This window comes from Phyllostomus discolor, chromosome 12 (assembly GCF_004126475.2).
Source record: "Phyllostomus discolor isolate MPI-MPIP mPhyDis1 chromosome 12, mPhyDis1.pri.v3, whole genome shotgun sequence".
Classification (NCBI taxonomy): Eukaryota; Metazoa; Chordata; class Mammalia; order Chiroptera; family Phyllostomidae; genus Phyllostomus; species Phyllostomus discolor.
Genome location: NC_040914.2, coordinates 47,442,494 through 47,508,883, shown reverse-complemented (window position 1 = coordinate 47,508,883; position 66,390 = coordinate 47,442,494). Strand labels below are relative to the sequence as shown.

The 66,390-nt window shown below is 65.8% G+C and overlaps 4 protein-coding genes across 8 annotated transcripts; 3 read left to right on the top strand and 1 right to left on the bottom strand.

Annotated features, from left to right (window-relative positions):
• The first annotated feature begins 11,274 nt into the window (after nucleotides 1-11,274).
• On the top strand, nucleotides 11,275-22,489 carry VSTM2B (V-set and transmembrane domain containing 2B). Of its 2 annotated transcripts, XM_028504041.2 has the most exons (5): nucleotides 11,275-11,410; nucleotides 11,959-12,143; nucleotides 13,035-13,064; nucleotides 14,259-14,733; nucleotides 22,347-22,489. In XM_028504041.2, the coding sequence occupies exons 1-5, from the start codon at nucleotides 11,341-11,343 to the stop codon at nucleotides 22,433-22,435; spliced, it is 849 nt and encodes a 282-aa protein (XP_028359842.1). In that variant the 5' UTR covers nucleotides 11,275-11,340; the 3' UTR covers nucleotides 22,436-22,489. The 2 variants fall into 2 exon arrangements, with proteins under 2 accessions (XP_028359842.1, XP_035869215.1); XM_036013322.1 differs by lacking the exon at nucleotides 13,035-13,064.
• A 9,800-nt stretch (nucleotides 22,490-32,289) lies between these two features.
• Nucleotides 32,290-38,824, top strand: POP4 (POP4 homolog, ribonuclease P/MRP subunit). Its single transcript, XM_028504067.2, has 7 exons — nucleotides 32,290-32,511; nucleotides 34,020-34,072; nucleotides 35,478-35,701; nucleotides 37,226-37,303; nucleotides 37,456-37,517; nucleotides 37,824-37,925; nucleotides 38,341-38,824. The coding sequence occupies exons 1-7, from the start codon at nucleotides 32,466-32,468 to the stop codon at nucleotides 38,475-38,477; spliced, it is 702 nt and encodes a 233-aa protein (XP_028359868.1). The 5' UTR covers nucleotides 32,290-32,465; the 3' UTR covers nucleotides 38,478-38,824.
• A 7,312-nt stretch (nucleotides 38,825-46,136) lies between these two features.
• PLEKHF1 (pleckstrin homology and FYVE domain containing 1) lies at nucleotides 46,137-54,384 on the top strand. 3 transcript variants are annotated; one of them, XM_036013320.1, is made up of 2 exons: nucleotides 46,137-46,193; nucleotides 52,776-54,384. In XM_036013320.1, exon 2 carries the CDS (start codon nucleotides 52,785-52,787, stop codon nucleotides 53,616-53,618), a length of 834 nt encoding a protein of 277 aa, XP_035869213.1. In that variant the 5' UTR covers nucleotides 46,137-46,193; nucleotides 52,776-52,784; the 3' UTR covers nucleotides 53,619-54,384. The 3 variants fall into 3 exon arrangements, with proteins under 3 accessions (XP_035869213.1, XP_028359865.1, XP_035869214.1); XM_028504064.2 differs by lacking the exon at nucleotides 46,137-46,193 and adding an exon at nucleotides 46,477-46,890 and having other exon boundaries at nucleotides 52,772-54,384; XM_036013321.1 differs by lacking the exon at nucleotides 46,137-46,193 and adding an exon at nucleotides 51,085-51,244.
• Nucleotides 54,385-61,227: 6,843 nt separating this feature from the next.
• LOC114490147 (protein C19orf12 homolog) lies at nucleotides 61,228-64,168 on the bottom strand. 2 transcript variants are annotated; one of them, XM_036013319.1, is made up of 3 exons: nucleotides 63,968-64,168; nucleotides 62,800-62,980; nucleotides 61,228-62,072 (listed from the first exon to the last, which is right to left on the bottom strand). In XM_036013319.1, exons 2-3 carry the CDS (start codon nucleotides 62,957-62,959, stop codon nucleotides 61,807-61,809), a joined length of 426 nt encoding a protein of 141 aa, XP_035869212.1. In that variant the 5' UTR covers nucleotides 62,960-62,980; nucleotides 63,968-64,168; the 3' UTR covers nucleotides 61,228-61,806. The 2 variants fall into 2 exon arrangements, with proteins under 2 accessions (XP_035869212.1, XP_028359879.1); XM_028504078.2 differs by lacking the exon at nucleotides 63,968-64,168 and adding an exon at nucleotides 63,886-63,907.
• Between the last annotated feature and the right edge of the window lie 2,222 nt (nucleotides 64,169-66,390).

Sequence of the window (66,390 nt, the reverse complement as noted above, 5' to 3'; positions counted from 1 at the left end):
CCGTGGGCCATCCCGTCAAGCCACACCCACGCGGCTCTGCACTCCCGCTTTTCTGGGCATCTCCCCCCTTCCTCCCAGACCAGGGCCCCTCCTCCCAGATCAGGGCCCCTCCTCCCAGGCGGGGCCCCGTCCCGCGGAAGGTGAGCCGGAAGCTCACCAGGACGCCATCTCCTGGAACCGCAGGGCGGCCCCGAGTATCCCTGCGCCGCCCGCTCCACGCCCAGCCTGCAGCCACGCCCCCGCACACCGTGTCTACGCAGCTCTGCCTGCTCACCCGGGGCCTCCGCACGGCCCTTCTCTGGGTCCCGCAGGGTTTCTCCGGCTCCTCGGAGCCCTCCCCCCCGCTGGGGTGTTCGGACGCCGGGTCCCCAGGGCAGCTGCCCCAGACGCCCTGGAAAGCCAGCCCCCGCCAGGTCCGGGTGCGCCTTCTTTAGTGAGACTCTGCAGCGCCGTGAGCGGTCTGCTGGCTTTCCTCCTTTTTCTCTCGTGTTTAGCATCCATCTCCCCCTGGGTGGGAGGCCGTGGGCCAGGACGGGGCAGGGACTCAACACACACGGCTGTCCCCGGGACAAAGAGGACAGGGACCGTGCCCGCCTCCCGGAGTGAGTGAGGCCAGGTCTGCAGAGTGCCGGACAGGGTGGGCTCAGAACAGACGCTGCAGGTCTGGGGCCGGGCCAGGCCAGTGGGGGGAGGGGGGGCTGGGGCAGAGCTGGCCGCCCGCTGCACCGGCCCCCACCCTGACGACCGCCCCGAGGGAGGAGCCGCCCAGCTCCTGGAGCCAAGAGGTAAGAGTCAGAAATAAATGCATCCACCCGGGCCAGACTGGAACTTCGGAATGTGGGCGGGGCCGCTGAAGGGGGAGGAGTCTGAAGGGCACGCCAGCGGGTGGGGACCCTGCGGGCACACCCCGAAGTCTCCACTGAGCACCCCTCTCCGAGCACCCAGGTCCCGGTCTGTGGGGCTGGGAGAGAAGGCAGAGGTCCCACCTCCAACCTCCCAGGCCCAGCATCCCCCATGCCCCGTGCCACGCACAGCTCCTGGGCCACAGCCAAGACGCTTCCGTTGCCGCCTGGTTCCCCAGGACACAGCCGGGATTGTCCAGCCCGCTGCAGGCGCCCGGCCACAGCTGAGGGGACAAGGCCCAGCTGTTCCTGAAGACAAGCGGTCGGCTCTCTTCCCCCATAAAAAGGGAACCTGTGTCCCCAGGGCGGAGGGAGCAGGAGGGGAGGAGGCAGGGGAGGCCCAGGCTGGGCTGGGAGGGGGCAGCCGTGGTGCAGCCTGAGGCCAGCCTCCATTGCTGCTGGTGACCCCTGTGCGACCCAGGCCAACCCTTCCCACTCTGGCCTCAGGATATTCTCCAGGGGTCGGGGGCAGTTGGAGAATTTCCCCGATGATGATCCTTACAAGGACCAGTGTGGGCCATGCCCCAGAAATGGGGAGGGGGGGGGATTGGAGGGCACAGCCTGCAAGAGTAGAGAGAATGAGGCTACAGCAAGAGACAGATGGAACAAGAGCCCTGGTTGAGTTGTTGGAGTCCCTGGATCAAGCTATGCCTGAAACCCACAGTGCTGTGAGTCAGCAGATTTCTCTCCTCTTTGTTTTAGAAAGTGTGGACTGTCTTTCTGTCACTTTCGGCCCAAATAAAGACGTGCACAGTCTGTTCCTCCCACCTGGAGGGTGAGGTCCAAGGGATCAGAAACCGAAGTCTCTGCCCACCTGGCCGGGCTAGTGAGGAGCAGTAAAGCTGACCGACAAGGCGCCTGTGGCAGTTCTGCTCTCACGGCCCTCGCTGGGCAAACTCACGTCCGAGCCCTTCACACACCTGTGCTCCTGGCATCTCCCCGCAGACCCCCGGGATCAGGTGGGGCTGAGGGCCGGACCCCCACAGAAGAAGACTGATGGCTGGGGAAAGTGTCACCCAGACCCTGCTCCTCAGGGACCGTCATCTGTCACATGATGATCAAGATTTTTTTAAGTGGCTCACACATGGAAGGAGAGAGCCCCCTTTTGGACAGGTGGTGTCCACGCCTCCTGAGAGACTGTCCCTGCCCCCCCCCCCCAGGGCACCCGGCAGAGCTGCGGGTCCCGGGAGGCGCAGGGCCAGCCGAGCCGCAGACATGCAGCCGCGCTGCGATGCACGACGTTAGCGCTCGCGTCCCTTTAACGAGCCCGGTTTTACAAATAAGAGCGGATTTTCCCAGGCTATTATTTCTAATTATGCATTTACATCAATTCACATTATGCGGCTGATGAAATGTTAATACCGAAGGCAATTTTCTGCTGACGGGGGGCATGAAGAAGAGCTTTCTCCACATTGCAAGTCAATATTTTTGGAAATAATTAGCCCGTTGCTCAGCGGAGTCTTCGCTGAGTAACCGCTGGCCGGGTCGGCGCGGCCTCCAGCTTGAGACCCGAAGAGGGGAGTCCCCAAGGAAGATGAGGGAGGGGTGCACCCCGCCGGTGTGCCCCAGCTCTGTCGCCCTGTGCTCTGTCATCTTCCACAAAGGTGCCACCCCTCACCTGGACACCGTGGTCCCCCTCCACCCACCCGCAGCTGGGTGGGCTCTGGAAGCCATGGCTGCACCCCAGACCCCGCGGACCAGGGCTCGGGCTTCCCACATGCACCCCCGGGGAGCACCCGCCCTGCCCCGCCCCCCCAGAGCCGCACCTCTGTCCAGCAAGGCCGCACAGTAGGCGCCCGGGAAGGCTCGCCACGCCGGGCTGAGTGGTTGCGAGCCGCCTCTTTGACTGCCAAGCGGCGAGGCGGGGCCCCGACAGAGCCCCCGCGCTCCACCCACCCCCGCAGCCCCTAGGCCAGAACAAACAGGACAGCGCCCCCCTCTTAGGGGAGGGGGAGGCCGAGCCACAGCCAGGACCAGGAGAAGGACAAGGACAAGGGCAGGACGCGGAGGCACAGTCCAGCCCAGGGCGGCGGCTGCCTGCCTGGGCCCTTCCCAACACACGATCTCATTCAACGGCTTTTCGTTTTCTTTTTTTGGAAAGGGAAAAATGACATTTTGAAACCATTTTGAAACATTACTGTGGAAAATTAATGTAAGTCTAAAGCCTCCACGACATTTCGCAAACAAAACCAGGGCACTTTGTGGCTGGCGACGGCCCAGTTTAACCCCGGGCGGCTCCGCCCCGCCCGCAGGCCCCGCCCCCACCGGAACTGCGGGCCGCGGGGACAGTGAGCACTCGCGCGCAGGGCCGCGTGCAGGGCCGCGGCAGCCCCCGGCCCCCCCCCCGCACAGCGACCCACCGCCTGCAGACTTCGGACGCACGGCGCACGAGCCCACCGCCGCTTGGAGCAGCCTGGATTGGATCAAACCCCACCAGAAAGGCGGGGGCAGGCCATAAAACCTCCGAATTGATATTAAACCGCTGACATTTCGCCGGCCGCGCAGCGCTGGCAGCTGCCCGTCCGCCAGCGGGAGAAGTCCGAAGGGGCGAGTGAGGCGTGAAGGTCGCCGAAATGCCAGCAAGCGCTCCCGGGACCCGCGGCAGCGCAGAGGGGGCGGGGCCCAGGTCGCTCAGGCCCGGGGTGACAGCCGCTGCCCAGGGTCACCCAGCCGGGAGGCCAGCTGACCTCCAGGGCCCCCCGGGCGCTCTGGGCTCCAAAGCCAAAGAGGATGTCAAACCTGGCGCTTGAGCCTGTCCCCTCCCCCCTCCAGGCTGTGCCTACTGTGGCCCCACACAGGGGGACCGGCCGCCATCCAGGACGAAACCAGGACAGACGGGGGTCCTCTGAAGACAGCCCAGGCCCGAAACCCACCAGGTGCCTCCGCCTCCTGCCACCAGCACCCACAGTGCCTCCCTGGCCCCAGTCCCCCCGGGGGGGGTGCTCTGCTCCGAAGCTCCTCCGTGGTGGCCCAGAAAGACTCGGAAAGGTGCCCGACCCTCAGAGCCACCCGTCGGCCCCGCCGGCACTTCCTGTGCAGCTCCAGGTCCCAGGAATGCCGGGGACCCCGCGCCGCTGGTACGCACTCTCCCCGCACAAGGGCTCACAGAGGGGCTCCCTGGCCCGCAGCTCTGGGGCCCCCAGGGCAGCCTGGAAGCCCCCATCCCTATGTCCTCCGAGTGGGGATTCACCCCAAGGCCCAGGCCTCAGCCACCCTGGCTGCCCGCACGCAGGCCCGGTGCCAGGGCCTCAGCACCCCACACCCACCAGTGAGGCAGCTCGTCAGAAGGCTGGTGGTCACAGGTGCCTCTGCCCCCACAGGCATCCCCACCGGGGCCATCAGAGGACACCCCGTCCAGGGGGAGCCCCCTCTGGGCGTCTGGGGGTCACCAGAGTGAGAGAGCCCGGCCCTCTGGCTGACCCCGCTCTCGCCGCCATCCGCAGCGCCCCGGCGAAGGAAACACAGGGGAAATGACCGAGTTTGTCTCCGGCAGATCAATCCTCTCCGACCCGTCTGGCTCCAGCCTCTTAATTCTCCATAATGTCAAGGCAATTTTTGGTTAAGAATGCAGCCTGTCCCCTACTAAACTAAACAAATAGATCCAGTGGGAAATAAAACCCCGAATGTACCGAGAATATTAAAAATTAAAAAATAAACCCTCCGCGGGTCTGCAGGATTTACTCGGGCAAACGGTTAAACAAACACCACACGCTGAGGTGGAGATAAAACCCATCAGGGGTCACCTCCCTCCAGCAGCACCAGCCCGCCCAGGCCCTCGGGCTCGGGGACACTGGCTGCACCCCGGACAGCCCCCTGCTCCATTCTCACGGCGGCAAGGCCGGTAAGACTCACGGGTCACCTCCTGGCCGCCCCAGGTGACCTCAGGACCACGCCTCTGCATTGGCACACCTGGTACGCTGTTTCTGGATGTGACAGCCGAGGTTCCCGGAGGCCAAGGCCAGACCAGGGTCTGCGCCAGGACACCCCCAGGCTCCGCGCGGCTCTCCTCCTGCGGGGCCGCAGAGGAGGCCGGCGGCACAGGGTCCCGCTCTGGGGGCTCCCAGGGGTGGCGTCTGCCCATCTGCTACTCTGGCCTGCCCTGGCCCAGCACCTTTGAGCCTGTGCGTGGGAGGTGGGGGAGCCAAGGGGGGCAGCACAGGAACTGAAATTCCTCATTGCAGTTGGAGAAGCTAAGGCTCCGACTGTGCCCATCCCAACGCAGGCGTCCCAGCGCCTCAGGCAGGGCGGGGAAGCCGCAAGGGCCGCACGAGGCACCTTGCCCCGGGGACTCGGGCTCCGTGGGGCCGGCCCTGAAGCTGTCCCCCCTTCCCGGCCGAGTGCTGCTGCTCGTTGTCAGAGCCAACGTCATGGAGAGGAAGGTGGGAGGTGAGGGCTCCTCAAAGGCCTGGAGAAGGAGGGCCTGTGGCAACAGCCCTCGTCCCCGTAAGGACCCCCAGGTTCCCAGCTCCCGCCCCACCTCATGCTGCCATCGGGGTCAGCGCCCCCGTGCCCTTGTCTCCCTAAAGCCCAAAGCCTCGGCCTCTCGTGTCCCTCAGCACACTTGGCGACCCTGTCACTCTGGACTCTTCTCTGTGTCCGGCCGAGTCCCCACCTCTCCTGCCCGCACACAGGCACGCAGGGGGCTGCACCCCAGCCCTGCCCACCGGTCAGTCCGGGTTCCGGAACTCTGCACCTGGGGCTGAGCCGAAAAGCCCCACGTGGAGACCGTCTTCCCAGCCGGGACCCTGCCCCCTCCCTGAGGGCCCCGACCGGGCCGGGCTCACTCTGCGGTTGATCTGCTTCCCCCTGGGGCTGTGAGCCCCTCTCTCTGGGCACAGAAACCCTGGTGGCCATGAGGCCCTTCGTGCCCTCCCCTGCCGCCCTGGCCCCGCCCGCACCGTGGGCCCCTCCCTCCGGATGCTCTGCTCCTTCTTCCCTCCAAAACCCCACCTTCCTTGCCCTTGGCCTTGACCTTCCACCTGAAGGGCACTTTCTCTTCCAGGTCCTCCCCAGCCCCCAGGACTCCCACTATGTATGCCTGTGTGTGCGTGTGCACATCCGTGTGTGTGTGTCTGCATGCACATGTGTGTGCGTGCTACACGTTAGCATCCCTAAGGTGATCGGGCTTAGTCGTGTCTCCTGGTCATGGGAGTGTCCCGGCCCCTCTGGGCTGAGGGCGGGCAGGACGCGGCAGGTCCCAGCACCAGGCGCACTGTGACTTGGCACCTCAGACGCGTTTGGGGCCAGTGCCTGGCCAGGGGCTCGGGACGCGCTGGCTGAGGGGGGACAGGCGCGGCCTGGACTGCGTCCCCCTCTCCCTGCAGGTGGTCTCCCAGCCGGGTCGGTCCTGCCTCTGACCAGCGAACCAGCAGCCCCAGGCTCGGGGCCCCAGCCTGGTGAGACGCAGCCTCGATGGGCAGACCCCGGGGCCTGACGACCGGGGGTCCCCAACTGCTGCTGCCCGGCACAGGCTGACCACCCCCCGGGCTGTCCTGCGGGGTGCATGTGCGGGGGTGGCCGGCCGCCCTGACAGCTGAGACAGGGACCCTCTCCTGTCTCCTGTGATTTGGGGACAGAGCCAGCCGTCCTCCTCGGATGGAAGGCAGGGTGGAAGAGGGCGACGGGAACCCAGTCTGTGAGCTTTTCCACTCGCCTCCCTCAGGCTGGGGGGCGTCTGGACACCCGTTCCTTCCCCGTCACCCAGGGCACAGACCGGGCCATGCCCCCGCCCCCTTGCCTCACTGCACCCCTCCCCCAGTCTGGGGCCGCTGACCTGGCGTGTGCCCTGGGAGGGGAGGGAGCCTTCCTGGGGCCAACGTCAGGCCTGTGTCCCCCGACACTGACGGCTAGCGACTGACTGACTTGGCTGAAAAGAAAATCCCCCCTGAACCTGGTGTTTTCCTGTAGGCTGCTGGGGACAGCGGGTGCCAGGACCATTGACAGTAAAGTTGAGGGCTGGGCTGCACCTTGACCTCACAGCCCGTCGCCCCACGCCGAGGCCGCCGCACGCGGCACGGAGAGTCCAGGAACGGCCGGCCAAGAGGGCAGCGTCGGAGCCAGCCCTGGAGGGGCCTCGGCGTCCAGAGAAGCGAGTTCTGACGGGGAGTCCCAGGGGCGACGTCACTTAGGGCTGTGATGCCCCAAGGGTGCTCTCTCGAGAGGCCGGGCCGTCTTCCTGACGGGCACTTTTGTGCAAGCCTTTGGTCAGGGGCTCCGGCCACAAAGCGGTCTGGCCAGGCCATGCAGACCCCACTTGCAGACCCCACGGTGTGGGACAGCAGCGGGCAGGAGGGGGCGGGCCAAGGGCGTTGCCTGTGACCACGGAACAGAGGCCCCCCCCAGGTCCCTGTGCACAGGGACCCCACGCGCCTCTCAGGGTCTGTGGGTGGAGACAGGGAGGGGAGCCCTGCAGCCCCAAGGCTGGGCTGAGCCACCTCTGCCACTGCGTGCTGGAGCCTGGAGACGCCCGGTCCCGGAAGGCTCCCGCGGGCCCGCCAGCCGGAAACCGGCTTTGGTCTGAATGGGCCAGCGTGGTGGGGGCCTGAGGGACCCAGGCGGTGGGTGGGGCCGAGTGAGTGGGTGTGTCCCCAGAGAGAAGAGTCCCTTTGGGGGGGCCACACACAGGCTCCATCACAGATGCCTGCCCCCGAGCCCGCGCCCCACCAGGACACGGGGACCCTGCAGGAGGGGGCCGCCCAGCACCGGACGGGGGGTGGGGGGGAGGGACTGCAGCCTGGTTCCAGCTCACCGATCCTCCACTGGCCATGGGGCTAGGTCAAAGAGGCAGAAGTCCCTGTCCCGCCCCCAGGAAACCCTGGCACCAGAGAGGCAAACTGCTCCTTTCCAACACCCCGCCCCCCAAGTGCTCCAGCCTACTGAGCCCCAAGTGTGGGTCAGGCCCAGTGGGGAGCTAGAGGCACGGAGAAGAAGTCTGCAGTGGCCGCTGCCCTCGCAGCCCATGAGGGGGGGGGGGGCGCGGACAGAGGAGCAGACAGACCCTGCCCCCACAGAGCCGCTGGGATGCGCGCAGCCGACAAGCAGGGAAGACCCCCCCCCCAGGGCCCGCCCGGGCCGAGGCAGGCCGTGTCCGTCAGGGGCAGAGGGGCCTCCCGCTCTGCACCCACTCCGGGCCCCCGGCCCCGGGTCCTGGGTGTCGCCTGCAGGGGGGAGAACGTGGGTGTCTGGGTGAAGGACTAGCACCCAAGAGAAAGGCAGGCCTGCATGGAGGCCGCCCGGCTGTGCGACCCTGGGCGAGTGCCACCAGCTCTCCGAGCTCCGGCCACCTCAGCTCTGCAGCAGGGTGGCATCACCGTGTCTGCCCCCCAGGGCTGCCGTGGGGTTGGATGAGGGGCTGGATGAGCTCCTCCCCCCACTCCGCCGGTACTTCCTGAACGCCCCGTTCGATGCCCAGCCCTGTCCTGGGTGCCGGGGGTGCACCGGTGAGCAAAGCAGCCGGCGAGCCCAGCCCACAAACAGGAAGGCCGGCACACGGGGACGTTCTATGTGTTTGGAGATGGTTAGCGCTGTGGGGACGGGAAGCAGGTTCGCAGGCCAGGGGTGGCCAGCGCCGGGGTGGGCGGGGGCAGACTGTGCTAGCGGACAGGTGGCCCCGTGGGCCGCACCGAGGAACAGGGTGGAGCCGGCGTCCAGGCAGGGGCCGCCCGGGCAGGTGACACAGAGGCTCTGCCCGGGGCGCACGCCCGGTGCCCGGCCTTGCAGGGAGCAGGCCAGGGTGGCCGGGGGAGGTGGGCACGGGGAGGACAGAAATCACACGGGAAGACCGAGTGGGGGTGGGGGGCAGAGGGTTTGACCTTGTCGGCCACTGCAAGGCCACTGGCGTCTGTCCGGGGGGGGGGGGGCTCTGCAGGGTCCCCAGCAGAGGAGGGGACCGAGAGGGCTCGCGGGCGGCCGTGCTGAGAACCAGTGCGGGGAGGGGCGCACCCATTTCCCTCTCTCTCTGTAGTAACAGGAGCTCACACGGCCTGGCCGGGGACAAACACCCCCCCCCCCCAGGTGCTGCGGCTGTGGAGGATTCGCAGGCCTGAGAGGTGAGGGGGCGGGACTCCCCCTAGTGCGGGGTCTCCCCCCCACCCCGTGCACCCTGCCAGGGCCCTGGAGACCACAGCAGGCCACAGCGGGCCAGCTCCTCCGTCAGAACCCTGCTTGGGACCCGACACCCTGTGAATCGGCTGGAATCCCCCCACACCCCCACACCCCCACACCCCTCAGCAGCACAGCGGGAGGCCGCCTCCCCCTTCAGAAGCAGAGGCTGCCATGGGTCCCAGCAGGCCTTCCGGTCACCACCTAGGGCGGTCCCTGATGGAGATGGGTGGAATGACAGAGGGCCGCTGGCCGCGCCAGCTGGGGCCCCTGGAGAGAAGCTGCGGGGGAGGGGAAGGCCCTGGACACTCCTCCGGTGGGAGCCGGAGAGCTGGGCAAGTGGGGCACAGCAGCCGGCTGGCCTGATGGTCCAGGGACAACTCCTGGACTTCCGGTGAGAAAATGAAACCCAGGCTCGGGAGGGGTCAAGGGTGCTGTCCAGGATGCCCACGCCCCAGGGCACCCACCGTGGGTGAGGAGGAAGCTCTGAAAGGACCTGTGTGGCTTCCAGTCTGAGGCGGCGGGGGCCCAGGGGGGCTCTGGGAAGGGTCTGCCCTCCAGTCTGCCCCTCCTGCACTGGCCCTCCGGGGCCTCGTTCCGCCCCAGCCTCGGTCCCAGCCGAGAGCTCAGGGGCCGGGAGAGCAGGGACAGGGAGACGGAAACGCACTGGCCGAGGACTCCCCCGGGAACCGACGCAAGCGGGACTCAGGCCGCGCTGCGCAGGTCCGCGACTGGGCGCCCAGACGAACCGCGAGCCCGCGGCACGTCCCCCTTCGGGGATCAGACCGCGCTCCCGCAGGCGGCGGGGGCAGGCTTTGGGTGGGGGCCCGGAAAGGTATCCGGATGCGGGGGATAGGCTCGGGGACCCGCCTGTGGAAGCGACCTCTGCCTCCCCGCCGCCTCGGGAATCCCCGGTACAGCCGGTAAGTGGGGGGGGGGGCGGGGGGGGCGGGACCGGCGAAGAGCCAGTGGAGACGCGAGGGCCTGCGACTGAGCTGCAGGAAACCCACCCCCGCCCGGAATCCTCCGGGGCCCTGAGTCGTGCCCGGCGCTCCCCACCTCACCCCCCCCCGCCGCCCCCCACCCCCCACCCCCACCCCGCCGTCACTCACGGCCTCTGCTCGCCCGCTCGCTCGCCGCTCTCCGCGCCGCGGGCACCTGCTCGCCGGCCCGGCGCTCTGCGCTCAGCGCTCACTTCCCGCTCGCACGCTGCAGACTCCCGGTGTCGCCGCCGTCACCGGCCTGGTCCCCGGCCCCGCAGGGCGCTCCGCCTTTCTCCCCAGGCCCCGGCGCCCGCCCGCCCGCCCGCCATGGCCCGGGCCTGGGACAAAGAGCGGCGCGGCCCGGCGCCCAGACCGGGGTAAGGAGTTAGGGGCGGGGGTCTGCGGAGAGAGCCGCGGACACGCGGCGTGCAGGCATAAACGGTCGTCTCCGGCGACGGAGTTTGGGTGGGAGGACCCCCAGCCGAAGCGGGGACGGAGCGGGGCTGCGCTCCAGCCCGAGAGGCTGTGGTTTCAGCCGGCGAACCCCGCGGGGCCCGAGGCGTGGGGGGGGGGGGGCTCCGGGGAGGGGGCGGTGCGGGCTGTGCGAGGGGAGGGGAGGGGAGGGGAGGGGAGGGCGGGGTGGTGCAGCGGCGGAGGCGGCTCAGCACCCTGCCACTGACCGCCCCCTCCCTTCCCCCGCCCCTTCCCCTCCCCGCCTGTCTCCGGCTCTGGGTCGGCCACGCCGGACCCGCTGTCCCCTCGCTGCGCTGGGTCGGACGCCAGGTCCGCGCGCCGCAGCTGAGCGCCCACTCGCTTTGCGGAGAGAGCCGCGAAGGGACCGGCGGGGGCGGCGACGGGAGAGCTCGGCGGCAGCCGGAGGAGGTGGCAGCCGGGAGCCAGACCGGGAGACCGGGAGGCGGAATTCTGCTCGCGGCTCCGAGGCGCGCGCTCCCTTGGCCAGGGATGGGTCCCGACGCGGCCCAGCCCGTGCCCGGCCCGCCCTGCAGAGACTAACCTGCGGTTCCTCATCGTCCTGTGGACGCGGAGGTAGAGGGAGGACCGAAACGATTGCCAGCAGCCCCAGGCGGGACCTCGCGTTCTGCGCACCCCGCGCAGCGCCCCCAGCCGGAGCCGCGCCGGGCCGGCCGGCGAGGGAGCGGGGCTGATTGGCGGCCGCTGGCGGCCGGGGGGAGGGGGCGCCGCGCGGGGCTATGGCAGGTTCCGAGGCGTCCTAGCCCGAGCCCCAGCCCCAGCCCCAGCCCCAGCCCCAGCCGGATCCGAGCCCGCGCTGCCGCCGCCGCCTCTCAGCGCCCGGGGCCCCGCCGCCGCCGCCGCCGCCGCGCCCCCCGCGGGAGATGGAACAGCGGAACCAGCTCGGCGCCCTTGGATACCTGCCGCCGCTGCTGCTGCTCTTCGTGGCCGACGGTGAGCGCGGGAACTTTGCCGCCTGGGGGCTCGGGCTTCTTCTCTTCAGGGCCACCAGAGCCGGCTGCCCCGGTCGCCACAGCGGAGGAGGAGGAAGAGAAGGGGGAGGCTCACCGTCTCGAGCCGTCTCGCGTGCGGCCCGGGCCGCAGGGGTAGGGGGAACAGAGCAGCGAAGTGTCGCCACCGTGGCGCGCCCGGGTCATTCGGAGCGGGGCCGGGGCTCCAGCTGCGGAGGGGCGACGAGCAGGGCGCGGGAGTTGGCACGCCCCAGCCCAGCCCGGGTAGCGCGGTGAGCGGGAGCCAGAAGCGTAAGCCGCTCGGGGCGTCGGGGTCGACCCGGAGGGAAGCAGCCTGCGGCGGCTGCGGCTCGCAGCTGCGACCCGGCAGCGCTCTAGCGAACTTTGCTGGAGCCTGGGCCACGCGTGGAGCCGCAGGGTGGGAAGCACAAGGCCCGTGAGCCCGAGCCAGGCGCTTCGCTTTGGGTTGCCCCAGGCCCCCCCCACCTCCGCCCCCGCAGTTGGTCACGCCTCTCCCTTCCCCGCCCCCAGCTACGTTTACCGAAGTCCCCAAAGATGTGACCGTGCGGGAGGGAGACGACATCGAAATGCCCTGCGCATTCCGGGCCAGCGGAGCTGCCTCGTATGCGCTGGAGATCCAGTGGTGGTACCTCAGGGAGCCGCCGCGGGAGCTGCTGCAGGGCCTGGCGCTCGGCGCGCCCGGTGCCCGGAGCAAGGTACCGGCCCCGGGGTCATACCGGGCAGGAAAGCAGAGCGACGCCCTGAGGGGCAGCCCATCTCCCACCCTCCCCGTGTCCACCCTGTTGCCCCCAAGTCCTGTTCGTCCATTCGCTTCTCCCCACACCCCTTCGGAGGGCCACACCAAGCCCCTGAAGAGGCACATGTCACCCAGCTCGCCTGCTCTTGCTGGCTGACTGCGGGCCCGGGGTCTGGTGGGTGCTGGCTGCTGGAGGGGGGCCCCTTCCCCTGCCCCTGCCCCTGCCCTCTGCCACTGTGAGGGCCCCTGCGGCACCCAGGCCAAACTGTCCCTCTCCTCTGTGCCTGGATTCCGGAGGCCCGCAGAGCACCATGCACAGGCAAGCCCCCAGGTCACCTCCAGGGGGTGCCCCACAGCCCCTGCGCCTCTTACCCCACAGTCTCTAACGCACACCCTAGCACACGCACGCACACTTGTGCACGTGCACACACACAGCGTCCCACCCCGAGTTACCGCCTACGTCTCCCACTGAGCCCTGTGCACCGGCCCTTCCCTCCACTGTCCCACAAGGTTGGGAGAAACCCGGCTGGAGTGGGGGTGCTCCCCACCGCTGGCCTTCCAGCCCCCCCTCGTCCGCCGGCAGGGGTGCGGGGGCCACCCTCCCTCGGCCAGGCCCCATGCCGGCTGCACGCCTGCTTCCTTCCGGGAACGCTCCTGGAAATCCTGACATCTTCCTCCTGATCCCTTCCCTGCACCCAGCCTCCCCGGCCACTGCCGAGCGCTCCCAAGTCCCAGCCCTCCTGCAGAGGGTCCCCGCGCCAGAGGCGCCCCTGCGTCCCCTGAGCCTGAAGGCGAAGAGCCTCACGTCTCCCTCTCTCCCTCTCTCCCTCTCTCCCTCTCTGCGTTTTAGGTAACGAATAAGGATGCAACTAAAATCAGCGTAAGTGTGGCGCCCAGCGTGGGCCGCGGGAGACCCCTGCTGGCCGCCCCGCGCCCTGCAGCCTCCTCCCAGGGAGAAAGGCTCGGTGGCCGCGCGGTGCAGGCACTTGCTCGCGGCCTTGCATGCGCGGCTGCTTGGCGCGTCCAGGCGCCGTCTCTCGCCGGTAGCGGGACTGGTTTCCCTTTTGTACAAATCGAGGGCCCCAGGCTTGACTCTCCTCCCTCCCCTCTTCGCTCACCTGTAAAACTCTCCTTGGCCCACGCAGGCCCTGTGTGTCTGCCTGCATCACCCCTTCCGGCCTCTCTCTCCAAGACTGGTGTGGCTGCTCCTCCGTGGTTGGAGGGGTTGGGGGGGTCCCTGCTCTGGCCGGTGCGCCTCACCCCGCCCCCACACTCCCAGGGCCCTTGCTGGGGCTGTAGGCCCCAGGTCGAAGTGCCAGGTACTGCGGGCTCGCAAGGGGTGCGGGCAGTCTTGCCTGGCTTCCCAGAGCCGGGGCAGTGGGGTGTGTAACTCAGGGGGAGACGCGCCCACGCTTTCCCGGCGGGAACGCGCACGCGTCAGGGCCTGGAGACGACCAGAGCTAGGTTCAGAGGTGTCCCTGGGTGTGGAGCGGGGGCCACACACCGGGTGCTTCCCCGTGTCTCCACCGGGCCAGGGAGGTGGGGGGTGAGTGCTTTGTCCCTGGGAGCCTCAGGCTGACCCGACAAGGGCAGGTTCCTGGGTAGCAGAGGGCCAGGGGGGGCCAGCAGCAGCCTCGGGTGCCGCCCCCTTGGAGGGTGGAGGGTTAGTGGTGCAGGGCCAGGGGATGGGAGCAGGTATACCTGCGTCCTCCGAGGGCTGGGCCGCTTCCTGCGGCCACCACGCGGCCCACACCCCGGCTTCTGGAGTGCAGAAATCCCCGTGGGGGCGGGACTGAAGGCCGGGCCGCAGAGCCCTGCCTCTGTTCAGGCCCGGGGAGCCTTCGGTTAAGGTGATAGGGAACCGGGACGCAATACAGTGGGCGGGGCGACCCGGGTCCAGCCAGAGCTGGGAGCCCCAAGCCACGGGTAAGACCAGGGGCGGAAGGATACCTGGATCCCGGTGATGGGCACAGCTTGGTGGGGGGGAAGGGGCGGCGCTGCCGCGTGGGGGCGCGCTGGTGGGCGTGGGCAGCCTGCCCCTCCCGGCCTCCGACCCCAGCCCGCCCTCTTGCAGACCGTGCGCGTCCAGGGCCACGACATCTCGCACCGGCTGCGGCTCTCGGCCGTGCGGCGGCAGGACGAGGGCCTGTACGAGTGCCGCGTGTCCGACCACGGCGACGACGACACGCAGGGGCACACGGCCCAGGCGCTGCTGCGCGTGCTCTCGCGCTTCGCGCCGCCCAACCTGCAGGCCGCGGAGGCGGTGTCCCACATCCAGAGCGGCGGCCCGCGGCGCCACGGCCCGGCTGCCGCCCCCATCGCCAACCACGTGGGCGCCCCCGGCGCCGCGGGCCGCACCACCTCCGAGCCCAGCCGCGGCGACAAGAGCCCGCCTCCCGGGAGCCCTGCTGCCGCCGCTGCGTCCGTGGCCCGCACAGCCGCCGCCGCCGCCGCCGCCGCCACCACCACCGCGGGCGCTGCAGCCGCTGCTTCATCTGCGCCGCCGCCCCCGGGCCAGGCGGTCCTTCTGCGGCAGAGGCATGGCTCCGGTAAGGGCGGGCGCCGAGAGGGGCGCGCTGGCCTGGCCGCGGGGGGCGGGGTGAGCCCAGGGGTGGCCGCGCCGGTCATCTGCGTGTGCGTCCTCGCGGTAGTTGGTGACTTGGGTGCCCCAGGACCGCGTTGGGCAGCCTCGCTGCGGCTCTTTTTGCCGGTTTCCTGCCTTGACGGTTAGCTGCTAGAAGTCTCCACGCGGTGCACTGGTGCATGTGCGGGCTGGGGTGCGCGGAGCCGTCTCTAGATGCGGGCTGGGTGTGTCTGGATGCCGCCTGACCCCACTGAGCCGCGTGGCTGTCCGGCGGGGTAGCCTCGGGGGTCTTCATGAACATCCGGGGGAACCTCAGACCTCAGGCTGTGCTGTGAGGTGCGTCAGCCCAGCGGTGCTCCCCCAGCTGGCTGCGGAGTTTGCAGCCTCCGCCATCAGTTTAAGACAGCGCTGGCTGCCGGGACAGACAAACCCGAAAGGCCAGCGGCTTTAACACACGGGAGATGCATTGTTTCCGGCTCACGTCGAGTCCCGCTCTGGACTGGGGGAGTGGTGGCCCGGCCCCAGGAGGTCATTCAGGGGCCTGATGCTTCAACAAGTGGCTTCCGGGGCCGCTCACTCTGGGTGGGCACCAGCTCGCCGCCCACAAACAGAGGAGGCCAGGCTACATGGCTCAGAGGCTGCTGCTACATTGTATCCAGTTCATTGATTTCCTTCTGCTGCCTTTAGAAGGGCTCCAAGCCTGTGTCATTCCTGGAAGACCGAGAGCAGTTAGCCTCCGAGGTCATGTTGGTGGGGCTGCGTTCCCTCGGAGACCAGCTGCTGCAGAGGGCGGCAGCTGAGAAGTGGAAAATGTTACTTCCACCCTTGTTCCTGGGCCGGCACTCTGTCACCTCGGCTGGCATGGCTGCAAGGCAGGCTGGGGAATGTAGTCCTGGCTGCATCGCAGGGAAAGGGGAGTGTGACGCCTTGGGGAAGTTAGCTGCGCCGTGCAGCACACATTCAGTGCGCTGGGAAAGTGCCCACGGACGTGAAGGGTGCTCCGCTGACCGCAGGCTGGTTGGCGGAGGAAAGGCCCCTCCGCGCCGTCCTCTCGGGCCCCCGCAAGTACGCGCGAGTCTCGGCTGGAACGCTCCTCCAGGTGAAGCGGAGGCTTGGGAAGGCCGCTGTGCGGGCGGTGCGGTGTGACTGTGGGCAACCGGCTGAACATCTCGGAGCGCGTTTCTCCATCTGGAAAGCAGACGAGGCAGTCCCTGACCACCAGGGGGCGCCCAGTGTGGCAATGCCGTGTGCGTGTACACGGTACCACCACGTCGGGGCTGCTCCGGCCGGACATGGGACGCAGGAAGTAAAGCTGGGTGGCTGGCAGCGGGAGGCCAGGCTCCAGAGGCAGCAGGGGCCGCGAAGGGCTTTCGTGTCCAGGATGCGCTGTGGGAAAGTGGCCTTTGAGAGGGACCCGGGCAGTGCCCACGAAAGCGTTCCTGAGGCCAAAGTCCAGCACTCACTCCCGGGGAGCCGTCCTCTCCCCCGACGGGAGCCCGAGCCCCGCCACGGCCAGTCCGACTGCCCGGCACAGCTGGTCAGAGCTCCGAACCCCAGGCCGGCCCCAGGGCAGCTCCCCCCCATGGCTGGAAGGTGGCGGGGACGGTGGCTGGTCGCAGGGAGCAAGCGGAGGAGGCCGTTAGCAGAACCCGGAGAGGCCAGTCTGATGGGAGCTGTGGCCCCGGCGGAGGGACACAGCCAACCCTCCCCCGCCCGGCACGGCCTCACTCCCCTCCCGCCCTCCCTGCTCCTGCCCGGCCTCCCCCTGGGAGCTGTGGGGGTGCGGCCTGCAGGGTGGGCCCCAGAGCTCAGGACAGAATGGAGGAAAGCGGGGGAACCTGGGGGGCACCAAAGGAACACCCCAGCTCTCAAAGGGGGCATGGATTCCACCCCACCCCAACTCCAGGACACACCCAGAGCCGAGTTCCTAATGAACAAGGTGGGTGCGGGCCTGGGTCAGGCGGGTGCTCTGGCCGTGTCGGTTTGGCAACTCCCGGGCTGGCCCCCACCCACACACCTGCCCGCATAGTCGCCTGGTGAGCCAGAGGGGGCAGTCAGAGGTCCCAGGCGGGGCTACACTGCTGGTTTTCAGGTGTGCTCCTTCAGTAATGCCGGGTTGGGGGTGCAGTGGGGGGCGCTTAGGTGAACCCCTGCCCTTCAGCTCCTGCATCGCCCAGCCAGAAAACCCTTCCCACGCCGTGTGTGCGTGCCCAGAGCAGCCGGACACAGATTTTGCACTGAAAGTTTATATGCGAAAACTCATTTATTTCACATTTCATTTGTCACGAGACATTTTAATATTTGTGCTTCAAAGTAGTCTGGGCTGGATGAGCGAGCGTGACAGGGCCGGCCCGGGAGACGGCTCCTCCTTAGCCACGTCCGTGCATCTGGCCCCTGATTAATCGGGATGCTGACCTATTTTTCATGAGCCATTTGTTGCTGGTTGCCGTTTCCAGAAAAGAAAGAGAGAAAAAAACAAAACAGAATCCCTCCCAGACAAACCCTGTACGCTGGGAAAGGCGCCGAGATCGGCCTCCGAGAACTCTGTCTGTGGCGGCGGCTCGCACGCTGGCAGGAGGCTCCCCGCTGCAGGGAGCTGGGGGATCAGATCCGCGGCATGTGAACCTCTAATTGGCCTTGGGTGCCGGCTGCGAGGAGAGGCCCTGGGCCCCTGCAGAGAGCCGGCGGGGCATGGCACCGGCCACTTGGAGCCCGCACAGAGAACGGACTCTCCGAGTTTCAATCAACAGTGAGAGAGAGACGGCCAAGGCCACGGGTGTGCTGGCATCGGAGCGGCTGCCGCCGCCGAGAGCCATCGAGGGAAGCCTCCTTGGGTGTCGCCATGGCAACCGTAAACCACGCGCAGAGGGGGCTCTGAGCGAGAAGGCCATCGATCTGCACCCTTGCTCCCGGTGGATGGTGGAGCCGACGGAGACGGTACAGCAGGCCGGGCACGGCCACCCGCCCCTCCCACTGCCTCAGACCCTCGGGGACCTGAAACTGTCACCTGAAATCAACACTCTTCTCCCAAACTCCAGTCCGGTTGGAGGCGCGTCTTTAACGAGGAAGCAAATGTGGCAGGAGTTGCCTCAGAAAGGCGAGGCCCCTGAAAGGAACGCGCAGAGGATTTCGTGAAGGATGTGGCCGAGCCTCACTCACAGCTGGTGAGAGACGCACCCTCCCCACCGACAGCGGCCATGGGGGGGGGATTACTGGCCCCACGCCATCCTGTCATCAGGGCTGCCATGAGCAGGGGCCGGCGACAGCCACCACGGGCCCCACTGAGGAGCATCAGGGCACCCACGTGACTCCGGGGCAGAGCCATCTGTCTCCGGCCCTATCCGGCTGAGGCAATCAGAGGAGACTTCCTGTAGGCGGTGTGATTTCAGGGATCTTTGTCTTCCTGTGTAGGTCAGTCCTGGGAAAGTCTCTGAAGGCCTCACCTGCCCCCTCCTCCTCCTCCCCACTGTACCCCACAGAATGAGAAAGTCACACCAAATGGAGTGGCGTCACCGAGTGGTCGGTCCGGTCACGGCGTGGCCATTCTCTCAGCAGCTGGGGAACCCCCAAAGTGAGGACAGAACAGCTGCACTGTGATCCTAACGATGACAAATAATACGGAAGTTGCCTTTGACCGAGCGCCTACCGAGTGCCCCTCGTGAGTCGCGTGGCATTCCCTCCTCTCCGCAGCTCCGCCCCCTCCTCCTGCCTTCTGTCATCCAGCAGCCCCGCCCCCCAGCGGGCGGCAGCCTCTGCGAGGAGTGGCGTGGAGAGCCAGTCTTTCTAAATGTCACCGGAGCCAAACCCAGCACGGAGCTTCTCATTAAACCCGCCAGGTGCACGGGTTCTGAAGCGCTGAATGTTAAGGCATCGTCCCCAAGCGCCCGGGGGCACAACCAAGGTCAAGTGCCTCTGTAATGCGATATTGATCCGCTCTGCCCCGTGTGGACAGAGGCAGGGGCTGGGCGGGGCCCGCACACCGGAGCTTTATGGGGGGCGCCACACGCAGGCTGGCTCTTCAGACACCGCTGCAGCCCGGAGGGGCAGCGCGTATCACCGTCTCTGTCCCCAGTGCTGCGCTGTCACCAGGCACCCCCGGAAACTGACCCGAGGCAGCCAGAAGCTGCGCGTTGTCTCACGTAAGGGCCGCGGGCACACGGGCCAGCCCCAGGCCCCGCCAGTCTCGGCCGGATCCTGCTCGTCCTCCGGGCCGGCGCTGCTGGGAGGGAAGGCACACCGCGACGGATTCCCCGATCTGGCCTCCTCTGGGTGGGGGTTCCGCGGCTGCTGGGCAGTGAGCCGTGGGCGTGGCTTCGGGAGGTGCCCAGCCGCCCAGCCAGAGCACGAGGCCTGCGCATGTCCAAGCCCCTCCCCACCATCACCGCGCCCGCCCGTGGGCTCTGCCCTGGGCAGCTCAGCGGTGGCCGCCTTGCCAGAGGGCTGGTGTGGACAGGAAAGACGACGGTCTGCAGGCCCACCTGAGAGTGCCCAGCGCCCCGTGAAGAGTGAGTCCCAGGGAAGTGACCCAGGCAAGGCCAGCCCCCCTCCCCCTCCCAGGGCTGCCCACTGTGCCGGGGGGGGGGGGCGGGGGGGGGGGAACAGAGTGCAAACCCGAGAGAGGCAGAGGCCATGGATGGTCCGGAGGAAGCTCCGCTCCCCACCCTTCCCGACTGTCCGGTTCTTCTCCCGACGTTTCCGATCTTCCTCGCTGTTCGGCCAGCTGGCTCGTGGGCAGGCCCGGCTTTGAGTGCCGACACGTCATCCCCGTGTTGGGGCCTCGCAGCAGCTCCGGCCGCCCAGGATCACGCACTGTCCGAGACTTCATGACAACCGCGCCACCGCTCACCTCCCACACCGTCCGGCTGCATTCAAACCCCAACCCTTCAGCAGGTCCCGCACCTGTCATCACCCGGTCGTCACCAGTGCCCCTGCCAGAGAGGGAGGGGCGGGATCAGGCCACTCACAGAGAGAGCCGAGCTCAGCTCACGGCCTGCACCGGGAAATGCTCGCTGGATGCTGGTGCTTGGTGGCGGTGGCAGCTGTGGGACTGGCCAGCAGGGACTGCCTGGTGCGCCGTTGTGGGCCCGCTGGCTGCTCCTGCCGCTCGGGCCTGAGACTCTCCTCTGAGACCTTCTCCCTCCACACGAGCTGCGAGCGTGGAGCTTGGGGAGACGGGAGGAAGTGATGGGCCTTCCGGACAGAAAGTGCCATCAGGCTGCAAAAGGCTGGGCGAGGGGCTCTTTTTGTCTTTCTCTCTCTGTGCCGTTTCTTCCTCAGGGATTCATTTAATTCAGGGAGAGGGTGAGAAACATCGATTGGCTGCCTCCTGCACGCACCCCGACCAACCCAGAACCCACAACCCAGGCACGTGCCCTGACCAGGAATCAAACCTGCAACCTTTCGGTTTTTGGGACAATGCCCAGCCCATGGAGCCCCTCCGGCCAGGGCTGCCTGTGCCATTTCAAGGCGGGAGGGGGGGCCGGAAGTGGGGAAGACGCCACGCCCTGTCCTTGCCTGGAGGTGCTGTTTTCCACGAGTCAGGTGCTCAGTGAACAAGGACAAGTTCATCGTGGCTTTTCCTGTCCACCGCTAATGACACCACCGCTGTGTGGGCCTGGCCTCCCTGCCCTGCTGTGCGGGCTGCCTCCTGCAGGGGGCAGCAGCGGCAGGGGCAGGGAGTGGTGTGGAGCGTGGAGGGGGCGCAGAGTGGATGTGGGGAGACCACATCAGAGACAGGGACCCAGACGAGACAGGAGCGGGAAGGCGTGTGCACATGGGGTGCAGGCTGGGCTTGCAGGACAAGTGGGTGGGGCTGCAGACGTGCGGTTCCGCCCGAATTGTCCAGGAAGGAGGCCTCTGGGGGAGAGGTCCCGGCTGGCGGCTTGGCCCAGAAGTCCCCAGCCTGCCTCCCCCCCACCCCCGTCTCTGCTGGACCGAGGGTACTCGGGCGGACGCAGCCAGGCCGAGATTCGATTATCATTATCCACGTAAAAGTGGGTGTGGACACACTTCCCCGAGCATTTAACAAATTGAATCTCCAGGCGGGCGGATGAATCACTGGGGTCGCATTAGGGACTAATGTCACAGAGACGCACCCGGCAACGGTGACTCCCAGCACAGCCCGGGCCGCTGAGGCGTGCTGGCAGCTCCTGGGCAGCTCCTGGGCACACACTTTATGTAACCAGCACCTGCGACAGAGTGTTCGGAGCAGTATCCCTGGGCCATTACACTGCGTCAACCTTTTCAGGGAAATCGTGTTTCCAAAGACAAGTCCTCGGTGGGAAACGGGGAGGAAGGTGCGGGCGCCCTGGTGGCGGGGGCTGGAGGGAAGAGCCCCCGTGTCCTGGCCACCGGCCTGGGTGTGCCTCCGCCCTGGGCCTCGGGCTCCAGCCGTCTCTCCCGCCTGGGCCTGGCCAGGCCCACCCAGCTCCGCTGGGCAGGGCACGGAGCTGCCTCCACTGAGCAGGCACTGATTGAGTGCTCACTGTTTGCCTCACAGAGGGGTCTGGGGCACTGATTGAGTGCTCACTGTTTGCCTCACAGAGGGGTCTGGGGCACTGATTGAGTGCCCACTGTTTGCCTCACAGAGGGGTCTGGGGCACGTTCTGCCTTGAGGGACACGAAGGCCAGGGAGGGGATGCGTTGGATTTCAATGGGACTGTTACCCCCCCCACACACACACTGAGTGGTGGATCCTGTGAAATGGGCCCCCAGCACCCCAGCACCCACCAGTGCGTGGGTTTCAGATCCGGAACAGGTTCTAGACGGCCTCCTGTGAGGGGCGCCGTCTCCCCGCTGCTACTCCTAGGCCACCAGCAGGCCTGCCGTGCTCAGCCCCCGACAGGGAGGGGCTGCCCCCCGGCAGAGGCTGAAGGGACCATCTGTGGCAGCGGTGCGTTTGGGGTTCCGGCATCTCCTGCACTCCCTCCTCTCACTGACCCTGGGGGAAACACCCCGCCTTCCGGGGAGAAGCCTGGGGTTCCTGGGCTGCCTTTCCTCTGCTTCCGCCAGATGAAGACGCTGACGACAGGCAGGTGCAGAGCTGGGGGGCAGGCCGGGGGCCTGAGGTAGTGACCAAGCTGGAGCACCAGGTGGGAGGGACCTCCCGCCAGGATGGTGCTGGGCCACTCCTCAGGGACACTAGCCTTCTCTCCACCCCCAACCAGTGACTCGAGCTCCCCACTGTGACCCCAAGCACAGGACTGGCACAGAACCATGTGGGTGCCCAGCTGTGTGGTTCAGGCAGGGGCTGGAGGGGCTGGAGTTGTGGGCAATCATGGAGACTCTCTGGAGGAGGTGTGGGGGGGGTGTTGGGCCTTAAACGCTGAGGGCACTTCGTAGCATAGTATTAGGGGCAGGGGTGGGAGAGGGGCACACTGTGTTTTTGTTCAGTGAGGGCGGGACTCGGCCTCCCCTCTGCACAGCCTGCTTGAGTCTGGGTGCCTCGCCGTCTGAGCAAGCCGGTCCCTGGAACAGCCACGGAGCGGAGGCCAGGGCGCGTGGGGTGTTTCACGGGGGGGTCTGCGCACAGGCCTGGATCAGGTGCCCAGTAACCCTGCCGTTCTCTGGTCCCCGCAGGCACCGGCCACACCTACACGGCGGACCCACTCCTGTCCCTGCTCCTGCTGGCCCTGCATAAGCTCCTCGGCCTGCTGGCTGGGCACTGACCGGCACTGCGTCGGGGTCCTGAGCCCCTCCGTGCAGCTACCCTGCCCGCCCGCCCGCCCGCCCCTGGGGGCGGGGAGGACCGCCTCACCGATGGACACAGAGAGGCAGAGAGAAGAGCATGACAAAGCCCCCACGGGAAACGAATCCCTCGTGCTGGGGGGAGGTTTCGCCGCCATCGAGCGCCTGAAACAACACGTCCACTTTCCACAGGAGGCGGCGGCCAGCCCGGGCTGGGCGCCTGGGACTGGCCGGTCCCTGCCTCCCGGCATTTTCTTTTCTCCACGTCGCCTCCCGGCCTTCATGTGCACGAACCCCCGAGCCGCTGCCTCCAGGACAGGATGCGGAAAACGTCGGCTCCCCACCTTCCTGACAAAGCAAAATATTTTCAGTAGATTGCTGTGTTTAGGGACTTGTTTTCATTTACTTTTTTCTTCGGGGGCTTACCTTTTTTATTGAAGTAAATTATTTCTTTTGAGACATTTTGATTGAAAAAAGAGACATCGTATCATTAATTAAAATTCACTGTCGATAATATTTATTTTTAAATATGCATCAGAAACAAGTCCCGACACTTGTTTCTACACGGTATTGTATATTGCTGAATAACCGTTGAATAAAAAACGACTTTGAAATAAGCTCCCTACAGGCGTGTATGAATGTTAAGCCTCGGGCCGTCCTGTTCCCTGGGGCCAGCTGTTCCCTCTGCTGGAGGACAGCCCAGGGCACCTGCCCCAGGGCCCCCTGTGGACAGGAGCATTCCCCCAGGGACAGGGGACCCCGGAGAACCAAGCGACCCCAGCGACCCCCCCCCCCCCCCCCAGCCAGGCTCCTACAGGAGAGGAGCTCCCTGGGAAGGGGTGTGGTATCAGTGGAGTCAGCCTTTCTCCTTTTAAGCCAATGAGCCAACCCATTGGGCCGCTGGGAGATCACAGGTCCGGGTGTATTTGCTGTTACTAAAGTCGCTGCTGGCTGGAGGGGAAACCTGGGGCCCACGCGGGGCCTCCTTCCACACACTTTCTCGCTGCATCTGGAGATGGCGTCCAGCCTCTGAAACCCGCGTGTTCGGGGCAGGCCACGCACGTCTTACAGAGACAGACGCGCCTCCGGGGCTGTGGTTCTTCACGCCCTGACAGGGTCGCATCCAGGGCGCAATCTCATGGATTTGTCCCAAACCCAGCGAATGTTTAAACCAGCTGCGCGTCGTTCAGGTTGCTCGTGACATCGCCGTGTCCCCTGGGCTGGCTCTGGGTCAGGACCGCGCCTCCTGCGTGCACTTGACGAGCTCTGGCCAGTGAGCTGGGCGCGGAAGGGGCAGGCGTGACTTCCAGTGCAGGCGTCTGGTTGCCCGTGCAAGACCCAGGCCTTCTTCCCCCGGGATAGGAGCGCTGGACGACCCGCGACGGTCCACGCGGGAAGTCCTGGGCCGGCCCGGAGTCCCGCGGTTCCCCGGAGCGCAGAGCCTCCCCTGCTGGCCGGCACTGGAACTGCACCGCGGTGAGGCCACACCCCCCCTGCGCGCCCGTGTCGTCCCCGCCCCTCCTGGCTGCGGCGGCGGCCCAGTGCAGCCACACAACCTGGCCCCGCCCACCCGCTCCCGCCAGGACGGCGGTACCTGCCTGCGGAGAGAGCAAAGACAGGTGCCTTTGACCGTCCCCCCGCGCAGCGACCCCCCGCGTGGCGCCGGCGGGCGGGGCTGCCGCTCCGGTGGATACATTAAGCTGTCCCACATACATACAATGTCCAATACATTTCATCTGTATTGATCAGCGCTGGGTGGTGGGTCTGTCCGGAAGGATCATCTCTTTATGGATCAGTCGATACCGCCGCGGGCTAATGTCAGGGTGGACCCGCGCCGTCTGTGCGTGAAACGAACACGGCTCTCACCGACGCCAGGCGGAGTGGAGGCGGCGCGCCCGCGACGGGGCGACGCTGCTCCAGGCCGCTCCAGGGCCGGGGCCGAGGCTGGGGGAGCCGTTTCCCATTTCGGCAACGCGGGCCGCGCGCGGCTCACGGGGGGAGGAGGCGGGTGTGCGCCGGGCGGCTGCTCTGTGGCCGCCGCTGGCTCTGCACGCACGGAGGTTGGAACGGGCCCTGAGGTCTCCTCGGGGGGAGCAGGGGTTTCCGGAAAGGAAATCGTGGGTGAGGCTGGGCGCTTTCTCCGAAGTGGGAGCTTGAGCCCCGGACAGACGACACTGGAAGTCAGACTGAGGCTGAGGGTAAGGAGGGTCCCCAGGAGGCCACAGCAAACCCCTCAGACCCCAGGGACCAGCGGCCCTGCTGGGGAGGTGCTGGGGACTCCAAGGAGGGTCGGTCAGGCGTGCGCCCGCGGTTCCACAAGCAGGTGGGTGGGCACCCAGGCGCCTGCTCCCTGGGGATCCCTGGGGAGCACTCCAAGTCGAGGACCAAGAGTGGGGAGCCTGTGTGGAGTGTGAGGGGACACACCAATCAGGAGAGACGAGCACCCACCGGAGACAAAGCCACCAGTTAGAACTCACCCCCAGAACACCTTTTCCCTTGGGTTCCACCTGCAGCCCAGGCCCAGCGCAGAGAGAAGTTCAAGGACAAAACAGTTCCTCTCCGCTGGGGAAGAACCCACAGTGGGCGACGGAGAAGCCCCGTCCCGGCCTGTGCGGACCGCCGTGGGCTTGCGGGGGCTGCGGCACCATGAGTCAGCATTGCCACCAACGCCACCGCGGGCACCAGAGGGGGGGCAGGCGGGGCAGAGGGAGGTGATGGGGAGCACGCTGGGGGCGTGGGCCAGGCCGTACCCACGGGAGGAGCCCAGCACTGCAGTCCCTGGTTGGGGCACCTGTGTCTCTGACCCGCGTGGGACTTTCAGGCAGCACCCAGCAGCTGCCCCCTCCAAGAGGGCAGGCTCTGCATGTCCCCACCGGCTGACCCCTCCTCGAACCCACCGACCAGCCTCCTGCAGGCGCAGCCTGGGAGCACCTGTGGGCACACCCGCGTGCACTCAGGAAGCCCACCTGTCTCCCCCCAGCCCCGCCCCCACGGCCTCTGATGGGTGCGGCCACCGGCCCCGATCAGAAGGGACGGGGGCTGACACACGGCAGGGGGACCCCACCAGGCTCCCACCCCCAAAGCAAGTAATCGATGTTTCGAATGACGCGTATCTGGTTTTCCATTTAAGAACACAGAGAAGGTAAATTGGATTGTAGACACCCTGAGTTTTTTAAGTTTTGTTTTTATTTTATTTATTTATTTATTTTAGTAATGTCAGCATTCAAAATTTTCCATTTTTGCTCTGGAAAGCCTGCCGTGCGTCCACAGCACAGTCTGCAGCACGCCGTATCCCCACGACCGACCGACTCCCCGCTGGGCGGTTTGCAGCGGGGCGTCCCCCTGCCCCTAAACACCAAAGGGCCTGATGGTGACGTCCTAGCCCCACTCCGCTGACCCAGCGCTGCGACCCTTGATGGTCACAGCTCGGTCCTGCCACCACCGCCTCCCAGAGCTGCTCCAGGTCCCGGAGACCGGGTACTTGTTGCACCAAAGCTGACCGCAGTCGCTTTCCGGAACACTGATGCCCATCTCTCGGACCGCCCGTGTTACAGGGACGGCTCTCCTTCAGCAGCAACCCCCGATCCCCTCTGGGCGACTGGCTGACTGACCGCCAGAGAGACAGTTCAGAGGCTTGGTGCTCGCTGGTGACCGCGGACGGAGTGCTTGGCTCCCCGGGGAGGCCCCTGGTGAGGAGTGAGGGGGCTCCACCGGCGGACCAGTCGAGGATTCCCGGGAGACCACCACTCAGCCACTCCGACTCGGGGCCGGCCGCCAGGTGCCCTCAGCTGTGCTGCCCAGACCAGGGGAGGTGACCCAGTGACCTGCTGTGTGTTGTGACCGGAGCAGGCGCTGTTGGTGCCACACAGGACATTCCCTCCGTCCCGTGTGATCACACAGACCTGGTGGGCGCTCCGGATGCTGACCAAGGCCCCCGCCCAGGGGCAGCGAGGCCGACGAGGGCGTCCCGGGGGACCCCAGGGGCACTGGGGCTCCACGATGGGGCTGGACCCAGGCCGCAAAAGCCACCACTGCCCTTTGTTGCCTGCACCTCCATCTTCTTCTTGCTCGTGCCAACCGCCTGCCTCTGCTCGGGGCCCTGCAGCCGGGGACAGGGACCCCAGGCGTCCGAGGAGAAGGTCTCTCTCAATTACTTTCGTTCTTCTCGGACCTTTGTGCTCACACACACATTTTACAATTAGTGCATCAGTTTCTACAAAAATATATATGAATTTCTGGGGTTTCGATTGGGCTTGGGTCGACTCTCTAGATCAAGTTAAAAAGAACTGACACCCTAACAACGCCGGGCCTTGGGGTCCGTGAGTGTGCTGCGTCTCTCCCCGTCTACAATGGGGGCCTCTTCCATCTCCCGACACTGCTGGGCAGGTTCCGGCGACGGGGTTTGCACGGCGTGTGCCGATTTTTCTCTAGGCGTCTCAGACGTCTGATGCCCGCGTCCACCGCATCACTCCACCTTTAGACGTACGACTGTTGCCAGAGGAGAAACATGGAACATAGCTGGGCACTTTGATCTCTCTCCTGCAGGCTTACCAAACTCGTCCACAAGTCCTGTATCTTTCTCCCCAGATGCCTTAGTAGGTTTCTCCGTGGAGATGCTGCCAGCACAGAAAAGGTGATGTTGTTTCCTGATTGTATGCTGTCTTTTTCCTCGCCACGTCTTACCGCGCCGACTGCCGCCTCCCACACAGGCGAGAGTAGCGGCCGCAGCTGCCTTGTTGCTGACCTCACGGCAGAAGCACTTCCCTCCCCACCGGCAGGTCAGGCGTTAGTGGAGTGGAAACTCTGTATCAAGCGGAGAAAACCTTTCCATCTCTGGTTTACTGAGGGTTCTTAGTCCTGTTGGATGTTGGACTATCAACATCATTGATCTTCCTCTGAGGACAGGGCCAGCCGGGCCTCATTTTTTCTGATCGATGCTGCTGATCAATGACCTAATTAAAGAAATAAATAAATAAAGGGAGGGCCTCCGGCACCGGAATGGATTTATGTGCTTCCCGTGGGTCCGGTGTGTCTTGGGCCTGGCTGCCCCCCCCAGCTCAGGAGTTTGCACGTGCACAGGGGGGCGAAGCAGGGGTGCCCCAACCCCACCAGCCCGAGTAGGAAATCCGTTCTCCCGCTGGAGAGGAGACGGGAGGCGGGGAGTAAGAAAAAGGGGAAACAATGTCCCCCTGCCCGGGTGCACCCAGGACTCTGTCGTCGTCGGGCGGGGCTCTGAGCCCAGGTTTCCCTGTGGGGACAAGGGGACGCTCTCCAGCCTGTGTGTGGTCGGTCATCTCCCCGTTCGTGTCCTCCCGGCCCCCAGCCTCCCCCCCAGGAACCCTGGGTCAGGTGCCGCCTGCCAGGACTTCTCTGTGACGCTCAGCAGGGGTCCTGCATGTGAAATGACGCCGGAGAAGGTGGCCCCCTGCTGAAAGAATGACGCCCCCCCCCACGTTGGGATCCCAGGAGCCCTGGTCCCCCCTGCCCCGGGGCAGGAGCTGGCCTGTGGCTGCAGGTTGGGGACAAACCACGGGGGCTGTTATGGTGACTCCGCAGTGGCGCTGCTTGGGGGCCACCTCTCCTGCCCCAGCAGGAGGCAGCCCCCCTGTGGCTCCCAGGGGTTTCAGACGTTTGTCCCCAAGAACCTGGGTGCCCACGCGCTGTGGGTTCGGAGGGCGGCTGGCAGCAGTGTAACGACGGTGAGACTCGCTGGCCCCTGTCCTGGCTGCCTCTCCGCCACCAGCACTGCTGTCCCTTGATGAGGAGGAGGGAGAATAGCAATCAAGTGGCTCCTGACCTCGGTGTCACGAATAAATGTCACCAGACACTCTCCAACGTTGGAAAACAAATAAAGCTTAATGGGCAGCAGTCTCACCAGGTAGCTCGGGCTCCCACTGCCCCGGCCCCTGCCTCCGCAAACATAGGGAAGCACGCCCGTCACTCGGAATCCGTGAGCTGCAGGCACTGCCTCGCTGCCCGGCGCTGAATTATTTACTCGGCCCGCACGGCCGTCTCTTTCCCTGGCAATACGACAAGGTCACCGGGCAGAAAATCATTTCTCAGTGAAAGGGAGAAGGCGCCTCGGAGAGCAAACAAACGGCCAGCGCTGGGGGCCACCCCTCACCTTTCCAGGGGGCGCCCCGCCCGCCTCGGGCCACAGGCCAGCTGCCAACCCCCCTTGCCTCCCCCTCGATGCCCCGCTGTCACTTTCTGAGTGTCACCCACACTCGCGCCTCTTCCCCAGCCTCACAGGTGCTCTCCTCTTAGCCTCCGTCTTCCTCTGCCCCATTCCAACTGCTCGCCTCTGTGACCGTTCCTTCCCCGGGGAAAGGTGCTCATTAAACCCAAGCTCTGTCGACAGAGAACCGCCCCGCCCCCCGGGGGGCCTGGGCTTTAGTGCCAGGGGCCGCGGTTCCCGGGAAGGGGCAGGTTTTACAGCCCCCGCGGCGGGGAAGGGCTCCGGGGCTCAGGAGGAAGAGGCACTGTGGCCGCAGGTCCAGCCCTTGTGTTGGGGCGCCCCCTCCCGCCCACCTTGGGTGTCCTGCTGTGGACGGCTGGCAGCTTTGTGTTTTCCACTCCAAACCCTCCCGGGGCGTGAGAGCAAGCCAATAAATAATAAATGCCAGTGGGACCGGTCACAGTCCCAACACCCCAGTTAATGCTGGAGCCAGGTCCTCTTTGGCGTCAAGGAACCTCATTATGGGAAAAAAGGTTTCACAGCGGACTCAACCTTCGTCAGCACTCCCAGTGCACCCCATGGTCGGCACCCCCAGCCACCTCCTCCCTCACCTTCTCCCACCGCCGCTGCCCCCACCCCCGGGGGCCGGCCTGGCGTCAGGGGGCTGCTGCCCTCCTCCCTGCGCCTGTGGGGAAGGCGTCTGGGCGACGCTCCCAGCCAGCGCTGCTTGGAAGGCAGGGGTCGCAGGCCCCAGGCATGGGTTAGAGGTGCACGCTCCATCCAGTCCCCTCCCTGTGGCTCCTGGGCCCCCCCCCCCCCACCGAGTCTGAAGACCCCAGAGACAGGGAGGAGCCATGCCGAGCTCACAGAGGGGGCTGCGGCCCACCCCAGGCCCTGGCGGCTCTGCAGACCAGCGCCAGACAAACGGGCCGGTCCTGTCACTGCACTGATGGGTGGGGAGGGAGCCCCCCAAGTGATGGCACCCGTGGGTCCGAGAAGGTGGAAAACATTCCAGAGCCAGCCTGGGTGTGGCGCTGTTCTCAACTGGCAACGTGTGCGGCCTGGCTGCCAGCCGCCTGGAGCCGCTCCGAGAGCCCCCAGCCGTGGGGAGCGACCCTCGGGCCCTGCATGGGGCTGCAGGCAGGAGGCCGGAGGCCGGAAGCAGTCCCCGGGCCTCCCTTCGTCTCATAAGCAGGACGCAGGGGCCCAGCCGGGCCTTGGGCGTGCAGGAGGTGAGTGTTTGTCCGCCAGGGGAGGGCAAGGTGTGCGTGCGCAGGGCCGAGTCCTCAGGAGCCACGGACGTGCCAGGTCTGGGCAGAGGCGCTCGCCCTCCCAGGAACCGCCGACTGTGGCGTCTCCGAGTCTCCACGGAGACGCCTCGTCCTTCCGCCCTGTTTTGCCCGTCTTTCCCTCTGAGGCAGTTGACATGGTTGTAACAGTATTTTAAAGGTCCCGTCTTCCTGCTCAAACATCGGGGTCACCCATGGCCAGGCGCTGACCTCTCTTGTGCTGCCGATCGGCCGCAGTTCCTGTCCCTTCCTGTGCTTCATGGACGGTGACTTTGACAGCATCGAGCTGGCTGTCGGACGGGAGAGCAGGGCCCGGGAAGACCGGGGGCATCTCTGCCTCCCCGCAGGGTACCCCTTTCCCTGTCAGGCCGCTCGGCTGAGGCCTGACCCCTCACTGAGTCAGGTTTCTCCACAGTTCTAAGTCCCCCTGCTCTGGCTTCAGATAGCTGTCCCCAGCCCCGGGGGAGCTGTGGGAGTCACGCACCACAAAGCCAGGCCTCTCTGCGTCCCGGCCCTGCCCCAGTGCCAGGACGGGGGGACTGTGTCAGCTCTGTTCTCCCTCTCTCTTCCCCACGTCGTGAGCCCGAGCGGACCCACTGGCACACAAGCACCATGGTCCACAGCCCAGTGCAGGCAGCTGCTTCCCCAAAGCCACACTCGGGTCAGAAGAGGCGAGGGGACGTGAGGGCTGCAGTGACTTCTCTGCCACCCCCCCCCCAGGTCCTTGGGAACGACCCCAAATGCCCCAAGAAGGAAACCTCTCAGGATCCCAGTGCATGTCCTGCTCATTCAGACACCCCGTCATGAAACCAAGACCAAGCTTTCCTCAGCGGACTCGGCTCAGAGTGAGACGCTGGGGAACTGGGGGGTCTGTTGCAGTTGTGTCTCAGATGGGAGGGGGCAGGAAAGCCTCCGTGAGTGGCTGGTGGGGGCTGCGTGACAGAGAGACCTGGGTTTCAGAAACTGGAATTTGACCACCCGTGTCGGGTGGCATAGCCCCTGCTGTTTGGAACTCCAGGTGGCCGGTGTCCCGCCGACTCAGAGCCCGGCGCTGCCTCTGGGGCAGGACTGCGAGGCTGCCCTCCTGGAAGCTTCAGTCCTTGGATTCTCGTAGCCAGAGCGCCCAGTCACCCAGCAGGACCCGGTGTGCCCGGCAGGAACGTCGGTTGTCAGCACGAGCGCCTCACGGCCCGGTCTCTTCTCTGTTGGAGCGGGCAGCGGCCTCACTGAGCCCGAGGAGTGACTCCTGGGGCCACTGTGGCCCTACGCCCGCCCCACCCCCAGCCCCAGCTCTCCTTGCCGATACACCGCGGCTGGATCAGCACACAGGTCAAGGGCAAAGCTGGGCCAGGGAACTCATAGTCTTGAGCCTCAGGGGCTGTGCCAGCTCTGTGAGAATGCAGACAGAGGTGGCGCTCCAGGCGTAGCCTCACAGAGCGCTGAGCCACCGCAGGGGCTGGGGCTGTTGTCACTTTTCCACCGTGCAGACAAGGCCGCCTGGTGGTGGGAAGCAGAGCAGGCCTCCTCCTCCCCAAACACACCGGGTTTAGTCACTTAAAAGAAACCCGGAGGAAAAATTTCTACATGTACACATACAAACCTATGTAGACACAGGTGTGTATACATGTGTGCCTATGCATGTGTACAGCGCATGTGTACACGTGACATGTGTAAAATCATATACGGCTTTTGTAACTCGGAGGATTACAATTTTCCCCAAAAGACAAAGCCTTCCCTGTCCCCACGACAGGTTTGCTGAGATGCCTTCAGGGTCATGACCTTCCGTTAGACTTAAAGGAAACACAGGAAGTCTCCTAGACGGGCCCTGATTTTCACCGAAATGCACTTAAGAGTTGAGGCTGCATCCTCCTGAGCTTGTCTCCCGAGTACGCCGCTGGGCAGCCTCAGCGTCTTCAAGCCGCAACGAGGAGAAAACCCCCAAACAGCGCGAAGCGTTCATCGTTGGACCTAAGAGCATACGGGCGTTCAGTGCAGAATTATTCCATTTTCCTGGATACGTGAGGATTCCTATGGTAAACTCGTGGTTGGGGGGACGGTCACCGCCAATACCATGGACTTCCCGTGCAACCTGCACAAAATCGTTAGCGGGAAAGCACCTGTGTCCCATGTTTGAATGTTTATCCTTTACAGCAATGAAAAAAGAAACAAATCGCGCGCTCCACATGTCCTGACCGCGGCCCTGCGGCTTCCAGGCACCCCCACCCCGTCTCCGAAACACGCAGCAGAAGCCCACCGCGCAGACACGCCAGCGGGCTGCCCGGTCTCTCCTGCGGCGGCACTCGCTCCAAGGCGCATGCGCGCCCCAGTCGGCGCGCTCGGTGACGTCACGGGCGCCGCCGCCCACGAGCTCGGAGGGTCGGCGACTCTTCCTGCAAGCGCGGGAGTGTCACTCTGTGGACTTTGCGTGCATCTTGAGCCCGGGGTCGAGGAGGAGCCTCTCCATCACCGGTTTTGGGGACAAAGGCTGCGGTGGTACAGGGCTGCTGAGGAAGCCGGAGAAGGGGGATAGCGTGGGCGGCTCCCATGGAGACGTCATCAGAGCGCACCGGAAGCGGTCCCAGAATGGAGCGTAAGCGGGGCTGGGGGTCCTGGGTGCTGGTGGGGGGAGAAGGGTAGGGTCGGAGCGCAGTGCGAAGGGAGCTGTTTGGGGAATTGCCCCACCTTACATCGGGGAAACTGAGGTCCAGAGGCCCGGCTGGCTTGGCCCCGTCTGGGAGCCAAGGCTGGATGCCAGAGCTGGAGGCTGGCGGCCCCCGCGGTTGCGCGTGGTCAGCGGCCGCCCAGCCTGCTGCTCCGTGAACGACCCAAGTCCGGTGCGACGCTCTGGGAGCTCCTTGGGCAGTGACACCGCCCACCCAAGCCTTGGAGTTGAGGGGAGGCAGAGGCGCCTGGAAGGGAGCGAGCCCCGGGGCAGTTGGAGGCAGGGCACTTAGACATCGCTGGCGCCGGCTTTGCGTGGGGTTCTGAGTTCCCCCGTTGCCGGTCCCAGCCCGTGTGATCAAGTTAGGCATCTCAGGATCCCTGAGCTTCCAGTTTCTCACGTGCATACTAGAAATAGTAACCACGTTAAAGGATTGTTCAAAAGGTATAATGAGATAAAATATGTGTAGCTTTTGAGGAAGGCCATGGCAAGTAATGAGTGCTCAGTAGCCGGTACAAGTGCGTTGTTACAGAAGAGACTCCCCCATCCTGGGCACCTGTGACCGCTGACGCAGTCATTCCCGGGGCTCTGGGCGGGGCACGTGGCTCTCCACAAACACGTTGTAATCCCCGTCTTACATTTGAGAGAGAACCAGACCCCGAATATGAGACTTGTAACCACATTGGTTTGCTTCATCAGCCGGGGTGAAATTTATAGCTTGTAGTGCGAACCATAGTTTCTCATCTTCCAGCCCTTATACTAGGCCCTTGTCTTAATTCGTATTTTGGTCACATCCGTACTCTGTCCCTGGGCCACAGTTCTTCAGACAAATTGAGTGAGAAACAGGAGTGTGGGAGTTCTTAGAGCCTGAAACTGTGTTTGTCTATATATATAGAGAGAGAGAGAGCTTGAAGAAAGACCTGTTTATCTTATCAGTTTAGGATGACATCAGTTATACTTTGCAATTTCATAGATATTAAACTAAAAAGAATTTTTAAACATTTTACAGTTGACAAAATGTAATAATCCCAACCTTCTGCATCACATAACTTTTAAATGAGTTACTTCACGGCAAGTCGAGCAGCCCCTCGGGCTCCTCACCTGTGGTATTCTGAACGAGTGCAACTTCAAGTGCGGGCCTCCCTGCAGTTCCTTCTGGAGCTTCCTAGACCTGCAGGATGTGGGCTTGGGGCCCCAGAATCTGCACTGTGATGAGTCTCAGAGGTTCCCACCCATGTCGCTGTTTGAGAAGCCCGGCCTCTGGGATTCCTGTGACGGATGTGACTGCAGAGCAGGATGAGGCTGCTAAGAAAGCTTTAGCACTACCCTTTGTACCCCCACCCCCCTGTCTCAGAATGAGCATTGTCCTTTCTGTAGTTTAAGAAGTCTGGGGCTTACACCCACGGGAGTTGCTTCATGTCTGTGTTCACCCCCAGGTGCGATCTACCATGCCCTCTCTCAGAAAGAGGCCAGAGAGCTCGATGTTCAGGTAAGGGGCTCGGCAGGGAGTCCGGGGCCCTGGGGGTGATGACAGAGATGGCTCAGTGGCTTCGCTCTAGTGCTGCCTCAGGGGTTCTTTCTGGTGTCTTCCCCCCATCGCCCCAGTGGGTGTGCCGGGCTCATCGGGGTCTGCCCTTCCGGTGACCCATCTCCAAATGGGGGTCTCAGCCCGATGTGCCGAAGTCAGGCTTGGTGAGCCGGGACTTCCTGACCTGTGTCATCGCCCGCTGAGTAGGGGACGCCAGGCTGTGTCCACCTGGAGCCTGCCCTGGTGGACACTGTCATTTGACCTGGTCCCTGTGCCCCCTTTGCCCCCCAAAAGGGCAGGCAAGTCACAGTTCGTGAGATGTATGGGGTGGGTCTGCGTGTGGCTGTGACAGAAGCCGCGCCGGTGACTGGCCTGTGAGGACGGAGACGCCTTGACATCAAGATCTCGGAAGACCGATAGGGCTTTGTTTGGCTTCTCCATGGAAGGGCCACTTGGGGGGTGGAGACGGCACAGTCATTCTCTTATGGCGACACTAGTGATGATGGTGGGCTTTTGGCTCACCCTACTGTGTGCTGCTTGAACACTGTGTGTGTCTCATCTTCCCCAAGGACACGTCACCCTCAGGGTGCTCACAGCTTGCTTAGAGTGACAGGGGTTGGGGGTGTGGCTTGGCCAAGAGGCAAGACCTCAGCAGATGGTGCTCCCGGGCTGGGGTGGGCTGGGGCAGAGGCCCTGGGGGGGGGGGGCGGAGGTGTTTGGGGCCCTCTGCAGAGTTGCAGCTGTGACCGTCGCTCTGCCCAGATGCCCTCTCTGGGAGCCTGTGCTCAGTCACGGTCACAGGACGCTCCACTGTGTGTCCAAGAGAGTGGGGAGCGGGTGGGGGGCCGAGATGTGCCGACAGTTCCTTCCCCAAGCGAGGGGGCAGCAGGCTCGGGGAGCAGCCAGGGCTAGAGACCCAAGCGAAGAGGACCATGCCATCGAGCCCTGACCCCCCCCCCCCGGGGCTGGCCGCCCTGGAGCCCCACCCGAGCCATCTTCCCGAGTGTGCAGACTGTCTCCTCCGAGGCTGGGGCTCAGGGCCGCTCTGAGCTTGCCTCCTTCTGCCGCTCCAGATTACATGTCATCGTCTCTCGCTCCCCAGCCTCCCTTCCCTGCCGAAGGTCAGGGAAGCCTTTTCTTCCAAGTGCAGAGGTGGCTTCCCTCCCTTTTCGTCAGAATGGTCTCAGAGACCCGGGGTAGGCTGCCGGCGTTGGGCCTGGCCGCCTGGTGTGACAGCCACGGACTGGCCTGTGAGTGTGACTCCCAGGTCTGGACAGCCGTGGCTGGGGGACGCGCAGCGTGCACGAGGCCGTGTGAGCCCCCGTCCGCAGAGCAGTGAGCCCTGTCCCGCCTGGTCCCCCCGCAGCACCCCGGCACCCAGCGGGCCGAGGCCTTCGTGAGGGCCTTCCTGAAGCGCAGCACGCCGGGCATGAGCCCGCGCGCCCGCGAGGACCAGCTGCAGCGCAAGGCCGTGGTGCTGGAGTACTTTCCCCGCCGGAAGCGGAAGGAGGCGAAGAAGAAGTCCAGGGGCCTCTCTGCCAGGCAGCGGAGGGAGCTGCGGCTCTTCGACATCAAACCGGAGCAGCAGAGGTAGCCCGCCCCCTGCCTGCCTTCCTGAGTCAGGGTGGGAGCTTGGGAAGCCCTGCTCCGCCTGCGCTAAGGGAGCCTCTCCCGCTGCCGCCACTAGGGGGCAGCCTTCGTTTACCAATCCGGACTGGGTTTGACTGACTCTTTTTCCTCCTAAATCCTCATCCAGGACGTACTGGTTTTGATTTTGGGGAGAAGGGAAGGGAGGAGGAAGGGAGATAAACATCAGCTGGGTGCTTCTCACACGCCCTGGCCTGAACTGAGTCTGCAACCTAGGCTTGTGCCCTGACCGGGACCTGAACCCGTGACCTTTCAGTGCCCTTTGGGTTAACCTCCGTTCTAACCGGCCTGGCGGCACCAGCCAGGGCATTGTTTGGCTTCTAGTGCGGAGGCTGGTGAGACGGGCTGGCTTCCGTCCCGTTGCTGGTGGCAACAGGCTGTTTGTCTTTCAGCTCTTTTAGGAAAAGAGGAACTGGGATTTCTTAGCGTGTGTCTCTTTATAGCTTTTAATAGCGCTGGGCAGACTGACCCACTGGGGTTTTATTGCCGCAGACGTGCTGCCCACGTGTTTCGGAAGCTTGTGAGAGGGCCAGGCAGCTCCGTGGGAGGTCCTGTCCCTTCCTCCCGCTGACGCGGTGCCCTCCGCGGTCACGGTGCACGTCCCTTAGCACCGTCTGCAGACCTGTGCTCGCGATCTGCACCAGAGCGCCCCCTGCAGCCACTGGACGAAGTCTGCCACTTCGTCCCTGGCACCTCGGGACACTGGCTGGGCTTTGGGTGCAGGAGGGGCTGCTACCGGCCCGGGTGTGCCTGGTGGTGCCCCCGCCAGCAGGGCCCCCTTTGGGTTGGAGCTCGAGGTTCTCGTTTCTCTGCCCTGCAGTTCCACGTGCGTGGCTTCCCCGCGAGGCTCCAGGCCACGTGATGGTGGCCGCAGAGGAAAGCCTTAGGGTCCTCTCATCCGGGCACACCCCTCCCCCCCACCACTTGCTCAGTCACCGTCCAGGCAGACCTGTTCCCTCCCATGGGGCCTGCAAGACAGCCAGCGTCTCCTATCTGATGGGGCCCACCCAGGTCGGCTGCCTGCAGAGGAGCAGTGGCTCAGACAAGAGGGGCGCTTGTTGCCCCCTCAGAGGAGGAGTCCAGCTGAGCATGGGGCCGGGCTGGGGTGGCAGGCGGTTCCACAGGCAGTGAGGCCCTCGGTGTGGCCTTGCCGCACCAGCATCTTTAGATATGCCTCATAGTCTCAGATGGCTGCCTGAGCTCCAGCTGTCACAACTGTGTCCAGGCGGCAGGGAGGATGAGGGGCAAAGGAAGGCGTGTCTTCCTCCTCTGGTTGGCATAAGCACAGCCTCAGGAAGGCTCCACCATGAGGGGACAGGCTCGAGAGGCAGACGTGCCTGACTTGAGACAGGTCGTCCAGTCCCCAGGGACCCCGGGTCGTCCTGGGCGTGCAGCCAGGCTCTGCACGTCGGACTTGTAATCCCCAGAGCCCGCCCGACTAGTTACCTTTTTCTCACGGTGCCACAGGTACAGCCTCTTCCTCCCTCTGCACGAGCTCTGGAAGCAGTACATCCGGGACCTGTGCAACGGCCTCAAGCCAGACACGTGAGTTGCGTTTCTGCAGCCCTGCCCTACGGGGCGGAAGCCCCGCCCTGTGGCCACTGCCGGCGCAGCCCGGGCAGCCAGCTGCTGTGCTGCGGCCACCCCTTGGCGGGGCTCCGAGCCAGTCAGCAGCGGGTGCTCCGTGTGTCCCGCAGGCAGCCGCAGATGATCCAGGCCAAGCTCTTAAAGGCGGACCTCCACGGCGCCATCGTTTCAGGTGACCGGGCCAGTGGCGCGTGGCCGTGGGTGCCCGTGGGTGTCTCGGGCAGCGGAGGGTGTCCTGCAGTTAGAATGTCCCCCACCTCACGGGAGTCCCCAGGTCAGCGCCAGGGCGGACACAACGCAGTCGTCCCGGCCCCACCCACACAGCCTCCCCTAGGGCCTCCCAGACGCCTGCCCGGCCACCACGGGGGCCGCAGAGTCCTGGGCTGGGGGGCTGGGGCTCCCGTGCGGCCCGGCCCCTGCCCCCCGGGGGCACCCCCAGCCCCACCAGGGCCTGAGCGGAGCTGCCTTTCCTCTGCAGTCACCAAGTCCAAATGCCCCTCCTACGTGGGCGTCACGGGCATCCTTCTCCAGGAAACGAAGCACGTTTTCAAGATTGTCACCAAAGAGGACCGCCTGAAAGGTGCGCGAGCGGGCCACGGACCTGCGGGGCCCGCAGCCGGCCGGGAGGCCTGGTCCTGTAGCTTTCGAGCTGGTTCTTCCTGCCCCTTCCATCCGCTTCCCTGCAGATTCTTTTGGCCCCAGAAAGTGGTGACAGGTTTCCCGCTGAGCCACAGCCTGGGCCCCTCGGAAAGGGCCTGGGAGGGCCTGACCGGCGCCTCCCCGGTTGGTCCTGGTTGGGAGGGTATGGGTGGCAGGGGTTGCACTGCAGCTGAGGTGTGGAGGGTGGGCAGGGCGCCCCCTGGAGGCCGGGCTGCTGCAGTGGCCCTGGTCTCCCGTTGGCCAGTTTCTGGACAGCACGGTGGGAGGGACATTGGCAGGCGGGCGACCGTGCTGCCCGGCTGTGTCCTCACCCTCCGTCTCCTGCCCGGGCTCAGTCATCCCCAAACGAGACTGCGTGTTCTCCGTGGAAACCGACGGCTTCCTCTCCTACATTTACGGGAGCAAGTTCCAGTTCCGGTCCAGTGAGCGGTCTGCGAAGAAGTTCAAGGCGAAGGGGACCATCGACCTGTGAGCATCGGCCGCTGAGGGCGGGAACGGCAGCCCCCGGGACACCCAGCCCTGCTGGGATGGACAGCAGCCGGCCGGGCCCCCTGGGGACACCCCCGCAGCGGGGAGCCCGGCCCCAAGCGGCTGATCATCCGGGAAGACACAGCCCGTGCTGGGCGGATTTGGGGAGTGGGGTCCGGGGTTTCCATCGCTCCCCGGAGAGGAGAGGCCGCAGGAGACACCGGCCGGTGCTGCTCTCGAGACGGGTGTGGGCTGGTGTTCCTCCCCCCCCCTCTGTGCTGGCTGGGCCGTGTGGCGGCAGTAAAACGCACCTGTGGACCTGGGCTCGGGGCCTGAGCTGTGGCTCCGCTGTGCGCTGGTGGGGGGCCGGGGTGGGGCGGCTGTCACCCGCTCGTCCCGGGCTCTGAAGAGTAAACAAGGGTGTCCCTCACATGCCGTAAATCAACCCTAAAGAGCTCCCTTCCTGGACAGCGGCTTTCGCTCTAATTTAGTTTGCGTTTCTTAGCTATAATGCCTAATTAAGACATCTGTTAAATGTCTATAATATTAATTTAATCAAGGGGGCTCTAATAGAACTGTGTGGGAATTGTCCATTTAATTAACCTCATGGGCCTTTAATGGGCGTCTTAAATAGGCGTCATTAACGAGAGGGGCAGACAAATCAAAATTAGAGTCAGTAACACTCCGGGTCGTTCTTCCCGAGCTGTGAAGGGCGAGCGTCGCCAGGGAGACAGATGCAGGGCCAGGCCGGAGTGCGGGAGCTGGCGCGCCCGGCGGGGCCCGGCCGCCCTGCGTGCCGGCCGGCTTTGCCCGTGGACGGTGTGTCCCACTCGTGCACCTGGTGCCTGAGGCTGAGCTCCTGGGTGAGGGGTGAGGCGGGGGGCGGTGAGGAGGGGCGTGGGGGGCGGAGTAGGTCCTCACCGGGCACGCTCACTACATCCCCGCATCCCCATGGAAGTGCCAACCGGGCCGGGGCCGGGACAGGCCTGAGCAGCTGTGGGGGGGCTCAGAGGGAAGCTGGCTGTGCGCCCCGCACCCCACCCCACCGACCCGCGCTCGCTCGAAGGAGCCAACCCTCCGAGGCCCGTCTTCGGCCCCCTCTGTCTCTCTCGGCCTTGGGGGCACCGGGCGGCGGTAGCCCCTCCCTGCCCACGCTGCCTGGCGTCCTCCCACCTCCCCGGCCGCCCCTTCTCTGGCCGCCTCCCTGACCTCTCCCATCTTCCAGACATGGGACTGTTGGGCCCTGAACGCCGCCCCACTCATGCCCCCACTGGTCCCCGGGGTGGGCTCCTCCAGGGCCTCAAGGACACTCAAGGTTCTCAGAACAACGGCAGCTGCCTCTTGTCTGCCTGCTCCTGCCCCACCCCCCCCCCCAGTCCAGAACGGCTGTCTGACCCTCCCGGCTCCTCTGAGTGTGTCTGGGGCGGGGTGGGGGGGGGGGGGTGACAACCATGGCCGCCAGCACCGCCCCCGGACGTGTGTTGGCGTCGCACATGGAGCTGTCACCTGTCCCACGAACCGGCTCCCCCTGGGAAGGGTCTCCGTGTGTCCACTCGCCACAGCCAGAGTCCCACCCCGGGGGGGGGGGGGCTGTCTCTCTGAAGTTCACGGCCCAGCTGGTCTTCCCCTGAATCCCAGCAGCTCCCCTCTCTCCCACCTCGCTGTCCCCCGACCCTGGCTCTCATCCGCCCTCCCAGTCACATCGGCCACCGTCCCTCACCTGCACTCACACCCAGCCCCATGGCCGGGCGGCAGGGCGGCGCTGCTCGGGGCCTGCCGGCGGCCGCTGCTCAGCCCTGGGCAGCGGTGCTGTGCGGGGGGAGGGGCCGTGACGTGTCGGCGAGGAGGCCTGTCTCCCTCCGCAGAGGGGCTGACGCCACCGGGGACGGGCTCCGAGGACCCTGGGGGCCAGCCGACAGCTCACGGGGCTGGAAACCCAGGACGTGTGTCCTGTGTGGGAGCCCCTTGGGGGCGGGGGCCTGCAGCGCCCGAACGCTAGGGGTGAGCCCTGCAACCTGGGCTCGTGGCCGCGGTGCCGAGTGGCCGAGGGCCTGCTGCCCCGGAGCCGTGGATTTAAAGCGAAGAAACCCGAAGTCCTGAGAAGTGGGTGTGTCACTGAATTCGTCATCTTCACATCTGCTCGCCTCTCAACGTCTTGGCTTCCTCTGCCCTGGGCCTCCAGGGACGAGGGGCCGGCACTGTGGCCACTAGGGCCTGGTTGCCACGGACTGGCCCCCACCCTGCGAGCTCCCTGTGCAGGGGGACAGGAAGCGTGAGGGCCGCAGGGTGGGAAACGGGGCGGGCCGGCCCCTGGCGGGTCTGGAGGCAGGCGGGGCAGCACCCCCCGACCTGGGCCTCAGTGTGAGGCCAGGGGCTGAGCTGGGGTGCGGCAGGCAGAGGGGCCTCCGGCTGGAGGCAGGAGGGATGGCCCGGCCGGAGGAGAAAATGCAAGTGGCCAGAGCCGTGCTGGGGGGAGTGGGCAGGGCGGGGCTTCGGGCGCCCGGACCCCATCCCCAGCCGGGTTCCTCTAGGGCACACTGGGCGCCTTCGCAGGGCGGACTGGGATGGGACGGGGCGGCTGGAAGCACCTCCCCAGCAACCCTAGGCTGGCGGGTTAAGGCTCCAACTGGAGCGGCAACACTTAGGAGGGTCCGCAGCAGCTCAGAGCGGTCACACGAGCACCCAGGTCAGGGGCTGAGGGGCGACACCACCCAGGTGCCTGCCTGCTGCCCACCCCCCGGCTCTGGCACCTCGGGGGGCCGCCGGGATGGCCCCACGCAGCAGCCAGCACCGGAAACCTCAGCTTCCTCTCCCGCCTCCTGGGCTCCCCTTCACCCTTGGTGCGGCGGGAGTGTGCGTGGGAAAACAAAACATGAAAAAACTGCAGTAATAAACACAAAGATAAATGACTCGGGAATTCGTTTTGAATTAAGCAGTAAGACCTGCTGGGGCTTTGCGGCTGCCTCACAAAACCACTCCCAGGTGTGAGTGGCATGGGGCTCCGTGGAGCAGCCCGGATTGGCTGGAGCGCGGTGCGAGGACCGCCCCCGGGGTGACTGTGTGGCTGTCTGTCTGCCCCAGGGCGGCCTCACCATGGCTTTGAAGTCCGGACGGGTAGGGGTGCCAGGGTGGGGGGCTTTGGAGAAGATGGAAATGCTGATTCCAGCGGCCAGGGAGACAGACCCCAGGCCCAAGCTGCCCACCCCTCCCCTCCCGCCCCTCCCTGCTCAAACGGGGGGCCATGGGCGGCCCACCCTGCTGGATGGACGCTCACACCTTTGAAACTAGCGGGGCCCCTGGGCGCAGGAGTGGCACGTTTCAATGCACAATCCAGGGGGAGCACTCAAGGGAATCTCCATTCCGGGGCAGCTCGGCTCCTCCGCCCGCAAACGCTGTAGAGACGAAAGTTTTCGTTCTGGATCGGTCCGCATTCCAGCATACAGTGGGGGCCTGGGGGGATTCTGACTTTCTGGGCTGCCGTGCGCCGACCTGCCCGGGCTGTCTTCGGTCTGCACCACAGATAAAGGGAAAAGGACCTAAACGGTCCGTACCAAGCTGAGCTGGGAGCCACGGGGAAGAAAAGGAAGAGGCAGTGGGCAGCCCGTGGCTCCTCCGGGGCCTTGGCTGTGCCACCAGACAGCTCTGGGGCGCACTCCCCAGGCCCCACCTAGACCAGGCCCCCTCGGTGGCAGAGCCGCCGGTGCGAAGAGGGGCTCCCACCCACAGGCAGGCGGAGAGTGGCACCGGGTCCGGGGGGCAGCGTGGCGCCGACTCTAACAGGGCGCAGGAGCAGCGTGGGCTCTGGGACCGAGGCTCTGTCTTCCACCGCGGCCACAGGGCCTCGAGGTTCGCAGGCATCGCGTGCGCACGGCTCAGCGCACGGCCCCCAGCCCGCAGCGGGGTCGCTGTTCGCGCATGCGCTCATGTGCACACGCGGCACCGTCGCCAGAATCAGAAGACTCCGCAGCCCGTCGCAGGGCCCCGCCCCCCCCCCCCCCCCCCCCCGCCATCCCGTCCGACTCCCCCGCCCAGGAGAGCCCGGCTCCGGTCTCCTCCGCTGCTGGTTCGCCTCGTCGCTTTCGTGCTCGGCCACCGCGGTGTCTGTATTCCCTGTTGGCCTCCCGCGCGGTCGGTCCCCGGCGCTCACCCCGGATGAGACCCGTGGTCCTCGTGCGTGCGGCGACACCGCCTTGTCCCCCAGGGGCGTCCGTCCCGTCCCGTGGACACGTCTCCGTTTCTCCCCCGCTACGCCGTCGAGGGACGTGCGGGTGCGCGACCAAAGCTCGTGCGCACTTATTTCGGCGGCCGTGCGCCGTCCCAGCTCTTGGGTGGCGCCTGGACGCGGAAGGTTCAGGCACAGGTGGCAGAGGCCGAGGGTGGGGGGGACAGCGGACGGGGCGACGCCGACTCCGCCCGCCCCAGCGTTTTCGAAGGCAGCGGCTGCTTCTGTCCCCATTGTTTTCCTTTCCCCTCGGGCCTGGTCAGAGCCCCGTGGGGAAACCCGGGACAGGAAGCGGGCGCCAGGGGGGCCAAAAACATGTAAAGGACACACAGGCTTGGAATGACAAACACTGGCAGCCACACGCGCGGACCGGAGTAAATATTGACACACGGAGGCGGGGCGTGGGGCGGGGCCTGGCGGCGGAGACTGGCCGAGGCCCCTGGCAAACCCAGCACTTCAGCACCCCCAAACCCAAAACGCTGCAGAGAGCTTCTTCTGAAATCGGGGTGCCCAAACACCTCTGGGTTTCCTCCTTCAAAACGGTCTCCCTAACTGCTGGGCTGGAAACCTTCCCCAGGGCCCCCCACCTCCGTGGCCGGGAGGCTCGGAGTCCCCGGCATAAAACAGCAGCACAGGGAACCGCGGGAAGCCAGCCAACCCGGAGTCAAGTTCAAGATCCGCTCCTTATAAACAGAGCGGCTCTGTTTCCCTTCCTTCCTTTGTTTCTCCCAACTTTCCTTTTGTTTTCCAAGTCCTGAGCCCTGATTCACACCATCTGGGGTGGGTGGGTGGGGGGGCCTTTCCTCCGACAGGGCTTCTTACCCAGGGAGCAGAAGAAGCCGCGGGGAGACCTCACTTTTTCCACAGCCTGTGGCGTGGCTGACTCAACTTGCGCCTGCCCCCGAGTCACGGGTTTTTCCTCTTCCTGGAGGAGTGTGGCCCTCTGCCCAGGTCTCCTCCAGCCACGCGGGTCCCTGCGGGGAGGCCGAGCAGCTGCAGGCGCGAGCCTGGCAGCCTCCAGGGCCCCTCTGGCGCTCCCTCCGGAACGGCAGAGCTGGAAGGGAGGGCAGGAGAAGAGACTGAGGCCCGAGTGGGCCCCGGGTCGGCGGTGAGACAAGGCTAGTGAGGGGCCTCTCGGAGCCAATGACCTCTCTCCAGTGCTTCAGAATTGTGAAAAGGCCCCCCCTTTCCTGGGCACCCGCTCTGCACCAGGCACAGTGGCGGATGCCAGGGTGCTGTGCAGACCACAGGCCTTCCCAGCTCCCTGACCGGGGCCACTCACCCCAGGCAGGAGCTGCCTTCCCCGAGGAGCCCCCTCCTGTGGGGGGTGGGGGTTCTGGCACCGAGGCTGTCATGGAACATGGTCCTGAAGCTTCAGCTCGGAGTCCCCTCCAGCCTCCCAGGTGACAAAAGGTGTGTCCACCTGCGGGGGGGGGGCATTCCCCAGAGCCTCTATGTCCCAACTCACATCCGTGGTTCCGGCTCAGCCTCTGGGCCCGCGGGGCCCGGTCCCTCCTCCGTCAGGTGTAGAGGCCGGGCTCCCATCCGGACTTGCAAATTCATGCGCTCCTTCCCTGGCAGGGGCGTAAGCAGGGAAGCCGAGCAAGAGGGACACCACAGGGAGGGGCGGGGACCGCAGCGAACAGGAGAACACGCAGCACCCCGTGTGCAGGGCACAGCCGCGCCTGGGGATTTAAAGAGGCCGGGAGTCTTGGTTTCTACGTGAGCTCCCTCGCCGTGAAACGTTGGCGACGCATTTCATAAAGAAAGGGTTAGCCCTGGCTGGCGTGGCTCAGTGGATTGAGCGCGGGCTGCCAACCAAAGTGTCGCAGGTTCGATTCCCAGTCAGGGCACATGCCTGGGTTGCAGGCCACGGCCCCCAGCAACCGCACATGGATGTTTCTCTCTCTTTTTCTCCCTCCCTTCCCTCTCTAAAAATAAATAAATAAAATCTTGAAAAAAAGAAAATACACATACCTAAGCCTCACCTTAAAAAAAAGAAGGAAAGAAGGGTTTCAATGCCGCCGTGAGGCTGCGGCGTCTGCTGGCTGCTCCGTGCAGGCTGTCTCTCCTCGAGAATGAGGGTGACAACAGTGAAGGTGGTGGAGGCGGGGAGGTGTCACCGCTGGGGTGTGCGCCTCCGAGACCACAGCAGGGGGGGCGGGGGGGCACCCACTGGCCATCACCTCCACCGCCATGCTTTCCTCTGCGCCTCTCCCTGTGTCTCCTCCTCGCCCCGCCCCTGCCCTTCTCAGCCTGAGTCCTGGCCCCCCTCTGCTGGGCCAGGCACGCCCCCCCCCCCCGCCCCGGGCCCCACCTCTCGGCCTCTGCCCACACCACCCAGCAGGGCAGGGCCCGGCTCGAGGCCCCTAGGTCCAGCACCGGCCCGTGGGCTCCTCCTCTCCCCGAGTGTCTCCTGCCTGGCTGCTGGCCCCGGGGGTCGGCGGCTCTGAAGTGGCCGAGCCAGCTCCTCCTGAAAGCGCCCGGGGTCTGCCCCGCTCGGCCGAACACACCCCACCCGTGCAACAGGCAGGGCCTAAGTGCCCGGCGCGGGTCTCCGCTCCGGAGACGAAGGAGGGACCGCATGACCACTGCCCAGCCGGTGGGCTCCCTGCCGGAGTGGGCGGCGCAAGCCGAGAGTGTGTGACCAGTGAGTAATAAGGTGCCTTCGGGTAGGAGACCCGCGTCACAAGATAAGGAAATAGGGTGAGGGGGTGGGTGGAGGCGGGGGACGCTCTGAGGAGGTGACAGGCTGAACTGAACCCCGGCTGCCAAAATGCCGCGGTTTGGAGGACCAGGAAGAAGCGAGGGCGGGTGACGCGTAGGGCGGGCGGGTGGAAGGCTGAGCTCGTCTCGCAGAGTGGTGAGGCTTGGAGCTTCCTTCCAGCGGCCCGGGCACACGACGGGAGGGCTGGGGACACTGCCTGCCGCTGTCGGCGCCATGAAACTGGTCCCTGCGGTGTCTATCGGACAGTTGCCGCTAGAACAAGTTGAAAGTGGATAAAACGCTGCTGATTTTTATTAGGATTATTAACCTCTGGATTGCTGAGAGGGGCGAGGGGCCCGCCACAGGCAGCGAGGTCGGGCAATGCCACCGCCGCCCGCGCCTCCCCCAGGCCCGCGGGCCCCCGCAGCCCGGCCGGGGTCCAGGGCACCGCCTGAGAGCGGCCAGGGAGCGGAGGGCGGCGGCGCCGAGGGAAACCGGCCGAGGTCGTTCGGCCTGGGGAGCTTGCCTGGGAACCGGCCGCCGCGCGCGCACGGCCCACCCACTCCGACTCCCACCGCTCCGCCCGCGCGCATTTCTCGGGAACTTGGGCTCGTGGAGCTGGCGTCCAGGCCCCGCCCCCGCCCGCGTGCCAAAGCTCGGATTGGCGGAGCGGCCGAGAGGGGCGTGTCCGGGAGAGTTTGGAACGCGGCGGAGGCGGAGCGCGGCTGGGCAGTGGCGGGTGAGCGGGGCGCAGCACGGGGGACAGGCGCGCGGGGCTCCTGGCCGAGCAGGTAAGCGCTGGGGCGCGCGGGGCGGGCGGGCTTTCCGCTGGCCGTTCCCACTCCCGGAGACACGGGGCTCGGGCGGGACAGGCACGCAGCCAGGGCGGGCCGGACTCTGGTCCGGAGCGGAGGGGCGGAGCCGGGCGCTCAGTGCGGGCTGGCGGAGCTGGAGTCTGGGTGGGGGCCGCAGGGGCTCCGGAGACATCCGGTGGGAACCGGTGAGCGGGCGCCGGGCCGAGGCAGGGTCCTGGGGATTCGCGACGTGTCAGCGGGCGAGGGTCCGGAGGCGCTCGTGGGCTGCTCGGATCTCAGCGCGCCCCTCGAGTGGGGAGGGCTTGGGGGTGCCTGGCCTCCCCCGCCGTCGGGGCCTCACGCCTTGGTCCCATGGGTGGGGTCTGGAGAGGTGGGCTGGGACAGCTGCCCCAGGGAGGGAGGAGGGGGGGAAGCAGCGCCTTCCGGTGGCCTCAGCCTCGCTGGCCTCTCAGGTGGGAGCCGCCTGGCCCGTGGCGCCGCTGAGCTGCAGGCTGGGTGTGAGTCGCCGGAGGAAGCGGAGCTGGGCTCCAGTGGCGCAGACCAAGTCACCCACGCAGGCCCGCAGTGGCTGTGCCCGCCCAGCCTGGAGTCCCTGGAAAACCCTTCCCTTTCGCTGTCCCCAACCCCTGCAAGAGCTGGCTGCGCAGCGGAGAGGGGCCGGCGGCCCCTCGCAGGTGGGAAATGGAGGTCCCCGTCTGGAAAACTTGAGCTGCACAGGCTGCAGCCTCGGCACAGGAAAGAGGCGGGGCCGGGGGGTGGGGGTGGGGAGGGCACTGCTGGGCTCATTCTTGCTGCATAATTTCCACTTAGAGCTGAAGTGTTCCCCGGGCGTAAGTTCCACTTGGGTCTGTGTAGGCCAAGCACTGTGTCCCCCCAAAACACACACGTCAGCCCCCTGGGCTGCTGGGGGCAGGAGGGCAGTCCAGCTGAGCCAAGGGGCCTGCCCAGGCCGCCCCAAGGGGAGGGGAAGGGAGGGGAGGGGAGGGGAGATGCGGCGTCTGCGGAGGGCGCCTGCCTTCTGGATTGCTGACCCTGCCTTTGGCCAAGGGCAGGGGCCTTCAGCAGCTCACAGCTGCCGGTCACCCAGCTGGGGCCTTGGGCGTGGCTGTGAGGATGGAAGGCACCCTCCCCGATGGCGCTTGGGTGAACACCGAGTGAGACAATGCTTGTGACGGGCCGGCCTGGTGAGCTGCGGGCTCTCGGCCGCCGGGGTCTCTGGTGTGCTGTCCGCACTCCTGCTCTTTTCCCGGAGGAGGGCCTTCCGGGAAGCCCGGGGCCGGACGCAGCCGACAGGCAGCGTGTCTGCGAGCAGAGAGCCCTTGGATGGTGTCCCTGGCCCACGGGCACTTGGAGAAAAACTCAAATCCTCGCCCTGGTTATGGGCCGGCCACAGCCAGCCTGGCTGGCCCGACCTCCTTCCCTCCTTCCTCTGTGGCCTCTGAGCTGCTCCCTGGGCCCAGGACTTTCTTCCCGGTGGCCTTTGCGTGGCTGGCTCCTCCTGCACGGCGTCCAGGCTGGTGCCAGGTCACTCTGCAGCTAGGTCTTGCCTAACCACCCACCAACCCGCCCTGCCCGGCATGTCACCCTTCTTCGTGGCGCCTAGCACTCGCCATCAGAAACAACCTGCCCGGTTCGCTTCCTGATCAACTGCTCCCGCCAGGAAGTCGGTTACTGCTGGACCTCTGCCTGGTCCCTGCCGTGACTCGGGGTGGCTCACAGTAGGGCAGCGCCGGGCCCGGGACTCCGGGAGCGATTCGAACGGTGGAATGAATCAGGCCGGCATGGAGGTGGCGTGGGTGGGCCTGCCTGGCTGGGGCTGCAGGGGCAGGTGGTGAGTCAGCCCGCCCCCGCGGGGAGCTGTCCCGAGTCCCTGCCCCCGTGACCGGGCCGGGCACCACTGGTAGGCCGTGTCCCGGCTGTAACCGTCGGGTGGATGGGCCTGGGCGGCCTTCGGCCCCTACTTCCCAGGGTCCCAGGAGGGGGCCCCAGACACGTCTCTGGAATGCCCGTGTGCGCGGGGGAGAGGAGAGGATGCCCGGGCAGCACAGTGTCAGGCGCGTCCCCGACAGCGTGCGGTGCCGCAGACCAGCTGTGGGCACACCTTCCCTGCCGAGGCCCGGACAGCAAACACCAGAGGCTTTGCCGGCCAGTCCCTGCCGCGAAGGGCCACGGCCCCACAAACAGGATCGAGAGAAGCCGCGATGGTCAGACGGGCTGTGGGTCACGTGTGCCCCCGCAGCTGCCACGCACAGAGCCCAGTGACACGCGGGCTGTGGCTCCGGGGGCCCAGCTCAGAGGGCGGGGTCTCGCGGGTTCAGGGGGGCCAGCTGGGCGGCCTGCCAGCCTTCCCAGCCTGCCTGGAAGAGCAGGTCTGTCCACCTCCCTGCCCCAGATGCCGACCCTGGGGAGCGCCCACCCTCCGTCAGCGCCTGGGGACCACGGCGGGGTCCCAGACCGGCCCCGACTGAGAGTTGTGGGGACGTCTCAGCTCTGCCCCCGCCCCCCCCTGGAGCTAAGGGCAGGAGGCTCACTCCTCTGCTGAGAACAGTAAAGGAGCAGGCTTCCCGTCTGCGGTGGGGACCGGGAAGAGCTGTGCTTACCGAGAAAAACCTCCAGGTCAGGTGAAACCAGGGTGTGAAGTTATGGTCATGGGGGGGGAGGGGGAGGTGGCAGATGTCAGGTGAGCCACTGAGAGGATGTCGTCTGCCCAGCCGCTCACGCAGCCTGGGACCCACTGTGGGCCCACGGAGCAGGGGGGCGCAGAGCCTCTGGACCCCCAGGCCATGCGGGGGGTCAGGTGGGAGCCAAGACCTCTTTCGTCATGAATGAGGACCCCCTAACCTTTGCTGAGCCACATTTTGCCACCAGTAGCTGGACAGGGGCCACCAAGGCCTGGAGAGAGTCTGTACATCACTGAGTGGGGACAGAGCAGCGTGAGGGTCTTGTGTGGGGCGGCCCGGTGCCCCCTACGGGGACGGGACAGTGTTGAAGGCCGTCGTCTGCCGCCCACCGGGCTCTCCTCCTCCCCAGGCGTGCGCCTCACCTCCTCCGTGCCCAGACTGACTGAGTCCTCCGCTCGGGGACAAGCCGGCCTCCAGAGCTCGCTGGGGACCCCATGGGACTCAGGGGCCGCCCGCTGTTGCCCTTCCCCGGCCCCGAGCCCGTCCGCCACAGCTGCAGTGTTGGGCCTCAGCCTGTGGCTGCAACCTGAGGTTCCTGCCCGGGTCTGCCAGGTGCCTGACCCGCAGGTGTGCTGGGGGCGCGGGTGGCCGCCCTCCCCCAGGGCACCGGGCACGTGGGGTGGCCCAGGCCCTGCGGGTGACCCTGCCAGGCCCTTGGGGTGCCCCGCCCAGCAAGCTGCGAGGAGCCCCGGACCCAGGCCTTGCCCTGTGAGGTGAGTCTGGTTGAGGGTCTTCCGTCTGGGAAAGGAATCATGGGGGGCCCCGTGTCCCCACCTCTGGAGCCAGCGTGGGCGGGGAGCGGGGGCTGGCCCGTTTGCTGCCGGCTTTCCTGAACAAAACACTGCCTCTCAGGCCCTGTCTGCGCCCTCTTCCCGGTCCCACGCGGTCCCCTCCCCAGGCCGCCTTCTCCCGACTTTGGTCTGTGTCGCCCACCTGAACCACTTGGAAGCGTGCAGCTCAGCGGTGCGGCTCTCCCGTCGTTGCGAGACAGAGCCCCGGAATTCTCTCCCCCGCCCCGCGCAGATCCGAAAGTGCGCGCCCACGCACTGGGAGCTGGCCTCCCTCCCCTCCCCCACCCCAGCCGTCTGCCCTCCGCACTTGCGAATTCGACCGCTTCAGAGGCCTCCTACTGGTGGGACCATGCAGTCAGTGTTTCTCTTTCTCGGACGGCTGCTTTCGCGGAGCGTAAGGTCTTCAAGGTCCATCCACACCGCGGCCTGCGTCAGGGTCTCCTCCCTTTGGGGGCTGGGCGGTAGGCCGCGGGGCCGGTGGACCGCATTTCCCAGATCCATCCGCTGGTGGACCTTGGCTTCCCTGCACCTGCGGCCGCTCGTGGATGACGCCGCTGGCAGGTGGGCGGCCACCCTAGGAGACCCTGCTTTTAGTCCTTGGAAGTGGGGCGGTGGATCGTGTGGGAGTTGTATTTTTCTTTTTCTTTCTTTCTCTTTCTTTCTTTCTTCTTTCTTTCTTTCTTTCTTTCTTTCTTTCTTTCTTTCTTTCTTTCTTTCTTTCTTTCTTTCTTTCTTTCTTTCTTTCTTTCCTCTCTCTCTCTCTCTCTCTCTTCCACCTCCGCATGGTTTTCCACAGTGGCCGCACCAAGTGAATTCCCACCAACACGGCCTGAGGGCCCCCACTTCCCCACGGCCCTGCCTTCGCGTGTCACTTGCTGCTGCGGGTACCAGCCGCCCGCCCAGGTGCGAGCGTGCGGCCTCGCCGTCCTTAGGTGCAGGCGGGGTTGTCCAGCACTGTGTGACTGTGGGCCTCTGTGCGCACGTGGCGCGCCACCCGCTGTCCTGTGGGTCGCTTCTCTTCCCTGACGTCGGTGCCCTGTCGGTCCTCGCTCGCCCACCCGGCTGGGCGCAGGGGTAACGGCAGGTGTGATGTCGCCACCCTGCGAGTGGGCCCGGCTGCCCCGCCCCCCGCCCAGCCCAGGGCCCAGCCCTCAGCCCGGGGTCCTGGGGTGGCCGCTGGAATGTGGCCAGACTGCCGGCGGCAGGGACAGTGCCGGGTCCCGGCGGCAGCAGGCAGCCTGCACCAGCAACCTAAGAATAGCAGTTGTTACATCAGGTGGTGTGGGCGGCGCTTCTCAGCGGGCCTTGTGGTCTGCCAGAGGCCAGGGGCGCGGGGCAGGGCTGAGCCCCTTCTTGGGCCACGCCCCCAGCCCCCCGAGCCGCCCCCCCCCCCCCCCGCCCCCCGGCTCCCCGCAGGCGGCCTGGCTGTCGGGACCGCGGAGCGCTGACCCAGAAACCCCGAGTGTGGGGCCGGCCCGGCCGGGGCGTGCCGTGTGCCGCGTGCCTGTGCCGGGCGCCTGCAGCCACCGCGGCTCGCACCCACTTCCTCTGACAGGTGAGAGCCGAGTCGTGCACGGTGCGCCCTCGGGAGCTTTGGGAAGGAAAGGCGCCACTTCCAAAGCACCTACTGTGCGCCCAGCTCCGTTCCAGGGACTGGGGCTACAGCAGTGGAATTCCAGATCTGGGGGAGGGAGGCCACACAGGCAAACAAACGGGGGGCGGACAGGGAACACCTGTGCGGGCAAAGCGAGACGGGGTGCCGTCCTGGAGAAGCGGCCGGCAAACCCTCTGTGCAGGGCACACAGGAAGCGCCCCGGGCTCCGTGGCCGAGCAGTCCCCGCCCCCCACCCCCACCCGTGGGCTCTGCACCGCAGCGCGGGAGTGGCTGCGGACCGTCGCACAGGCATGCACACGGCTGCGTCCCAGTAAAACGTGATTTACAGAGACGGGCCGTGGGCCAGGTCCACCCTCCGGCCACGGTTTGCTGACCGGCCCTCGGTGGGAGGCAGGCTGCCTGAGTGGCCCTGTCTGACCCTTTCTGGGAGGGACATGGACACTCTGAGCCGGGTCGGGGGACGGAGGGCACCCCGACTGGGGCACGGGGCGCCTGGCCGTGGGCCCCACAGGGAGGCCGCAGTGGGACGTGGGCAGACGCGGGCTGCATGTGAGACAGAGGCCGCGGTGCTTGCTCGGGGTGGGGGGGGGGACATGGGGGGCCCAGGAAAGAGGAGAGTCCAGGGCGAGTCCTCGACTTGGGGCTTGAACAACGCGGTGGATGGTGGTTCCGTCCGAGGAAAAGCACCGCCAGACCTGCTGGGTCGGAGGAGCGTGTCGGCAGGCGGGCGAGGTCCGCGCCTGCAGCTCCAGGACCGGCAGGGAGGCCGGGACCGGCGGCTCGCCTTCAGAGCCGGGTGGGGAGGGGTGTGCGTGGACGGAGCAGGCAGGCCTGGGTGAGGTCCAGGGCCACCAACACCTGGGGCTCGGCCGAGGAGGACGGAACGGGCCTCACCCTAGTGGGCTAAGGGAAACGGGGGCAGCCCCGTTTCCTGGGGTGCAAGCTCCGGGCCCCCGACTCCCATCCAGGGAGTCCTCCCTGCTGGGCCTGCAGTGGCTCCTCTGGGACGTGTGCCATGCGTGCCACGGAGGAAGCAGCCGGCACACGGCACCTGAGGTGACAGCGGTGACCGCTGGGCTCACGGGCTGTAGGAATGGTTTGGCGTGAAGCACCGTGCGGATGCCTTACTGCCCAGCATGTCCACCTGGGGCAGGCCGCCGCGCTGGGGGGGTTAATGGTCTGGCCACCCCTGGTGGGAGTTGGGGCTCAGCATCCTCGTCCCTTGGGTGGGCAGTGAGGGAGTGGGTTCTCCCCCATCTTCTGAGGCTCCCCGGGGGGGTGTTCCCGCCACCCACAGTGGCACTATGCGGTCCCACGTCTTTGCCGCTGCCTTCCCCTCCCTGGGGCACCCCCACCACCCAGTAACTCCCAGTCTGAGGGCCGCGGGCTGGGTGAACAGGGGGGCGGGGCAACGGGGGGCGGGCACAGTGGCCCCGGTGCCACGCCCACACCTGTGCGCGCCCCTCCGCAGCCGGAGAAGATGGTGGAGTACCTGGCCAACACCGAGATCAACAGCCAGCGCATCGCGGAGGTGGAGAGCTGCTTCGGGGCGTCGGGGCAGCCGCTGGCGCTGCCGGGCCGCGTGCTGCTGGGCGAGGGCGTGCTGACCAAGGAGTGCCGCAAGAAGGCCAAGCCGCGCATCTTCTTCCTGTTCAGCGACATCCTGGTCTACGGCAGCATCGTGCTCAGCAAGCGCAAGTACCGCAGCCAGCACATCATCCCGCTGGAGGAGGTGACGCTCGAGCCGCTGCCCGAGACCCTGCGGGCCAAGAACCGCTGGATGATCCGCACGGCCAAGAAGTCCTTCGTGGTGTCGGCCGCCTCGGCCACGGAGCGCCAGGAGTGGATCAGCCACATCGAGGAGTGCGTGCGGCGGCAGCTGCTGGCCACCGGGCGCGCGCCCAGCACGGAGCACGCGGCGCCCTGGATCCCCGACAAGGCCACCGACATCTGCATGCGCTGCACGCAGACGCGCTTCTCCGCGCTCACGCGGCGCCACCACTGCCGCCAGTGCGGCTTCGTGGTCTGCGCCGAGTGCTCGCGCGCGCGCTTCCTGCTGCCGCGCCTGTCGCCCAAGCCCCTGCGCGTCTGCAGCCTCTGCTACCGCGAGCTGGCCGCCCAGAAGCGCCGGGAGGAGGAGGAGGAGGAGGGGGGGGCCCAGAGCGCGGGGTCCCCGGCCAGGGCCGGCTGCGGGGCGTCCAGCGGGGATGACGAGGACTCGGACGACGACAGGGAGGGCAGCGGGGATGGCGACTGGCCCAGCCGCGTGCGGTTCTATGACTCCGGCGTCTCCTGGTCCTCCTTCCACAGCTGACCCCCGCCGCACGCCAAGGGGCGGCTCCCTGCTGGTCCCCCCGTCACGCAGGCTCCGCTGCCTCCAGGGCTCCTTAGGGGGCGCAGTTCCCCAAGCTCCCCGGCGCCCCGCCCTCAGGACCTGACCCCCGCTGGTGGCGGTGCCTGGAGACCGACTCTCACCCTCTGGGACCCCCCAGTGGCTCTCCTCTGGACACGGGCATCTTCCTACCCCCACTTCCGGGACGGTCTCCGTCCGGCCAGCCGCATCTCAGAGATCCCCTTGGGGACCGAGGCCTTTTCTCAGCCCTGGGAGCTGCGGCTCCTGCAGTTAGCCTGCCCCGGGCACCTTTAGGGGCCGGAAGGAGGACAGGACCAGAGCGAGGTCCTCCCCTCTCTGAGGCCTGGAACCACGGCTCGTGATCCCAGACCAGGGCACCCCCAGGGGACGATGCGGCTCCTGGGAGGCCTCTGGGAGCCCTGGGCTGGCCCACCCCCCTTGCCGATGGTCACCTGCCTGGTCAGCTGTGCAGGTGGGCTCGCCCGGAGCCAGCTGGAGCCTGCCGCACGGTGGGCGCGGCGGGCTGGGGACCACGGCCTGCCGAGGCCTCTCGCCCCGCCTCGCCTCTTCCCAGGTGTCCCGGGGGCTGGCACCTCCCTCAGGCCTCCCCTCTCCCTGTGGCCAGGGGAGCAGGTGGGACACTTTCATTCCAGGCAACAGAAACCTTACGCAGACTGACTCGATAATAAAGAGAGAGAGCCCGGGTGTGTGGTGTGGTCGGGGAGTCCAGGGGTTCGTCAGACACTGCGGGCTCCGAGGCTGACGCCGCGCGGGGGCCGGTGCAGCAGCCGCCCGCCAGGCCGGCGCTCCTGGGAACTGGGGCCGCACCGCGGGCCCAGGCGTGTGCAGCCCCCTGCCCCCGGCCCTGCCGCCTCGCTGTGCGCTCTCTGCACGGGTGGACGGCGGGCACAGGAAGCCAGGAAGCCATGAGCCCTGTGCCCAGCCGTGCCCGGCCATCCTGGGGGTTGGCACCGGGCTGTAGGGGAGCCCCCAGTGCAGATGTGTGTGTTGGGGCCGGAGCTGGATTGCCATTGTCTCGGGCCCTTCGTGACAATCCCCGGCCTCGGCTTCTGCAGTCCTTGCCCTTTGCCCGGCTGGCCTTGGCCGGCGTCCACTGTGGCAGACGGAGCAGGGGTCACTGCCAGCCAGCAGGCGTCCAGGAATGACTGGCTTGTTTACCAGCCTGGGCCTCCCTGGGCCGCACAAACTGGCCCAGGCCGGTTCTGCCTGGGCAGAGGGCTCAGGGCGGGACAGGTCACGGGCTGAGGTGCCACTTCCTCAGGAGGAGAGCCCGGCGCGCTCTCAGACCCCGGGGCCAGGCGGCCCCTCCCTCCGCCTCAGGGGTGGCGCTGGGGCAAAGGCTGCCCGGTTCTGGGCACTGGCCTCCTGGTCTCAGCCCACTCCCCAGACCCCCCTCACCTGGCCGAGGGCAGCGGAGGGGACCGCCTGCAGCTGGTCCCAGTCTTCCCTGCAGGTGCCTGCCAGGTGCACAGGACCCGGTGGGCGGGCATGCTGCCCCTCCCCCGCCAGGGCCCCTGAGACCTGCACCCCCCATCGCCATCAGGGCTACTGCTTCCCTGGGCCCCCGGGTGTCAGGGAAGGGCTGAGGGCCCACGGGGCCGCCCTTGCTGGGTGCCATGCCAGGACCTGGGGACGTAACTGTGAGCAAGACACATGTGGTCCCAGCCCCGCAGGAGTGGAAGCCCAGTGGGGACAGGTGGGCACGGAGTGCTGGCATTTGTCCTGGTGTGTGCTGTGGTGAGGGCACTGAGGGTGATGGGCGGGAGTCGGGGGGGGACAGCGCTTTCAGGGAGGGGCTTTGCAGACAGCAGCGGCCCTGAGGAGGGGCCCGTGTGCCCCCGGGACCGGGCGTGTGCCCTGGAAGGAGCCAGGACCACGGTGCATGGACGGGAGGTGGGGGCCATCGAGGGGAGGAGCTGCCCAGGAGAGCCCTCTGGCCCTCTCCGGCCGGGTGGTCCTGCAGAGACCTCAGCGGCAGCCCGGGCAAGGGTCGGCCTAGGTCCTGCGCCACCCCCGCCCCCACCCCACGGGAGCGTCTCTTCCCAGCTGGCTTCTGTCTCCTGCTGGCCCCGCCCACCACCTCCAGGAGCCCGGCCGGTTCTGGGGAGCTCCAGCGCCGACCACAGAAAGGTCAGCTGGGAGGGACAGCGCAGGGGGGGCAGGCGGAGCCAGACACTCCTGGGCAAACACAAGGGGAAACCTCAGTCCCTGGCGAGTCTGTGCTGGGGCGCTGCCCGGAGTGCGGCCGGCCCCGTCGGCGAGGGAGCAGACACATGGCTGGCGTCCGGGGGGCGGGGCCCGTCTCACGGCAGCGAGTCGTAACGACGGGCGCGGACGGCGGGGCCCGGGACCCGCAGGGCTGTGGGAAAACGATGTACACACACACACACACACACACACACCTGTATATAGACACACACACCTGTACAAAGACATACAGACACTGAAGAGAGGCCTTGGGGAGGCTGATTTAAAGGAAAAAGTCACAGGAACCATAAAACTGTCCATTCTTTCCAGCCAACAAAGCCCACTTCAGGGAAAACATCACCGTCGAACAGCCCGCCTGGGGAAAAGGCCAAGGCACTGCCAGCCCGGCCGCCCGCGCCCGACGGCAGGAGAAGGGACGCGGCTCCAGCGCCGGGCGGCAGGGCCCCGGGGTCCGAGGGGGGGGCACAGGGAAGGCAGGGAGGGACTCTGAGGCGCCGTGGGGACAGCCTCACCCGGGGCGGGTCCAGGTCCCACGCCCCCCCTGGGCCCTTTCCCCGGACCCTGGGGAGAGGGCCCCTGTCAGGGGGGAGGGGCACAGGACCACGCCGCCCCTTGCGCAGTTGGGGGGGGTGGCTGTCAGTCCCTGTGGCCTTCAGTAGGGGGGGCGGGGGTGACACCAAATGTGCAGTCTGTCGTCGCCAGACACCCTGGGTCCGTGACCCACGTGGACCCCACCTCCTCGTCCTTCTGGTGACCTGACCCTCTGCTGTCCACACCTTGCAAGGAGCCCGCCCACCTGGCAGCCGGCATCCCAGCCCTGTGAGGGGCCTCGGAGGGCCGGAAGGGCCCCGCAGGCCGGCTGGCCGAGCTGCTCCTCCCGAGCCTGCCCACCCCCGTCCCCCGCAGGCTCAGGGCGGGCGGCTGCCCGGGTCTCGGCCGGGTCCTGGGCTCTCCTGCGCACAAGCCCACGCTTTCCCTCGCTCCGCCCGCCCGGCCGCCCGGCTGCCCGCCCAGGCCCCGGCCCCCTCCGTTTCGGGAGGACGGGGCGCCACGGCAAGCTCTGTGCTCCTGCTCGTGGCCCGGTCCTGCCGCTGCTGCGTGTGAGGTGTGGCCTCCTTAGGACAAAAGACTCTCCTGCCACCCAGGGGACTCCAAGGGCTGTGGGGCTCTGTGCCAGGGTCCAGGGGTGGAGGCCACCGTGTGTGTGTGTGTGTGTGTGTGTGTTGTTTCGCACCAGGGGACAGCAGGGTGTGACCATGCCTGCGTGGGCCTCAGGTGCCTGCCACCACCTCCCCCACCCCCCACTTAACCCACCAGCAGGCCGCAGAGACCTGTGAGCAATGGCAGCTCCAGGCGAGGATGAGGCATCGGCCAGAACAGGGGTGTGGGGGGCCGGGGCCAGTCCCAGGTGACGAGGGGCCCCAGCCCCGCCCCTCTCTGTCACCAAGCACCTCTGCTCCGATGCCACTCCCTGGGACGGCTGCCACCGCCCAGGCCTTGGGGAAGGAGGCTCTAGCGAGTGCTGGCTTGGTCCCAGCAGCTGTTCCTCTCCTTCCGGGGCCGGGAGAGAGAGAAGGCGTTTTGGCAAACTGGGCACCGGCAGGGAACCGCTGTGGGCAGAGAGGGGCACGTTGAGCTGAGGGAGAACAGGCTGCCCAAACCGAAAGCCCTCGGCTGTCCTGCCCCCACGTGGTCTCCCTGGGCCCGGCACTCACCTCTCGGCTGCCCTGCGCCCGCTGCTCAGGGCCGAGGGGCATCCTGCGTTATACGGCCAGGGTTGTAGGGGGCGCGGCGGGTGCTCTGTTCGAGGCCGACCTACCTATCCCTCAGGAGAGCCCAGCCACTGCCCACGGGAGCCCATAAAGCAGCCCCTTGTGGGCCGTGTCCCAGCCTGGCTGTGCCCGGGACACGGGTAGGGCGAAGGCACCCGGACTGCCTCTCCCCCCTGTGGTCGCCCCTGACCCAGCCCTGTTCCCTTGCCGAGGAAAACAAGTCACACCAAGGCGTTGGTGCTCACTCACCACATCCGGAAAGGGTCAAGGCCCTCTCATCCTACTTCTGAGTGAGGGTGCGCAGGGAGGCCCCAGACCCTGCCACTGAGAGACGAATGGACAGCCCTCTCGGAAGGAGTCTTGAGCCAATAAACCTACAGCCTTAAAAAACCCTGCAGGTGCCTGGGTTGTGGGCCAGGTCCCCAGTAGGGGGCGTGTGAGAGGCAACCCCACACTGAGGTCCCTCTCTTCTTTCTCCCTCCGTCCCCTCTCTAAAAATAAATAAAACCCTAAAAATATATAGTGCAACTCCTTAACCCAGCAGTTTCACTTTCACTCAGCAGTTTCACTTTCATTCTGAGGGACTGAGCCTAAAGACCATCTGTCGGAAGCCAAACTGCGCATGCGCATTCCGAGAGTAGCCACCTCCAAGGCGAGTGCAACAATGTTGCAGTCATCCCGCCCACAGTAACAATGTTGCAGCCATCCCGCCCACAGTAACGCTAAATTTCATCACTAGGGGGCACCCGTGAGCTAAGTTTCATCACTAGGGGGCACCCGTGAGCTAAGTTTCATCACTAGGGGGCACCCGTGAGCTAAGTTTCATCACTAGGGGGTATCCGTGAGAGGCTCCGTGAAAGAACCCAAAGAGGATCCACACTCGTGCGTTACACACACGCGCGTGACATTAAAAGATGTGCATGGGATATGCCAAATTTCACTGTAGTGATCTCAGTGGTGGAATTTGTAGCGGTTTTTATGTTATTACACTCTGCTGGATTTATCGACGTTTTCATCGTAACACTGACGAGTAAGAGGAAAGGAATCCCCTTCCGAAGCTCTCTGGAAGCAGCGCGTCTGCAGGAGGCGCTGCTGGGGGCGCTGTGTCCGGGGAGGAGCGGGGGTGGGGGCAGCGGGAGAGGAGGCCCTTTTTCGTTTGTGCCTGATGTCCTAACGGGCAGGTGTGGACTCGTCAAAAATAGATAAATGAAGATTTTTTAACTTCCAGTCAAGATGGTGGGGTAGGCAGACACGGCTCACCTCCTCACACAAGTGCAACAAAATTGCAACTAAAGTATGGAGCAACCTGTGGCTCGGAACCGAGAGAAATCGAGCTGAATGGGAGTCTGACAACTACAGAATTAGTGAAACCACATCCATCCAGACCTAGGCAGGAGGGGCGCAGACACGGAACGGGCTGGCCCCGCGCCCACGTGTGGTGGATAACAATTCGGGGGGGACGTCTCAGGAGCAGGAGCCCCAGCCCCACACCAGGCTCCCAACCCAGGGCTCCAGTGCCAGGAAGACAGGTCCCCACAATGTCTGGCTGCAAAAACCAGTGGGGACTGAGTCACTGGAAGAAAATTCTGGAGCCCCAGGCAGCTCCTCATAAAGAACCCACACAGGGACTCACCTACTAAGAATCACTCCCCCGAGCTCCAGCACCGGGGTAGCTGCTTGAAAGGCTCCAGGGGCACACAGGGAGGAGCTGAAGTGTCTGGTGTCAGGGGAGCAGGCGCCATTGTCCCTTTTCTAACGCTCCCCCACGGAGCTGGAACGCCGGTTCCATTTCTGAGACTCCATTGACCTGGTGAAAACTGTTTGAACTGCCTTGGAGATCCGCAGAGGCTCCGCCCCTCCCAAGCTGCTTTCCCATAGGATTGGCTGGTCTAGGCTCCTGCTTCACAGCTTCCAGAATCCTCTCCAATGGGCAACAGCGGGTCTCAGTGAGCCCTGGGTTGGGAACTAGCAGCCTAGACTCACAGCTTGGCTTTGCCTGGGAATCCCCAAGCCCAGCACAAGTAGCAGCCATCTCAGGTTGCTTTACGGCTCAGAAAGGGCTGCCCCAGCCTGCACCACCCCGGAAACCCCAGGCCCAGTGCACCCAGCAGACAGCTACAGACCGCGTGGGAGCACCACCACCCTGCCCCTGCACAGCTGATCCTCCACGGAGGGCGGAGGTTGGTGGTCCGTGGTCACAGCCAGTCCTTGCAGCTGACTGGTCTGGGTAAACCCCTCCCATTAACCTGCCACAGCAACCAAGGCTCAAGTACAAGAGGAGGGTGTGGTCAGCCCACATGAAGGGTGCACCCTGAGGACCCAGCTTGGGTGGTAGGGAGGCTGTGCCACTGGTCCCTATAGGACACCTACTGCATGAGGCCACACTGCCAAGGCAGGGAGTCACAGCAGCTCTACCTAAGACACAGAAGCAAACACAGGGAGGCTGCCAAAGTGAGGAGACAAAGGAACACGGCCCAAATGAAGAGACAGACGAAAACTCCAGAAAAAGAGCTAAGCAAAATGGAGATAAGTGATCCGTCAGATGCAGAGTTCAAGACACTGGAGACCAGGATGCTCAAGGAGCTCAGCGAGGCCCTCGGCAGCATACAGAAGACCCGGTCAGAAACGAAGGACACACTAATTAAAATAAAGAACAATTTACAGGAAAGCAACAGTAGAGTGGATGAAGCCAAGAATCGAATCCATGATTTGGAACATAAGGAAGGAAAAAAGCCCCAGCAACCCGAAAAGCAAGAAGGAAAAAGAATCCATGCACACAAGGACAGCGTAGGCAGCCTCCGGGACGACGTCAAGAGGTCCGGCATTCACCTCATTCACCTGGGGGTGCCGGGGGGAGAAGAGGAAGAAAGAGGAAGGAGAGGAAGAAAACTGGCAATTTGAAAAAAATAATGAAAGAAAACTGCTCTAATGTGGTGAAGGGAATAGACACGCAGGCCCAGGAAGTGCAGAAAGCCCCCAACAGGATGGATGCAAAGAGGCCCACGCCAAGACACATCGTCATGAAAACACCGAGAGTTACAGATGAAGAGATGGGAGGGGTGGGGGGAGGGGTGCAGAGGCCAGGGCACTGAGAAGCACACACAGGGGGTTACGGGACAGCCGTGGGGGCGTGAAGTGCAGCACAGGAGACGGGGCAGCCAGGGGACTCACACGCAGGACCCGTGGACGTGAACGACGGAGGGGGTACTGCCCGAGGGAGCGGGGTGCCGGGTGGAGGGGGGCGGAGGGGGAAATTCAGGACGACTATAATAGCATAATCAATAAATATAATTTTTTAAGGAAAAAAAGATGCTTGTACAAGGAAGTACCGAAACACAAACACTGAAGGCTGAGAGAGCCCGAGGGAGGGGCGAGGGAGGGACCTTCCGCCCCCAAGGGAGCCGGGCTCAGGTCCGGGCGGCTCTGGGGGCCACCGCCCACCGCGAGCAGCCCCCGCCGGACCCAGCGAGCCAAGGGCGTCTCACTCAGCAGGTCTGGCTACGTCCAGCCCGGGTCGGTCAGGCGCGGGGTCACTGCCTCCCAGGGCTGCCTTCCCGGGGGGGGGGGACAGGCCGGTGTGGTTCTCGGTGTGGGGGTGCCCAGTGTGTGGGGACGTTCGGGTGCCCACTTCTCAGAGGTGGCCTGGGACCCGACGCCTTTAGGGAGAGCGGTGGCACCTTCTGCTGCAAGCAGCGACCCGGAAAAGCAGTACTGGGTGGGACCCGGCAGGTGGGAGAAGGGCAGGTGCCCTGGGCATTTCCCTCCCAGAGGCCCCTTGGACGAGACTGGGGGAGGGGCTCACTCAGGGGGTCCCCATGGTTCCAGTGGGGCCGGCTGCCGTGTCCTGGGACCCGGGGCCTGGAGGTGTGCCCAGCCCTGCCGCACATTCCCGGGTCAGAGGTCACCTTCGCAGATGAGCGGCTGCTGCCCATTGCCACCTCCCTCCGGACCCCAGGGCAGGAGGGTGGGCTCAGACAACAGGCCCCACGCGGCCACGCCACAGGACTTCCTCATCTGTGTTGTCCAACCAGGATCCGGCACAGCCGGGCCTCCCCCGCAGGAGGCTCTCGGCGGCTGAAGGTAACACAGGGTGGGGTGGGGCACCCCAGCCCCCAGGGCCCTCCGGCGACAGCCCACGTCCCGAGGGGCTAATCGCCGTAGCGCACCTCGGCCCCGAGCTCCCTGGTGACGTAGCCCACCAGCATGGCCAGCAGCTGCTCCTTCAGCGCCTCGCTGCCCATGACCAGAGCGACCAGCTGCACCGCGTCCATCCCGTCCAGGCCCCTGACGATGGCCGTGAACTCACGGAGCAGCTTCTGCTGCTCAGTGGGCGGCAGCTCCATGAGGATCTGAGGGACAGGCTGGAACTGCCCACTCGTCATCCAGGCCCCCAAGAGCCCCCCGACGGCGCCCCCTGGAAGACAAGGAAGGTTGAGTGAGTCCAGCCCTGCTCACGAACGGTGGCTTGAGCTCACTGGGAGCTTGTCCCCGTCAGGATGAGTGGGCACATTCACGAGAGCGAGAGTTGTCACAGCCAGCCAGCCCCACGCGGTGCTGGTCACAGCCTGTGGCTCTGGTCACAGCCTGTGGTTGGCCCCCCCAGGGAATCTCCCTGTCCCTCGTCCAGAGGAAGCAACGTCACCCTCCCTCCCAGGGACCATGGGACATCAGCCAGGCTTCGCCCAGTGCCGGAAACTGGCTCCCGGTGGAAGTAAGAGGCACAACCAGGGCAGGGGACGCCGTACCGGGGTGCCCGACCTGAGGACCGCAGGCCGCATGCAGCCCGGGTGGCTGTGAATGCGGCCCAACACTAAATGATGAATTTACTGAACACGTGATGAGATTTTTCTTTTGCGATTACGTGTCGCCACGGATTTCATGTGCGGCCCAAGACAACGCTTCCTTCAGCATGGCCCAGAGACGTGGCATCAAATGCCACGTGGCATCGTGAGTGGGACCCCGGGACGGGAGAGGGTCAGTGATGCGAAAGCTGGTCACCCCATAAAGCCACGTCCGGGGACTAGGGACTGGTAAGGGGACAGCGCTGGCTTCCTTCCAGCTGTGACCGCGGTGCCTGTCCCCTTGTCATGAGTGTCAGGGGGGGACCGGGCCGGCCACCCCTGTGAGGCGCTTGCTCTTACCAACAGCTAGTCCTGGGGGGCCACCAAGCAAGCCACCGACGAAGGCCACGGCGCCGGTGACCACAGCGCCCCGCCCGGAGTGTTTGACGGCCGCTCTCATTTTCTTCTCCTCGGAAATGGAGCCCAGCAGCCTCATGACGTCTCCCATTGCCACGGGCATCTCGGCGGCCCGGGGGGCAGCCTTGCAGGGGAGAGTCTGGGGAGTGTCAGAGCCTTTAGGACCAAACGCTGTCCCTCTGCCTCGCTATCGGCGCCCAGAGACAGGCCTCCCTTCTGCGGTGGCCCTGTCCCCTCCCTGTCTCTGGCCAGGGACAGTGGGCTGCCGCCGGAACCCGGCCTCCCGCCCAGGCCCTTCCGGCTGACCTCAGGCGAATGCCTGCTGCTATGACTGTGCAAGGCCCTTGCTTTGGAGGCGCCCCGTCCCTGGAATTTCAGAATGGGGGGGGGGGGTCATGGACCTCAGGTTCTGTCTCAGGAAACACCCGAGGCCAGGCCCTGCCTGCCCACCTGCCCACCCGCCCGCCCCCTCTGCCCCAGGCCCCACCAGGGCTCCATGCGTCCGGCCCTCCTGACAGGGCCCCTCACACCTCTCAAGGGGTCTTTTCAAGGACGGAGGAAGCTTCCAGCACCCACCCCCTAGAACTCACTCCCCTCCTGAATGGTTGGCATCCTTTCCTGACCATCTCTACAGCGGCTCCTTCCCCGGGGGGGGGGGGGGCAGGAGTGCTGACTCACGCGTGTGCTGACTCACGCGTGTCCCCACTAGGACCCGCCTTGCTCACAGGTCACCCGCCCCCCTGGCACAGGCCTGTCACAGCCGGAGGGCGCGCAGGCTACTGGCGGAAGGCCTGCTGAGGGCGCTGACACCGCCCCCGCCCCCGCCCGCGCACAGAGGTCAGGGAAGGACGCCAGGGCACAGGCGCCCCGCACCCCAGGCTGGTGCGGGGGCTGACGGCAATGGCACCTGGACAGCGCGGGGCGCTGGGGGCAGGGCCGGTCCAGCGACTGTGTCCCACCCCACCTAGAGCTTCCGCTTCCTCCGGACGCGCCCCGCGCTCCACGTGGTCCTCCGGAAAATGAATGAACCCCCGGTCCGCCCCCAAGTGCAGGTCGGGCTCCGCGGCCCGCGACGCGCGCCCCTCCCGGCCCCGCCCGCGCCGGCTCCCACCTGCCGCAGGCCTCCGGACGCCGCGCAGCACCCGGTGGTGTCCCGGGTCACTGGGGCAGCCTGCGTGGCCGCCGGAGGGTGACCGGGTCCCGGCCGCGCCCGCAGCCCCAGCTCCGCCCTCCCGCCTTCCGGGGCGGCGCAGGGACTTTCCGGTTGCCACGCAGCGGGACCCGGCGGAGCCGAGTCCTTCGGCACCCGCACCGCGCTCCAGACCAGGGCCACCGGTCTCCCGGGAGGAGCCGGGGCAGGGCGCGCGCCCCGCCGGCCGGCCCCCTGAACCGTTCGGATCAGTCCGGTGGCCCAAGGTCACCCCTGCCCTTCCCCCAGCCCACTCGGAGCCCCCGTGCCCCTTTGGCCCCGGGGCCCCTCGGCCCGGGGCCCACTCCGTCCCACAGCTCCACGGAGAGAGGGCAGGGCCTTGGGAAGTGAGGGCTGAACTAGCGTTTGGTGACAGGAGCAGCCACTTCCAAAAGCAGCTGTCCCCTAGCGGGCACCGGGCCTCTGGCCTTGGGGGTTGCGGTGTGAAGGCCAAGGGCAGGCTTCCTCCTAGCGCTCGGGACAAAGCTGAGGTGGGGGGGCCTGGAGCATGCAAGGGGCTCCGGGACTGTGGGCAGCGGGACCCAGCGGACACCCAAATCCCTGCTGTGTGTGTCTCTGCTAATGCCAGATCCCTGGTAAGGGTCGCAGGAACCCGCTACCTCGCCCTGTTTGGGGACCGACAGCAGCAGGAGCCGCCTGCACAGGCTGGGCTCAGGGCTCCTTAGGCCCCCCTGCCCCACAGTGCGGGCAGCACCAGGGAGCCCTCGGAGGGCCCTTCCCATCTCCGGGGGGTGAGCCCGCAAGTGAGGGGCGTCCGCTGTGCTCTAGAGGGGCTCATGGAGCCCCCAACACACACACACACACACACACACACACACACACACACGGGCTGGCCCGGGGCCCTCTGCAGTCTGCAGAAGCCTTCTGGGCCTTCCATGGACATGCATGAGTCCCAGCAGCGAACATCAGTTTGCCCAAACATCTGGAGGTGTCTTTATTGAGCCCTTCTTTCTCTCCGCCTGTCAGTCCTTCCTTCCTTCCATCCTTCCTTCCTTCCTTCCTTCCCTCCTCACTTCCTTCCTCTCTCCTCTTTTCTTCCTTCCTTTCTTCGTTTTTCCTCTCTCTTTCTCTCCCTCCCTCCTCTCCTTCCCTCCCCACTCCCTTCGGTTCTGCGGCTCAGGCCCCTTTACGTTGCCATTCAGGCAAGTTTTGTCCCCGTGTGGTGTCCGGGGTGTCCTCCCTCTGGCTGCTGCCCCTGAGGGACCTGCTGGCCTCTGGGAGCACCACATGGAGCCCCTGAGGGACAGTCCGGGGGACCCCGCAGAGCCCAGGCCTCACATCCAACCCCATTTCCAGGGGGGCCTTTCACACACATGTCTGCCGTGGAAATCAACCAGGTAAATTGATAAGACGCCCTCCTCCCCACAAACTACAGAATGCACAGTAAGCAGACCAGTGGGAAGAACCAACCTACTAAACACACACGTTCGCCCTCCACCTGTTTATGTCACCGGGGTCCTGGGGGGGAGCCTCCAAAGGCGGGGGTCTGCAGGCCCCCTCGAGTCTCCCTGGGCGTGTTGTTAACACACAAGAAAGGCATCAGTTTCAAAGGGATGACTGGGACATACTTTTAAATGTTTTTAATTTATTTTTTATTGAGTTGAGTAGGGTGAATTTGGTTAATAAAATTATAAAGGTTGCCCTGGCTGGCCCAGCTCAGTGGATGGAGCACGGGCTACAAACCAAGTGTCGCAGGTTCGATTCCCAGTCAGGGTACATGCCTGAGTTGCAGACCATGACCCCCAGCAACCGGACATGGATGTTTCTCCCTCTCTCTCCCTCTTTCTCCCTCCCTTCCCTCTCTAAAAATAAATAAATAAAACATTTTAAACAAAAAAAATTATAAAGGTTGCAGGTGGACAATTCTGTGACACTGGTTTGGCCAGAAGGTCCCTTGGGCGTTTCCCGAACGGTGGCTCCGGCAGCGCTTGCTGGTCGTCAGAAACAGCTTTGCGAGACGCACCGTGACAGCCGCCATGTCCCCGTGCCTCTGAAACAACGTAAACTGGTGCATTTCTGTGCAGCCCTTTTTATACTGAAGAAGGAAGAGAGTAAGCAACATTTTCGGGATCTTGTGCTTTATTTTCTCAAGAAAGGTCAACATGCAAGTGAAACAAGAAAAGTCGTGTGCAGTGCGTGGAGAGAAGGCGCTGTGACCGATGGCACGTGTCAGAGGTGGATGTGAAGGTCCGTGCTGGACGTTTCTCACTGGACGGTGCCCCACGGCCAGGTGGACCAGCTGGAGCTGATAGCGACCAAATCCAGTTGTTCACTGGGAGCACTCAGCGTCATAGCACGAGGGAGAGAGCCGACGCACTCAGAAC

Bases quoted from the DNA above. Each gene is read 5' to 3' on its own strand.
- VSTM2B (XM_028504041.2), top strand. From the start codon at position 11,341: ATGGAACAGCGGAACCAGCTCGGCGCCCTTGGATACCTGCCGCCGCTG. The intron at 12,144-13,034 runs GTACCGGCCCCG...TCTGCGTTTTAG, and splicing joins CGCCCGGTGCCCGGAGCAAG to GTAACGAATAAGGATGCAAC. The intron at 13,065-14,258 runs GTAAGTGTGGCG...GCCCTCTTGCAG, and splicing joins AGGATGCAACTAAAATCAGC to ACCGTGCGCGTCCAGGGCCA.
- POP4 (XM_028504067.2), top strand. From the start codon at position 32,466: ATGGAGACGTCATCAGAGCGCACCGGAAGCGGTCCCAGAATGGAGC. The intron at 34,073-35,477 runs GTAAGGGGCTCG...GTCCCCCCGCAG, and splicing joins CCAGAGAGCTCGATGTTCAG to CACCCCGGCACCCAGCGGGC. The intron at 35,702-37,225 runs GTAGCCCGCCCC...ACGGTGCCACAG, and splicing joins ATCAAACCGGAGCAGCAGAG to GTACAGCCTCTTCCTCCCTC.
- PLEKHF1 (XM_036013320.1), top strand. From the start codon at position 52,785: ATGGTGGAGTACCTGGCCAACACCGAGATCAACAGCCAGCGCATCGCG.
- LOC114490147 (XM_036013319.1), bottom strand. From the start codon at position 62,959: ATGCCCGTGGCAATGGGAGACGTCATGAGGCTGCTGGGCTCCATTTCC. The intron at 62,073-62,799 runs GTAAGAGCAAGC...CTTGTCTTCCAG, and splicing joins CCCCCCAGGACTAGCTGTTG to GGGGCGCCGTCGGGGGGCTC.